Below are 72,089 nucleotides of genomic sequence, written 5' to 3' on the forward strand. Positions count from 1 at the left end.
GAACCTTTTGCGTAAGGTCCGAATGGTGTGACCAATGTAAAGTAGACCACATGGACAAGAGACAATATATAACAAAATCGGGAGAGCAGTTGTAAAATTAATTTAGAGGGTATGTTTTCCCTTTAGTGGTAAAAGATTTCTGATGGTGGGTTACAAATTTACAGGTCAGGCATTGTAGTTTCTTACATTGATACATGCCCCTGGACAATGTCAATTGTGACAAAAACACGTATGGGAAGAGTGGCGCTCTGACATCACTGCGTTCACGCAGGTCCCGGAGTGAGGGGCTACGATCAAGAACCGTCTGGCTCGGAGTCTATGCTGTATTTTTTTGTTAGTCTAGTTGTAAGTGCAATACTTTTTACTTATTAAAACCATCAAAAGATTTTACACTATGGAAGTTTATATTTCCACATGGGGACCATCTGACAATATGTATCTTTGAGGAATAGCACCTGAAAAGACGCTGGGACCATTGTTTTACATCTTAAAGGCCCGAGCTGTGTATTAAGCCAAAAGCGTGTGTGATCTCCCGCAAAAGGAGATCATTTGGAGTCAGTAAGCGACAGTGTGCGTAGAGGTGGAAGTTGCATCTTTTCTCACCACAATTCTCGGGTGTATCGTGTGTCAGTCTCACATTGGAAACTCATCTTCAATATAATGGACTATTTATAATGTGATAACTAACCAATTTTTTATTGCACGGATTCACTTTATTGACGTTTAGCACAATCAATTTTTATTGCACAGATTCACTTTATATGGAGGTTTAGCGCAACTTAATATTGAAAGTTACATTGATACATGCCCTTGATAGATAAGAAAGTGAGGGATGGTGTGGGTTTGTTGTCTGTAGATTTTAATTTGCTTGGTGCAATGCAACTTAATATTTTTGGCTTTAAAATATGTGATTCTAGGTGTACTAAAAGGTATGTCTGTAGTGAGGGATCTTCCAGCAAGATCCCCCAATGTTTTCAGAAGATCCCCTCCATCTTTTTGTGCTGGGAATGGAATTGTTTTATGAACCTGGTTGTGTGAAGTTGAGTGGAATGTGTCAGTTGGGTATGTGAAGGAGCTTTTGAATGGGCAGTTGGGTGTTCGCCATTTAAAAAGTTGTCAAAAGCCTCATCTACCAAGGATGACAGATAACCTTTGTCCTCAAATTTGGTTTTAAGGAGGTTACCTTGTAGAATGTAATCTGTGTTACAAGTGCAGTTGTGTTTAAGATGGCTAAACTGGCTTTTTGGATTATTGGATTTCCATCTGGGATGATGGCAACTTTGAAAATGTAAATATGATTTTCCTGCTTTTAGTTTTGTGTAATTTCTAGCATAAATAGCATTGTCAGGGTGACACAGTTCAAGGTCTAAGAATGCCAAAATGTCAGGACTACAGACGAAGGTGAAGGGGAGCCCTAGGTCATTGGAGTAACAATGGGTGAGAAACTGCTCTACGGGTGGTTGAGGCCCATCCCAGATGACAATTATGTAATCTATGTAATGTCCAAAGAAAACAATATGCTTGGAAAAGGGGGATGTTGTTCTAGATGGACAGGTGTTCCTATAATGCCAGGTTGGCATAACTGGGTGCAAAATCTGCGCCAATGACTGTACCTTGGGTTTGTAAATAAAATTTGTTGTCAAAAGAAAAATAATTGTGTCAGACAAAATTTAGTTGATAGAATGAAATTGGCCTGTTTAACTGCTTCCGGACCGCCCACTGTCATTATACGTTGGTACTTTGAAGAGGAATATCATTGTTATGGCAGCAGCTAGCTGCCATAACCCTGGTATCCTCTTCTTCAGCAGGCAGTCCGCTTCAAGATAAAAGTGGTCTGTATGGCGGATTTGCATTGAGATCAATTTTATCAGCGGCTGGAAAGGGGCCCCTGTCCTGCCATGCTCTGGTGCCCTCTGCTGCTTACCGGAGCCGTCGGCAGTGGCAGTGGCAGAGGTGATCAGATCCTTTCCCTAGCCTGACATGGAGACGAGTGAGGGGAAGATGGCCCCCAGCCGTCTCCATATCATTGGAGGGCAGAAGCAACATCAAAGCTTCACTTCCGCCTATAGCTCTTGAAGGGCCCGTTTTTTTGTATTTTTTTAAATTACAATTTTTTTTTTTATTATTGAATTTTAGTGTAAATATGAGATCTTTTTGACCCCGGGTCTCATATTTAAGAGGTCCTGTTATGCTTTTTTTCTATTGCAAAGGATGTTTACATTCCTTATAATAGGAATAAAAGTGACACAATAAAAAAAAAAAAACAGTGTAAAAATGAAAGGTAAAATAAATAAGAACATTTTTTTTTTAAACGCGCTCTGCCCCGACGAGCTTGCGTGCAGATACGAACGCATACGTGAGTAGCGCCTGCATATGAAAACAGTGTTCAAACCCCACATGTGAGGCATCACCATGATCGGTAGAGCGAAAATAACTCAAAACATGCAACCTGTAGAATTTTTTAAACGCCTATGGAGATTTTTAAGGGTAAACTTTTGTTGCCATTCAACGAGCAGGCACAATTTTGAAGCATGACATGTTGGGTATCAGTTTACTCGGCGTAACATTATCTTTCACAATATAAAAAGAATTGGGCTAACTTTACTTTTGTCTTATTTTTTAATACAAAAAAGTGTATTTTTTTTCAAAAAAAGTGTGCTTGTAAGACCCCTGCGCAAATACTTGTGAAAGAAAGTATTGCAATGACCGCCATTTTATTCTCTGGGGTGTTAGAGAAAAAATGTTATAATTTTTGGGGGTTCTAAGTAATTTTCTAGCAAAAAAACATTTTTTTACTTGTAAACAACAAATCTCAGAAAGAAGCTCGGTCCTTAAGTGGTTAAGGTCAATGAGTGGATTTTGCAGTAGAAAGTGTTGAGCTGCCCGTAAACTGACATCATGGGGGTTGGATGTATATAAGGAGTTTACATCTAGGGAAACCCACTGGTAGGTGGGTTGCCAGGTGTAAGCTTGAAGAGTGTTTTAGGAGGTGGGTGCCATCACATATATAGGTGGCCAAGTTTTGGGCTAGAGGATGAAAAATGTAGTCAATGGCCAATGTAGATGGAAAAAAGCTAGTGACACTCTGCATTGCAGCTACAATGGAGCATCCAGGAGGATTATCAGAGTCTTTATGAACTTTTGGGAGATGGTAAAAATAAGGAGTATTGTAATATTTTCTGGATAAAAAGGAAGATTCAGCTTTACTGATGATGTTATTGAGAGCTTGTTTAACTAATAGTTGTGCCCCTATGGAGAACTGAGGGAGTGGGTTGCCAGGGAGTGGGTTGCCAGGGAGGCGTATGTACGTATTGATTTCAGATAGGATGCTTAGTTGAGACAAGTGTCAAGACACTTCTTGTGGGGTGAGATTATTAGCAAAGTGGTAAGGGTTGACGGATTTACACAAACGTTTAATGTCCGAGTATACCATCTGATAGAACTGTGTATAAAAGGACCTTTTGCATGACTGGGGTTGAATACAGATTTGGGCCGAAAAGGAGTATGTTATATGGGGGGGGGGGGGGGGGGGAGTAGGGAGGTGTTGTTTAAGGTATATGAGGCTTCATCATTGTTGTAGAGCAGGATGTGTCTAGGCTGTTATCAGATGTGTGATCTTCTATATTATCATCCATCTCTGGACCAATTATGGGATTATTTGTAGCAGATTTGATGTTATGAAGACATTTAACTGTCAGATTTCGAACAAATGTATTAAGATCAACAAAAAGTGTGAAAGGATTGGGTTGTGTGGTAGGCATAGACATTTTTTCTTTGGGTTTTGGTTCTGATTCTTCTCCCCCCTCTTCTGCCTCTTCTAGTTTTCTTTTGAAGACAGGTTGAGGAGTCAGAACTGTCCTCAGAATTATTTAATCCTAAACTTAAAGTTAGAGATATCATACAGTATATGGCAAACTATGTGCACATTTCAGGAAAATTGAGGACACAATTATAACGCTAAACCACCAACGGTTTGACAAGTTTTTTCTTAATGAATATATTTCCTCCAAAATTACTCCTAGGGGCCTTAGGATTAAGACTAGGTGTTCATTCATCTCTCTCGAGTTCCAAACAGAATGTGAACATATTTCTGAATTCTGCTCCCAAAAATGGATCAGCATCATCATACAGCAAAGAGAATCCAAAATTTCTTTACTTTTAGATAAATTAAAGCAATTGATCAGCACCCTCATCACCCAGACACCCCAATTCCCTGTCAAATGGCTATATATACTTAAAAAGAAGACTAAAGTAGATGAAGACAGACTTATCAGAACCAAACTCAAACAAAAAAATTAGGAGAGATTTAGATAATTACAATAACAAAAAGTCTTTCAATGGAAATCCAAAAACCCCACGCCCATGCCCCTGATGCAAATCCCCAACTGCCCCCATCTTAGAGAACCTGACCCCCACCCCCATGCTCAAAACCCACTCCATAACACTTCCCAGACACATCAAAAATCCCTTCTGAAACATCAACTTTTTAGACCCCCATCCTCTGACCACCTTCACTCGCTCTCCAGGAACTATCCCTACCCCTTACTGCCCAAACTCATAAGATACAGGAAACAGAAAAGGACCCATCAGATAGATCATACTGTACCTCCAGAACCCAAGTCTATTTCTTCCACCTCGCCCACATCCATCATGACACCCAGAGATATCCCCAACACTTTCATTCCAGACATAGGGAGCACACAACCCTCTATTGAACCTATTCCACCCAAGCAACAAGAACCTCCTAACCACTCTGACATTGGTCTCATACCTCAATATCAGTATTGATTCGTCTTGTTTAGTCCTGACCCCCCAACCTGTCCTCAAAAGAAAACTATAAGAGGCATCCTCCGGGACTGTGGCATCATAAGGGGGCGGGGTCACCATGTGACATCACCAGAGACCCCGCCCCTTGTCCCTATATAAGTCGACACACAACGCATCCTTGCCATTGCGGCCAGAGACAGCGTTGTGTCAACATCGCAAGGAAGAAGAAAAGAAGAAGAGAAGAAGAGAAGGCGGTGGCGACAGCGACAGAAGACCAGGCCACCATTAGTAAAAGAGCTAAGAAAGCGGAGGCCCGGCAAGAAGAACCAAAGAGGGGGACAAGACCCCTGAAGAGCGGGTCAAGACAAAGAAGAAGAAAGCCGGGCTCCTCCGCTAGTAAAAGAGCTAGCAGATGATAGCGGAGGAGACCGACGAGAAGACCCCCAAGACGGAAGCCCACCGGAGCTGTCTAATAAATTATTTTAAAAACTTGTGTTGTTTTTTTTATTGACACTTTTCCCTCAGGTGAATGGGTAGGGGTACGATGTACCCCATACTCATTCACATAGGGTGGGGGGCCGGGATCTGGGGGCCCCCTTAATAAAGGGGGCTCCCAGATTCCGATAAGCCCCCTGCCCGCAGACCCAGACAACCAACAGCCAGGGTTGTTGGGAAGAGGCCCTTGTCCTCATCAACATGGGGACAAGGTGCTTTGGGGTGGGGGGGCGCAGGGCCCCCCCTTTCCCAAAGCACCCCCCATGTTGAGGGAACGTGGCCTGGTACGGCTCAGGAGGGGGGGCGCTTGCTCGTCCCCACCCCCTTTCCTGACCGGCCGGGCTTCATGCTTGGATAAGGGTCTGCAATGGACTTTGAGGGGAAGCCCACATCGTTTTTTCTGTGCATACCAGGTGACGGCGCTAGTGACGTGTCAATCTCGCCGATGGAGGTGGCGACATTGACTTCCTTCGTTAGTCCCGTCTACCTGGAGCCGTGTTCAAAATGAACGGACTTTTCTCCGTGTGTGGGCAAGTCCGTTCATTACAAAAGTCCAGCGTACTAGCACACAGACGGGCGGATTGTCCACCGGAATGCCGAGTCCGGCGGACAAATTTCAGTCAAAACTTCTTTCTAAGTCCGCCGGACTTTTGGAAAGAAAAAGTCTGCCGAAGCCCACACACGGGCGGATTGTCTGGCGGACTCAGGTCCACCGGACCAAGTCCGCTGGATAGTCTGATCGTGTGTACGCGGCATAACTCTTACCTGCTCTATTCAAAATTTAGAAGAATGTTTTGCCTGGAAATAAACTTTAACATAATAAAACAGCTAAATTAAAATGAACTCCAAAACATAATAGTTTTTCTTTAATCTATGTCTCGTGTCTCTAGTAAGTTTAGGTTGCTTAGACAGAATGCTACTAAAAAAGAAAATATATAAATCTTACCCATATGTTCAACCATTCTATAGAAAAATTAACAAAACCTGTTCATGTGTGGCCAGCTTGAGATATTGAGCTCTGTAAATAACACAATTTTTGCAATAGGAATAAGGAGAGCTATTTTTCTCTTGCATATGTACTGTTACTTTTAGGGTTGGCATCTTCCCCTCTAAGATCTTGGAATTAATGTTCAGGCCTCATTCAGGTGGGTGGCAGCCCCTGCTGCCCCTCTGAAGAAATTACCATTTCTTTTCAGAGATGGTTAACAGACAGCTTGGGAGGCAATATGTTGCTCTCTTGCCGCCTGAAAAGAATGAATCACAACATTGCAACCGCATGCATTGCACACAACTGCTGCCCGCCACCATTCTCTTGAATGGGTCATGTTTGGTGCCAGTTCTGCCTACCAAATGGGACATGAGGTCTAAGCAAAACAAAGTATTGCAGCCATAATATGTGTACAGCCCTGAGTGGCTGCTTGTCCTTTAGATGGGAGGTCAGGGGGCAGTAAAGCTGCAGCTCAGCCAGCTGCTTTTATTGCCCCCCCCCCCCCCCCAATGGCTGCTCATGTAAACATGCCCTTAGAGTTATGAACATTACTTTGTTACCCCTTTTATTTATAAAGATAAAAACACAAATTTCAGGATGTGTCTTGGGGTCATTTGACTAGATCCGCAGGTATGAACAATCTTCATGTTTATTCTTGAACAGATGCATACTAAACTGCCAAACCTCAAAACAGAAGCCAATTCAAAAGCTAAGATACTTAGAAAAACAAAAAACGTGAAAAGCAGCACACACATTTTCTATCACATTGGTGGCTCTCTATAAAGAAAACACAGAGACACAAAAGACTTTTCATATGATAATAATAGTGCGCGTGTAGGACAAAAAACGTTTTTCTAGATTAGAAGAACAACTTTAAGCTTGTTCACTTAAATACTCATCTTACATACAGTTTGTTTTTCACAAATGGAATGTGTGTAAAACTTTTGTTTCAATGGTTCTGTTTATATTATCAACAAATATCTTCTAACATTGGCTTCAGGGTATAAGCCAGAATGCAGCTTGTTTGACATAATGCTAGCTGTAAATAATAAGTAATGTATTATGACAACACTGTACATTTCCTAATTTAACAGCTTTATCAGTTAAAGGATAAGTAAAAAATTGGAATAAAAACAAGGAGGTTCCCCCTTGACCCTACCTAGTCTTTCTGGAGTAAAAATGATTAGACCCTTACCGGCGGTCCATTGTACCCCTACTGGTTACAGCGGCAAAGAGTTGCATTTCCCTATTTTGGAAGAGGAGGGAGCCTCCGGGGGTGGCCTCCGGGGGTGGCGCTATGGCTGAGGAAGGCAGCGGAGATATACAGGATGGAAGACCTGGTTTCTTCCAATAGGGGACTCAGAGATCAGTTCCTCAAGAAGTGGTTCTATTGGCTCAAGTTTTTCTACTCAGAAGAGTATGGTCGGTTGACGGCTGAAGTGTAAAGGGGTGAAGTAACCCGACACAATAGCGGAGGAGGCGGGGTTGAGTCCGGAGGGAGGGGGGCTCTCCCCACCCCCTCTTCCCTTCCCCCCCGCTTTTTTTTCCCCCCTCCTCGTCTCTCTCCTCCTCCCCTTTCCATTCTCTTCTTTTCTTTTGTTCTTCCTCTCATTCTTGAATTCTTCACTTTTGCATGCCTCGTCTGAAGAATGAGAAACATGTAGAGAATATTCATTCCCCCAAGCCTTACCAAAAAGGGGTCTGGACTTCCACACGGACCACACAGAGCGCCACAAGCAAGGGTACGACATCATGGGAGGGGAATAAAGAGGCCCTGACCATTAATGATAGCTTATTCTCCAGAAACATAGGGAAGGCGTGGTCAATGAATACAGATGGTACAATCAAGTATGGGTCGATTACTAGTATGGGTCTAAGTGGGAGGAATAGGTCGGGTTCCCGGCCTAACAAGGACTACAGCAAGGAACAAGGGGGATCCAGGTAACTGGCTTTAGTAGTAGGCAAAGATATTCGGATATGTGTTTTCTTGTGATTACATGTTCTCTTCGCTGTATGCATTACGCCTGGGTATGCCCAATAGGCTTTGTATTGTAAACAAACGTTATCTTCCAGTTCAAAATAAAAAATAATAAAAAAATAAAAAATAAATGCACATAGTCCATGGATAATAACTGGTTCTCATCTACCCCATCAATTACAGGGAAACAGGGAGCCATTATAGCTTTTTGGCTTGTGGGGTTCACGCATCGAATGGAACAGCATGTTGGTCGCACTTTTATTTCTATATGGGCTCAATGGCTACCCGGCAAGGATCGCACACGTTTGCTTTGGAATCTAAGGCTACATCATTTAATTTTAAATTGAATAGTGCCTGGATAAAAAGTCGTTAAAGGGAAACTATGATGGAATGGGGTCCATTTTATATTTTTTATTTCTTTTTAATGATTTTAGGTACATATGCAGTAATGTAGCCTGGGCAAATGCATTTTGTGTAAATTTCAGATAAAGCCATTGAATTCTGTAAACAGCGGCCTTTACATCAAGACGAAAATGGGGATTCTGAGAAACATTAAAAAAAAGAGCCTAAATCTCCACCTGCTGGGTCCAAAGGAGAATGCCAAAAAATGTACCTGTATGTGTGCATGTGCATAGTTCAGCTCACAGAATTGTGCCCAATCACATATCTGTATGCATGGGGCATCCATCTTGCATTGCAAATAGTAGCACCAAGTGGGCACCTGCATGTTTACGTGCATAGTTCTGCTCAGAGATTTGTGAATGTTGGGAATCTGTGTGCAGCTATATTTTACAGCATGCGCACAGCTCAATAGTTGTGCCAGGTGGGAAATTTACAGTGTCACTAAACTCAAATTATTCATACATCAATTGTTCTAAAATATCAAGTATATCAAGGCTCCGTTTTGTTTGTTTTGTTTTTTTTGTTTAAAAAGTCTCTTACAATTTTCATGCTTCTTTTTTGTCCTGTGCATGTTCCCTATCCTCCATTAAGGCACCTCACAGCTATTAGTGTAGAGCGAGCAGTGCTGTTATTTCTGGTATCATGCTTTGCTCTATGTGTATCACAATTTCCACAGAGCCGAATGTGTCTGCTGGTACATGTGTTGTCCATCTCAGGGACGAGCAGGAAACGGGGCTACATCCACACACACAAGGGGGCATGGAGAAAGAACATAGCCACCCTAGAACAGAGAGTCTGAGCAGCAGAAAAAAGCTTGCGCCTGAGAGATTAAACAAACAAAGAGAGATGAAAGGGTTATTATACTTATATTTAAATACTGTGTATTACATTTATTTTATTAAAAAAATGTGAGCTTAGTGTAACTTTAAGACTGCAAGACTCCAGTCAGGGGCATAACTACAGAGGTTGCAGGGGTCGCAATTGCGTCCCAGACCCATTCTCCAGGGGGCCCATGCAGCTTCCCTCTACTCCTGGATAGAAGGGGTGGCAGGGCTGGCATATAGAGAAACCAATCCCTTCCAGTGGTGGATGGTGCTCAAATCTTTTTTTATGGGGGGTTTAAAAAAACAGAAAAAAAAAACATCAATTGATGCCACTGTGCCCATCAAACACAGCCACTGTGCCCATCAAACGCAGCCACGGTGCCCATCAAATGCAGCCACTGTACCCATAAATTTCCGCCACTGTGCCATCAAACGCAGCTTCTGTACCCATCAATTGCTGCCACTGTGCCCATCAATTGCCACTACTGTGCCCCATCAATTGCTGCCAGTGTGCCCATCAATTGCCGCTACTGTGCCCCATCAATTGCCACTACTGTACCCCATCAATTGCTTCCAGTGTACCCATCAATTGCTGCTACTGCGCCTCATCAAATGCTGCCAGTGTGCATCGCTCGGGAGTTGTGACCTGTCTCGCAGCGGGTCACTGTGGTGTCCTTCATGTCCACGCTCCTCAATGTCTCCGGTGCTCTCTATCAGGTGTCCAATCACAATGCCTGTTGTTTCAGCCAATCAGGTGACAGGTAACCAGACCTGAGCACCTGACTGGCGTAGAGGCGGGTCAGTGTTAGGAAAATGATTTATTCACTTTCCTAACACAACACTGAGTAAACAGCGAACGCACAGCATTGCGCCCGCTGTTTAACATTTTGGAAGCCTATTGGAGCCCACGGCTCTACTCAGGCTCTTCAAAAAAAAAAACTTCCGCTGTAATTTAGGTGCCCAGCGCCCAACAAGGGGCCAAACACTTGAATAGGGGGCGGCAGTGGCGACCATAGATAAATTCATGCAATGCATGAATCTATCTATGGTGAGAGAGAGGTGACAGAGGAGAGGGGGCAGCGCTCCTGCACCCTTTATGGACGCACCACCACTGATGCCTTCCAATTTCCTCCTTCAGCCAATGAAAGCTTGCTTCTCCTCCACTCCCTTCTGCAGGTATTTAGGGGCTGCAGGAGGAAAATAGAGGGGATTGGTTCCTCTATATACCACCCCCTCCTATCCTCTTCTGCCTGCTGCCCCCTGACCCCTGTGTGCTCTGCTGGCCTCCACCTCGTCCCCTGCATCTCTGCCGGCTTTCCCCTTCCCCTCTCCTGCTGGCTGCTATGGAAGATGTATCAGGATGGAGAGCGGGAAAGGGGTCAATAAATATGTAATTTCTGGCTCCTTCCTTTTCTGAATAGACAGAGTCAGTGAACAGCACTGATGTACCACTGTACAGAGCTATTCCTATCCATTCATTCTTGGCAGCTGATTGAGGGCTGTGTCCTCAATCTTCTTTATCTGTCTCAAAGGGTAAACATCAGAGGTCTGTTTAGATAGTTTACCAACCCCCCCCCCCCCCCACAATGGGGTTCCTTAAATAAATTTTTAAAATAATAAAATATAAATATAAAAAAATAAACAAAATAAAATGGTAAAAAATAATAAAATATAAAAAAAATTGGTGTCGCTGAACTACCAGGGTCGCAGAAGTTGCACTTGCGACCGGGCCCTGGCATTGTTCCACCGGGCTCGGAGGGAATGGCCCATCTCAGAGGGAATGCCCCAGCTGGGGGTCAGGGGGGTCCTTCATGGTTTCTTGCATCGAGTGCTGCAAGATCTTTAGCTATACTTCTTTGACTCTGCAACTGATTCTGATCTCTGTTACCAACCTGGCTTGTTCCCTGACTCTTTTGTGGTTCCCTTCTACCTGCTTACCTTCCCCTGTATTGACCTTGACTTGTTTCCTGATCACAACTTCTGCCTGCCATTCTGGTACGTTGCTGCTTGCAACTTGAATGAATGAATGAAATACTTGTATAGCGCACAATACGAACTGAATCGCCTCTACTTGCTTAACATTGACTCCATACTTGCCTACTGTACTGAGACTGTACTGATACTTTACTGATACTGATACTGTACTGATACTGCCTCACTTGGCTGTTGCGGACATCAGCTTATTCTTGTTACTTTTCTCATCTGTGACCTGTATCTTCTGTCAACTCCAGCCACACATGACAACGCTCACGGGTTCCAGTGACATCAGTGGCATAAGCATGCACTGGCACATGGGCAATTCCTTTTTCTCTGCACTCTCTGTCTCCTACCCAGGAGTGCTTAGATTGGAGCGACCGCCCATCAGGCTCATGGCATTTACCTTATTAAAAATGATCTAATATTTCTAATACAGACTATACGTCCCTTTTAATCATCATACCAATCTCACAATTAAAAGTCACCACTGAATGGCCACTAAACTCAAAAAAGTTGCACACAAACATGCATTATAAAAATAATTAACAGTAAAAACCACACAAATGTATAAAAATGTTGCCAGGGAAGACCAGATAGCTCATATTCATGTACATTACTGTACAGTTTATTTTAGCTGCCATTTCAGGCTAAAAAGACTTACAATTTGCAGCTGGAAAGTCTCAGTGGAGTATTTTCACCACATGTGACCCTCTCACTTATTTTTTGAGGCTCTCAGCTGGTTTAAGCCCCTGTACACACGGTCGGAGATTTCCACAACCAAATCCGTCGGATTTTGTCCGTCAGATTTAGTCTGATGGATTGTGTCCGAAACTGTTGCATACACACGGTCCGACTAAGTTGTCAAAAATCCAATCTTTCAAGACGGAATGACGTAATTTCGTTACGATGGGACTAGATTCAGGCTAGTAGCCAATAGCTTTGATGTAGGAATTTGATCTGAGCATGCGTGGCACTTGGTCCGATCAAAATTCTCTACACATGATCGGAGTATGTCCGACTGGCCCAGTTGGTCGGGAAATATTTCCAACATGTTGGAAAAATGGGTCCGACAGAGATTCGGACGGAATCAGTCCGATGCATACCACACACAGTCGGATTATCTGACGACACGGTCCGATAAGACGCATTCCGACGGATTCTCCGACCGTGTGTACGCGGCATAAGGATTTACTTTTGACTCACTTTTTAATGTGTGCTAGGCTGGTTCTATGAAGATACTGGGCAGGTAATGGGCACTGCAGCATGTTACAATCTTTCTATGATCTTTGCTGCCTGTAGTTTAATTCATAGGACCCAATGCCTGCTTTGCATTTGGTAACATCCCAAGAAATAATTTAAATAGCATGGTTTTACAGAGTCAAAGTTTTGCATGATGACTTGCTTTGGGCATAACAGCTTTAAACATTTAAGTACACATAATAGTGTCAATAATAGTAAAATCAGGTAGACACTGAGCACTTTGTGCTCCTCTGTTTACAAATTGTATTGCTGCTTTGAATTAAAACATTAAAGCCTCACTCCAGGTGGCACAAAAAATACCCCTTTAGTCAGGGCCGTCTTTAATACTGATTGGACCCTGGGCAAATCTTTTCTTGGGGCCCCAAATCAGGCAGCTATTGTGATTGTTTGCTTGGGTTACAGTGTATCATTACCGCTCACTGACTAGTTGCTAAAGGTTACAGCACACATTACGGCTCACTGATTAGTTACTAGAGGTTACAGCATATGATTTCTGCTTGTTGATTGGTTGCTAGAGATTACTGTGGATATGACCTCAGGGGGCATGATATACATATCAAGTCTGCCGTCCACCGCTATTTACATATGAATGCCACCGCTATGTACATATGAATGCCGGTAATTTACATGTAAACACAGAGTCTGCAGGTGAGTCATCTGTACACAACAATAGGGCAGAGCATTAGTAGCAGTACTTCACACTCAGATATTGGGACACAGCACAGGACCAAAACACCAAGGGACGAGAGAATTTAAACCAGGATAGTTGGCAAGTATGAGGCAGCTGCTTTGGGCCCCACAACAATGACAGGGCCCAGGGCAGCTTCCCCTTTTGCCCTGCCTTAAAAACGGCCCTGCCTTTAGTGGAACCTCTCCCAACTGCAAGAGTTAAATGGTCTTTAAGGCTAGGGGTAGAGGAATAAGCTGTACAACCTACTTTATCCCTTGCTGTGGCAGGCTTCCACCACTCTCTGCAACTGGTCTCCCAAAGCTGCTTGTGCTGCATCTGGCAGTTGCACTCTGACGTCATTGCGTACAATGCAGGACTAGCATTCCCGCATTTTACATGAGGATCAGGGCACACCCATACCTGGAACGTCAGATAGAGAAGGTGAGCACCAACTGCTGGGGAAGTGGGGAATAAGGTATTACAGCTAACCGCTATTGCATTTCTACCCCTAGATTTAATGAACATTTAACCCTCGCAGTGCACGGGGGAGGGGGAACAATTTGTATTTTTATTTATTTGTATGATTTTGGGAAAATACATCTATAATAGCAGATGCAGCAGATTGTGGATGTACCACTGTTTTTTACATGCTTAGAAATGGAAAGCTTCACTTTTAGAAACAGAACTAAAAAAAAGCCTCTCTAGAAAATGCCAGACTTCTAGGATTGTCAGAATGCGTGTAAAGGAAATGTTCCTTATGATTTTCTTCCTTTCATAAAAGGTTATTTCTACGAAAACAACAACTGCCCTACAGTTATAATCACAATTTTCTTTGCAATCAGGGCTCATTACCAGCTGTTAAATACCTGTTTAGAAATGATAATTACATTCTTGGCTTCACTTTAATATTTAAAACATACAAAGTCATTACACCTAGAATAACTCACTGACCTGCACATTGGCCCTTGTAAATCTTAGGAGCTGTTGACCGTGATATTCCTGCTAATTAAATGGGTAAGTTCTACAATATCAACCAAACAGGACACCTACAGAGCCTTAGTTGGTGATCTTCACTCTGTTCCAAAAAAAAAAAAAAAGAATTACATGTTCCACATGGTGTTATTACGGGTCATTGATGAACGGTTGCAATCGATAAACACCATATATTGTAAAAAGAGCAATTATGGCACTCAATACTTTTGAGCAAAGCTGCATTTTGTTTTATGGGGGTTTATTAAAGGCAGAACTACATACTTTGGCATATTCAGATGTTTTCGGCTACAGGAGTAACTGATCTCTTCAGAAAAAAAGGTAATTTGATCGATTTGATATACAGAATCTCACAAAAGTGAGTACACCCCTCACATTTTTGGAAATATTTTATTATATCTTTTCATGTGACAACACTGAAGAAATGACACTTTGCTACAATGATGTAAAGTAGTGAGTGTAAAGCTTGTATAACAGTGTAAATTTACTGTCCCCTCAAAATACCTCAACACACAGCCATTAATGTCTAAACTGCTAAACTGCTGGCAATAAAAGTAAGTAGACTCCTAGGTGAAAATGTCCAGATTGGGCCCAAAGTGTCAATAGTTTGTGTGGCCACCATTATTTTCCACCACTGCCTCAACCCTCTTGGGCATGGAGTTCACCAGAGCTTCACAAGTTGCCACTGAAGTCCCCTTCCACTCCTCCATGACGACGTCACGGAGCCGGTGAATGTTAGAGACCTTGTGCTCCTCCACCTTTCACTTGAGGATGTCCCACAGATGCTCAATAGGGTTTAGGTCTGGAGACATGCTTGGCCAGTCAATCACCTTTACCCTCAACACACACGCTTGACACCATCTGAACCAAATAAGTTTATCATCAAACCAAAGGACATGGTTCAGGTAATTCATGTCCTTGTCTGCTTGTCTTCAGTCAACTGTTTGTGGGCTTTCTTGTGCATCGTCTTTAGAAGAGGCTTCCTTCTGGGACGACAGCCGTGCAGATCAATTTAATGCAGTGTGCGGTGTATGGTCTGAGCACTGATGAGCTGACCCCCCCACCCCTTCAACCTCTGCAGCAATGCTGGCAACACTCATACACCTATTTCCCAAAGACAACCTTTGGATATGACGCTGAGCACATGCACTCAACTTCTTTGGTCGACCATGGTGAGGCCTGTTCTGAATGGAACCTGTCCCGTTAAACCACTGTTTGGTCTTGGCCACCATGCTGCAGCTCAGTTTCAGGGTCTTGGCAATCTTCTTATAGCCTAGGCCATCTTTATGTAGAGCAACTATTATTTTTTTCTGATTCTCAGAGTTCTTTGCCATGAGGTGCCATGTTGAACTTCCAGTGACCAGTATGAGAGAGTGAGAGCGATAACACCAAATTTAACGCACCTGCTCTCTATTCCCACCTGAGACCTTGTAACACTAACGAGTCACATGACACTGGGAAGGGAAAATGGCTAATTGGGCCCAATTTGGACATTTTCACTTAGGGTGTGCTCACTTTTGTTGCCAACAGTTTAGGCATTAATGGCTGTGTGTTGCGTTATTTTGAGGGGACAGCAAATTTACACTGTTATACAAGCTATACACTCACTACTTTACATCATAGCAAAGTGTAATTTCTTCAGTGTTGTCACAGGAAAAGATATATTAAAATATTTACAAAAATGTGAGGGGTGTATTCACTTTTGTGAGATACTGTACAATTGTAGTTTATCTTTGGCCCTTTTGATCTTCCTGAAAATGTTCACAATTCAAAAAACTGGTTTCTACATGTTTTCTGCGGTTCTCTTTGCAAAATTGTAATGTTTACTCCTGAAGGAACTGCTGTTAATTTGCCTGGGTTCCTCCCCCTGTGTATTGCCTGCAGCCAGGCACACAACCTCAGCCCACACTTTTCTTTAATAACCAGTCTAGTGGCATTGTTCATTTATTTTTGGAGAACTTGGATAGGGTTGAGGGAATTGAGTGGGGTACTCCAAAAACAGAGCTACTGTATGTACAGACTGGGGACAATAAACTCCTGAAAACTTTCTGAAAAGCTGAAGCAGAAGTCCTTGCTTATGGCAACCTTTAGCCTTGGCTTTGTAGTGGAAACAGTTAAATATAGAGCTGAAGAAAAAGTCCTTGCTTATAGCAAACTTCGGACTTGGCTTGTAATAGAAGCAGTTAAAAGCACACTAGCTTCTTTCTTTAGAGCAAAAAGAGCACAGGAGGGCTGCGCACAAGAGAGGTGACAGCAGCCCAAAAGTCTCTAAGATCTCTGTATTCACAAAAAGTCCAAGGACAGTTGGTTGTCTCCATTGAACTACCAAGCAACACCTTTCTCCGGTGATACCAGATTAGATCTTCAGCTTTCTATAGTTTCAGCATCCAGGCTCTGAGGTTGTCCACCTGAGGCCTCACGAAGCACACAGTAGTTTTGCCCTGGAGGGCAACAGCCCTCCAGGCTGGACTGATCCTCTCCAAGAAAAGATCTATCAGAGTATTTATGACTCCCAGCAGCCTTCAGGGCCCTGCTCCCTGGGGTTGGTCAGGGCTACATAAATATTCATACTGTCATCTGCATAGCTTCACACCTATGTTCCAGAGAATTCTCCCAGCTCTCTGCTAAGCAGAAGGCACGATCACACCGGTAGCAGCTGAGAACACTGAACTGACCTCATTTTATTAGCTTAGAAAAATGCCTACATATTGCCCCAAATTGCCAAAAAAGTGTCAACAAGCAGGAAAAAGTCTGCCTTTATATAACTCAAAGCCACAGGTTTTATTGTGCTGCATTACAAACTTGGGTACTGTGAGGGCCAGCCGCTAATATCCTACAAACCAATGATGTAATTGGTTGAAAAGTAGGACGCCAGGCACCTGCATCCTTGTTTGGCCCTCCCCTCTCTCTCTCTCTTTGCCAGGACTGGGGTCACATTAGCAGAGTGAGGGAGAAGAGAAATGCTGTGACACTGGTCAGGATGAGTTTGCAAAGGTGTATTTGCTTTATAAAAGTAAATCACCTCTAATGTTGTGTGTCCTATGTGTGTGGATGCTGCAATATGTAAAACGATTAATTAAATTTTTAACAGTTTAGACTGGGGTGCCTTGAGATTGTACAAAATTTTAAAGGGTGTCTTGACTGAAAAAGGTTAAGAAACACTGGTATATACTGTTTACACAGTATATACAGTACTCAGCATAAATGAGTACACCCCAACAGATCTGTCGGAAAACCTTTCCTTTCAGAATCAACATCTTTTATGGAACACTATACTACAAAATACTCCTACAAATGCAGGCCATTGATCGCAACCAAGATTGGTTAAATTGAACACATGAAAAGGTATGTCTCCAAACAAATTCATGACTGAGGTAATTGCAGATATTACAGCTGCGTAACCTTGTAACCCAAACAATGTCTTGTTAAAGAACAGAGAGTACCTAACAGCTCCGAATAACTCCAAAACCATGACCAAACCAAACCACCTGTGTGAATGTCATTGCTAACACTGATGGGTAGAGATGGCCTTGCGGTTCGCCCGGCGGTCAGTTTGCGGCAAATTTTGCATGTTTGCGATTCGCCAAACTGGCGGACTTTTGGCGCTGTTCACCCAGCGGACATATGCGTTTACATTGTGAAATAACTTTTACCCATGATGACACATCCATCATGGGGTACAGGACAGCCAATTGAGACATTTCAGCACATGGACAATTGGACATTCCCCCTACCTTATAAATAGACCTGATCTGCCATTTTACATTCTGTCTTATGTCAGTGTAGGGACAGGACGCTGTGTGGAGCAGGGAGAGATTGTAGTGACACAAATCACTAGCTATTAGGTCCACAAAAGTCCTTTTAAGGACTGGTATAGGTGTACAGTATATAGGCCCCATATATAGGTGATTGCTGAGTGCACTGCTGACTGAATCTGCAGCTGTCTTTTGTCAGTGTAGGGACAGGACGCTGTGTGGAGCAGGGACAGTCAGTTTAATCACTAGCTATTACTACTAGGTCCACAAAGGTCCTTTTAAGGACTGGTATAGGTGTACAGTATATAGAGTGCTGGTGATTGCTGAGTGCACTGCTGCCCGATTCTGCAGCTGTCTTTTGTCAGTGTAGGGACTGAGGGACAGTCTGCAAATCACTAGCTGCTAGGTCCACAAAGGTCCTTTTAAGGACTGGTATAGGTGTACAGTATATAGGGTTGTACATGTATAATCTACTTTCTTTCAAATATAGAAAAAATATTATACTTGACTGCTGCCCGATTCTGCAACTGTCTTTTATCAGTGTAGGGACAGTCTGAAAATCACTAGCTACTAGGTTCACAAAGGTCCTTTTAAGGACTTGCATAGGTGTACAGTATATAAGGTTGTACACGTATAATCTACTTTCTTTCAAATATAGAAAGAATATTATACTTGACTGCTGACCGATTCTGCAGCTGTCTTTTATCAGTGTAGGGACTGAGGGACAGTCTGCAAATCACTAGCTACTAGGTCCACAAAGGTCCTTGTAAGGACTGGTATAGGTGTACTATTTGGTGTGCAGTATATAGGTGTGTAATACACGTATAAAATACTTGCACATATAGAAAGCATAGTATAGTACATTTCCACTGTGCAGCATTGTGACTGCTGAGCGGTTCTGCAGCGATACTACAATAAAAAAAAAAAAAGCATTATAACTGGTGTGATAGACCAGTGGCCCCCAAAAACGTCAGATTGAAGCGGGGTGTTATATACCTTCTTCCACATACATACTGCACTTCTCAAGAGACTTTTATCACAGGGTCATTTAAAAAATGACAGGCAGAGGAAGAGGCAGGCCCTTCCGCAGGGGTGGTAGGGGTAGGGCAGGAGCAAGAGACTTGAGCCAAAGTAGCAAATTGCAGAAGGTGCGTGCGATTACGTCAAAGGACGCACCAGACTTGGTTGAGTGGCTCACTTACTCTTCTGCACCCTCCTCATCCTCTCGATCTGCACCCTCTTCACTCTCTGCTGTGTGCACCCCCAAAGACACTACCACCAACACCACCACCACCATATACCTTCCGCTTGAGTCACAGGAATTATTTTCCGATCCATCACAAGACATTGCCGCTGAGCAGCCACTCTTGGCATTTGATCAGGAAGAGGAGGTAGCAACAACCGCCACTGACGACAGTACTCAGATCAGCCCAAGGAGGAGGTTGGTCCCGCTGTTTCTGCCTACTCCGAGATCTCTAATTATAGTGGTGGGGAAGGTGACGTCAATGATGACGTGTCTATTGATGTCACATGGGTGCCCACAAGATCTCGGTGCTGGTGTCAGTGCTCTCTATCTCGGTGCTGGTGTCAGTGCTCTCTATCACGGTGCTGGTGTCAGTGCTCTCTATCACGGTGCTGGTGTCAGTGCTCTCTATCATGGTGCTGGTGTCAGTGCTCTCTATCATGGTGCTGGTGTCAGTGGTCTCTATCTCGGTGCTGGTGTCAGTGCTCTCTATCTCGGTGCTGGTGTCAGTGCTCTCTATCTCGGTGCTGGTGTCAGTGCTCTCTATCTCGGTGCTGGTGTCAGTGCTCTCTATCACGGTTCGGGTGATCATCTCCTGCACCATCTTCATAGCCTGCCCTGACCTTTCCTCTCCTCCATGGCCTTCATGCGCTCCTGAATTGTCAAAATTTCACAGATAAAAAAAGAATGCTTGTCGTTATCGATCCCAGATTCACTTAATACTTTTGTTATGTCAGTGTCCATGTGGTGGGACTATGTGTGCACATCTAGTAAGTATTTCGTGGCTGAAAATATGACCTGTAGGTTTTTAAGGTTCGCCTGCCATTAAAGTCAATGGGGCCCGCCACAAACTTTGCGGTTCGTGAACTTTTGCCCGCGTTCGCAGTTTGCGTTCGCGAAACATCCCATAGGAAGTTCGTCCATCACTACTGACGGGAAAGACACCCTACTGTACTTCAAACAGAAAGGGAGGGCGAGTGGGACAAAACTCCTTTCTCCCTCTTGTCCTGGCTCCAACGGATCCAGGAATAGGGGGCTATCCCCTTTTTCTCCTGCTTTTTTCCCCACCCTACCACACCTTTGTATACACCAATCCACAAGGAAAACAACATTGACCACTCACCACTAATTATCCCCTGCTTCTCCTGCACTTATACTGCCTTCCCAGTCATGTCCGGCCTTCCTCCCAATATTTCACATTTATCTACAGGTCTTATTCTCGACTGAAGTAATTGCAGATATTACGACTACGTACCCTTGTAACCCCTACAATGTCTTCCCCTTTTCCCCATAAAGAACAGGCAACCACATTTTTCCATTTATGGGTTTAAAAGGGCATAGCAGCCATTTTAGAAAACCATTAAAATATAGCTTTTTGTTCACAAGATACATATACATTTCAATAAGGTTATTACCTCTAGGATCCTGGAAGGCAACAAATATTCCGCCAACTGACTGTATCACCCCCTGAACAGACTTTCAGGCCCTCAGCCGCAACTACACCAGCTCATGGATGACCACTATGCAGACCCTCGTGATACACCCATACCTAAGATGAGCCCCACCCCTCCTTTTCCAAACTTTTCACTGTCACTACCTTACAAGACCCTGAGACCACTGCCAGAAAACACCCAGCATGACCCCTATGCCTGGGTGGCCCTCCACACCCTCAGGGCCCACAACATTCCCTCCTGAAGGCTCAAAGACCACCGATCCAGCCCCACCGGGTTACACAGGCTCTCTAAAGAGGGAGAGAGAGCCTGTCAGCTCCTGTGGAGGGTTTCCCTTTCCTCCTCACACAGACAGTGTATGCGAGCAGTGCTCTCACAGGCAGCTGCCCGCTCTGCATCCTCATTCACAGGAGGAGGAGAACCAATAAACAGCCACCTAAACTGCAGCAAAAGATTGTGGGAAATGCAGTCCCTACCACAATAGGCCCAGTGGTTTCCTGCAGGGACAGAACTACACAGTCCAGCTGCCCTCAAGATTAAAAAAAAGCAAAGGATGCCATTTTGTTGGGCTGAGGAGACAGACACCATGAGGCAGAGAAGGCCAGACCTGGGGAAAGGTGTTGCCTCCTGGGTTGGGGTACCATTTTGCCAGGTATCCATGGCTGGTCAGGGGGACATCCTGCCTGAGACGGGGATCCCAGGTGCATATCCAGGCACACCTGCACCAATGGTATGAAGCACCCAATTGTGAGGTAGCCAGTCGGGCTACCTGAAGGGCCTGCCTATTCCAGGACATTTCGCTTGGGCCTTGATCACAGGATTGGTTATCGGGCACTTGCCCATTTGCAGGAAACAAAGACACTGCATGCAGACAGCGTTGTTATTACTTTGCCCACACTTGCCAGAACCTGGGTCACACCGATGTCCTGTTAAACAATCTCAGTGTCTTTCCTGTTATCCAGACACTGCCAAGATACTGCCTTTACACTCAAACAGGACACAAAGAGCACCAACTAAAGTGACTAGCTAAAGAATCAAGGTCTTCTTCAAATGGACTGAAGTTATTTTGACACGCACACATACCCAGGGCTCAGTATATCCGATGCATGAGCAGGGTAGTCTGTCTTGGGAGTTAACCATTGACCACTGAACTAGGCAAAGTGTTTATAGTTTGTGGGCCTGTGGTGTCAGGGGTCAGAAAAGAGAGGTCTGACATAAGTGAGGCTCATTCCTCTGCTCTCCTCCTGCCTGGACTCATAGAGCCAATTTAAGTAGAGGTGACCAACCTGTTACAGAATTTGACATCTTGTGATTTGTTATGGTTAAAGTGTTTGCCTCTGCTCTTGGGGTTATTCGTTGTTGAGGAATCCCCTGAAAACGGCCTTACAGTACCATTGAGTATATTGCTCTTGATTCTCAGTCATTATTCTACAGTTAATTTACTTGAACTATACTTCTACTGTTTGCTACCATTCCACATAAACTTCACAGTAAAGACTATTTCTGTGTTTTACTACAACGTGTGTCTGCTATTACTGTGCTTGCACTCACACTATTGCCAGGTGTGCCAGAGGGGATGAGACAGTTCTTGGGGTTGAGAGGCACAGTACAGAACATATGCAAGCTGCTCTTTCGGAGGTAGCGCTACACTTGTTTTGGGTATTGTCAGTGTTTCCATATTGTATTTATACTGTTTAATTATGGCTTGTCTTCGTTTTTAATAGGAGTTATGTAATTTTTCAAGTTGTCAGCAAAACATGTGCACTGTCAGTAAATTTTCCATATTTTGTCAGTAAAAAATGCAGCAGGAGGTTGGTAACCTTGTCTGGAGCGATGAGATAAAGATAATTATTTTTGGAACTGGTGGCTTCAAAACTGTATGGCATCACAAAGGGGAGGAGTACAAAGAAAAATGCATGGTGCCTACAGTGAAACATGGTGGTCAGTGGAGTGCTTCCTTTGGATATGTTGACCTATGGCGACAGAGGAATCCCTCGGCTAGGGTGTACTTGTGTCAATTCCAGACCTACCATACTCTTTTCAGGCTAGATTACGCCCTGGTGACATCGGATCTAGCCTCCTCTGTTCATGCAGTCTCATATATAGCGCAAACAATATCAGACCACTCTGCCCTTTCAGTAGAGCATAGGGGCACAAGCCCTCATTTCGACTGTGGAAGCTCTGTCCACTCTGGCTAACAACTCCTGATCTGCAGGACCCTATACACCAGGAGATGTCACATACTGGAGGGACAATGTGGTGTCCACCACCATGGGCCCCACTTGGGATGCCTTTAAGGCGACTGTGCAGGGCTTGTACATCTCCAATATCGACAAACATAGGAAATCCACCCAGGCTACCCTCCATACTTTTGAGTCCTCCTTATAAGCAGCTAGGGCCCAATATACTGCACTCCCCACTCCAGATTCCTATGGGCTATTGGTGGGGGCACATGAAGCCCTTGATCTCCATAGGGTCGATACCACTCAAAAACAACAACTATATTTGTCAGCTAGATTACATGAACACAGTAGAAAAAATGGCAACTTGCTGGCATATCTTTCTCGTACAACATACACTGATAGGTCTATATCACAAATTAGACTCCATGATAGATCAGTCTCATCGGATCCTTCGGCCATTAACCAGATATTTAGGTCCTTTTATGAACACCTATACTCGGCTCCGGCACCCCCCTGTCGGGTTTGAGTTGGCAGGCTTCTTTGGATCCATCCAATTTTCCAAATTAGAGAACTCTCACAGGCTTATTTTGGATAAACCCCTAATGATTGAATAAATAACAGAGACCATATATTCTCTTCCTCAAAACAAGACTCCGGGGTTAGATGGTCTACCCGCAGAGTGATACAAGCAGACTGGTCTACCGGGATACCGGGACATTTCCTGGTAGGCTGCCTGCCCTGGGGCCACTGTGGCTCCAATGTAGCTCAAAGCAGAGTCCCACTATATCACGGAGCTCAGTGTGAGGTTGCGATGTGACAAAAGTCCCGCCCTCCTCTTAAACCAGCTTGTGTGATAGACGAAGTGTCCTGTCTATCACACGAGCTGGTCTAGGGGGGAGCGGGACTTTTGTCACAGCATGACTGAACCTTTCACACTGAGCTCCATGACACAGCGTGAGATGCGCGTTGTGCCAGTACATAATCCACTATGGTAAGGTGGCAATGATGAGCACAGTGAGGCTGCATGGATGGGCACAGTGAGGCTGCATTGATGGGCACAGTGAGGCTACATTGAGGGGCACAGTGAGGCTACATTGAGGGGCACAGTGAGGCTGCATGGATGGGCAAAGTGGGGCTGCATGGATGGGCACAGTGAGGCTGCATTGATGGGCACAGTGAGATTGCAATGATGGGCACAGTAAGGCTGCAATGATGGGCACTGGTGAGGCTGCATTGATCCCTTGTACCATGTCTGCAGTCTCTGACCATCTCCTGTATCATGTCTGCATTCTCTCTGGTCACCAGAGAGGCCCCCCCCCCCCACATTCGCAGAGTCCCAGTTGTCCCCCTTCATGATTCCTCAATTTTAACTACTTTTAACTGAAATTTTCTGTTTTTGTGGCAGGAGTGGAACTATGGTCTGGTCAGGCGCTTGAGTTACTTTCTTTCTGAGCCAGGTCAGTGGGAGTGGCCCTCTCGCTGTGCCCTCTAGGAGAGGGTATTTACGGACATCACGTGGTTCAGGGTTCCGGTCGAGTATGATGTGCTGACTACTTGGTCGTGGTCCTCCTGACCAGCCCCCAGGAAGGCTACAGCCTGGGGTGCGGATCCGCCCGACTTTAATGCCTCGGGCTGGCTAGCCCAAGGCGAAGAAGGGCTGAAAGCCGCCCAGAGCCCAAAAAATTGTGCGGAAATCGCGGAGTATCGGCGTATAACACGCATCCGCGATTTTCCCCTGATTTTGAGGGGAAAAAAGTGCGTGTTATATGCTGATAAATACGGTAATACGCACTTCAAATGTGCTTTAAAATGTATGGTTTTCCCTTTTATAAACAAGAAAATAATGGCGCTATGTTGTTGGGTTGGTATATTAATGCTATGGGGCTGGCATGAAATTATTTCCAGGGCTGGTTTTTATTGCAAAAAAATATATATTCTCTGTTTGAAGCTGCATTGGATTAAGGGGTGCTTCCCGCCTCTATGTGCGAAGCTTTGATTGTTGTACTCCCCAAACCCGAAAAAGACAAATGATTATGCTGGTCCTATCGTCCAATCTCACTATTAAATAGTAATGTTAAAGTGCTGGCCAAACTCCTAGCTATAAGACTACAGAAGGTTATTCTTCACCTTGTACATCAGAACCAAACAGGGTTCATGCCTGGTAAGAGCACATACGATACCATTCAGCATCTTTATTTACATGTTCACAGGGCAGCCACTGACCAAAAAAGTGGACTGGTGTTATTCTTGGATGTGCTGAAGGCTTTTGACACTGTTAATTGGTCCTTCCTTTGGGAAACCATGCATCGGATGGGTTTTAGCCTTCACTACATCAATTGGGTTCGTCTGCTCTACACTAACCTTAGAGCCAGGGTATGCACCAACAAGGACATAGCTGATGTTTTTTCTTTACAGAGGGGTACGAGACAGGACAGCCTGCTCTCACTGCTTCTGTTTGCACTAGTCATAGAGCCTCTTGCTCTGGCAGTGCGAAAGTCGGCGACGGTGGGTGGCATATGTTATGGTGAGCAAATGGAAAAGATCTCTCTCTAGACTGATGATGCATTAATTTACCTAGATGGCTCGGAGCAGTCCTTTGTGTCATTAATGGCGGTCGTGGAGGAATTCGGGAAGGTCTCTGGGCTACGGGTTGGTTGGGAATAATCTTTTGCTTTTCCCATTGGCCCTAACCTCGATTACACATATCTAACTCACTTCAAACTAGTCATTTAGCCCAAATTTAGGTATCTCGAGATCCATATAAATGCAGATCTGTGTTCTTATGAATCCCTTAACATAACTATTAACTATAACAATTATAACACACATGGAGACTAGGCTCCACACCTGGGCTTCTCTCAATCTGATAGGTCGTGTGAACATTTTTAAAATGATATACCTACCCAAATTTCTATATGTTTTTCGTGCATCTCCGGTATTTGTGTTACAAAAACTTAAAAAAAAATTAGACTCGATTTTGCCCGCCTTCCTCTGGCAGGGCGCACGTCCATGTATTGCAAAAGCATTTCTCCAAGGAATTCGCCGGATTGTCTTGTCTAAATTGAAGGCACTATTTTTTGGCATCACAACTTACCCACGTCTATGAATTGTTCCTTGAGACCTCCTCATCTCCATCCACCACTCTGCTGACTTAATTCTATGGTTCTAGGGCCTCAGCCGTGGATGCACTACACAGGTCGATACCTAAATGCTGCTCTCCGATAGAGGTTAGCTGGCTTGCCTGGCATGAGGGTACTAAAGCGTTGACAAGGGGTGTCTCCTAATGCCCCCCTGGTGCAAAATCCCAATTTCTCAGAGCTCCTGGGCCACCCAGACTCCCTGTGGTGGACACGACTAGGGGACACCTATATCTCTCATATTTTTGTTAATAATATTTTTGCTCCCTTTGATGAGTTAAAGGCCAGGTATGGAGTGGCTAATAAATTCTTTTAAAAGTATATTTTTTTGTGTCATGCCATCCAGGCACAGTTTGCTAGTTTGACCCAGGAGCTCTCAGAATCACCTTTGGAGGTACTGATGTCCTATCCAGATATTGAGAAACTGGTTATGACAGCCTATTCATGTTTTCAGTCAGCTGGGGTCAATCCCTTCCAGCTGGCTCAATGGAAATGGAGGTTCTGATTCCTGGGCTGACCGAGGAGGGGTGGGAGTAGGCCTCTGAAATCTGCTTCCAGGAACTTATAAGTTCTAATGATCGCTATACACAGTTCAAATTTATACACCAACTGCATTACATTCCTGCCGGATTGGCCTGCATGGGCTTTGACTCTGCATCCTCCTGTTCCAGATGTGGACATACGGAAGCTGAGTACTTACACATTTTGGTCTTGCCCTGCCTTGTCAGTATATTGGAAAGACAAAAGGCACACTCTTGGCACCTGGAGAAAAGGGGTTTAACCTTTGCATACATAGGAAACCGAGGGTCCCCTTCCATCGCCAGAGCAGAACGCTGTGTCCAGGAGTTGGTCAGGGGGCTTCTTACGGTTATATACTAGATCCCCTAAAAGCAGGATATCTACAGAGCTGAAGCCGGTGCCCATTCAGTCTCCCAGCTAGTGACATTGTGTCAGGGAAGAATTACAAGAAGACATGGCAAATATGCCAATATCCAATAATAATTATAATATATAATAATAACTAATTCGCACATGCATATGCAATTGTGCATCTGCGTGCGTGATGACACACCGGCGCACGTAAAGCGTGCTAACTGCCAGTGTTCGCTGGCCTATTTAAGGACACCAGTTGCTCTCATAAATTGACGGATTATCATTAGACTTGTATCCTGTATTCCTGTGCCTTGTGCTTCTGCTTGATTACTCATTACCAACCAGACTTACCCCTGACCTGCTCTGACTTCTCTCCTGGCTGAACCTGGCCGCCTCCACGGACATGATCCTACCTTATTCCTGTTTGGTATGTGAGACATTGCCTTACACCTGTCCAAAGTGTCGGTGCCACAGTAATGCTTCAACTGTTCCTGATTGCAAAGTCCCATGACTGTACTGAAACTAGTTAGTGATATTTACACACGCATCACCTATAGAATCTTAAAGGAGACCATTAACAAGTGCACTAATGATTTCAAGGGCCCCAATGGTAGCCGGCCAGAGATCTATATTAGAGATTGCCCCTCCTGCTACTATTATTACTTCACATTAGGTTTTTTTTTCATTTAGCATTCAATAATTTTCAGGTTTACGGCCATCCAGACAGTTTAGGCCTAGCATAATCACCATTAATGCACGTTGGCAGCAAAGCCTTGTCTTTTAATAGTTCCAACTTGTCTGCCGCCAATCTCTACACTGTTGGGGCATTGGTACTGTTTATGCTGACCTAGAAGTTAAATACCAAAGCAGTTTTTGACCACACCATGTCAGTTATTATTAATGCTATATTTAATCCATGTGGTTAATGCCTGGTCATCTATTGATCATATAAAAAAAATACATAACTTTTTCTTCTATGATTTGCTTTCCACTAAAATCTTATCATGGGTGACAGATACTGCTTGGCGAGTTTGTAAGGCTATACAGGCCATTACCCAACCAAGTATGTCAGAAAGGTTGGGACATCCATGGTACTAAGAACAAAGAGACCCATCCTATTCAGTGGCTCCTACACAGTTCAGTTAATGTTTCATCATAACGTTGGTCTTCCAAACTCCTTAATAATTTGGTTGAATTCTCTACAACTTTTTTTGAACTGGTGCCCAAAACTTAACTACATATTCAAGGGATTATTAATGCTTTGTATAGAGGCAATGGATAAATTATTTTTAAGCAGATATACATGGGGTCACATACACCATAGACCACACGTTTATACTGCTGGCCGTAACCAACATTGCTAGCCTTGCTCCAACAGATCCTTGTCAAACTGGTTGCCTCCACATGTTATCTGGCACCACTTACTTTGAATTTCAGTCATGAATCATTGGCCAACATGGTTGATGCATGCATACACGTTTTAGCATATTTTTATGACAGTATAACTTTTAAGCCACTTCCTACTCGCCACAAATTTAGTTTGAACTTTTGCAGGAGAAATCTAAAATCAAAGCTGAGAAGTTGTAGGAGAAAGAAACTGTTTAAGACATTGTATGGAGTGGTCTCCAAATGGGACCATGTTTGAAAAAGTAGATACCCCACTAAGTTCTACTGATTTTGCAAAAATACAACCACCCTCCTACTGTTTACATTGGGTACGACCTTTGGTGTTGGTCGGTCGGGTTGACTTCTGCTCATTAGTGGAGAGTAAAAGTTTCTCAGATAAACACAAAGCAGTTATATTGGACATGAAGCCAATTAAATACTTTCATCATACAAAGCACAGGAAAGGAGGAAGCCTAATTAAAATCTCACGCATATAGCAAACCTGTTGAACTAAATTCTTACCTCCATTCTTACATGGATGTACTCCATTAATTGCTTTGCATAAAAGGCAACAAGGCATAATACTTCAAGGTCGCGCAGCATGGGATTTACTGGTTCGGACACAGGAGGTATTTATTAAGGATGTTTACAAGTAATGAAAAATATATTGCTCTAGGTCTCAATGACAAATAACTGCATTTCATCAAAAAGATGTGGGCTAAAAGACAAAATCTAAAGTGTACCTAAACAATATTAGCCAGTATACATCTACGGACAAAACCTTTTTTTGTTTTGGACGTAGTCCAGAATGGTTAAAACCAGGGCTTTTTTTCAGCGGGAATGCGGGGGAACGCACCTGCAGCACTGAATGTATGTAATAGCATAGGGTGTGGGGGGAGCTGGAGGGTCTATTGATGTTGGCTGCTGGGGGATCTATTGTCACTGGTGGGGATCTGATTTTGTGTGAGGATCTATTGTTGCTGATGCAGAATCTATTGTTGCTGGGGGGGGGTCTTATGTTGCTGGAAGGGATCTACTGTTGAGGGAGAGGTATATTTTTACTGGCCGCTGGAGAATCTATTGATGCTGGCTGCACGCTGCAGGGAGATCTTTTGTTGCTGCTAGGGGGGGGGGGGGTGGGTCTAATGTTGCTTGGGTGGATATTTTGTTACTGGGTGTGATATGTTGTTGTGGGTGGTTCACTGTTGCTGCAGGGAATCTACTGCTGCTGGGGTGGAGTCCATTGTTTTGTTTGTTTAAGCAAAAGTGTGTATGGGGCTTTAGTCTCAGGTTCTGCGCCCTTATTGCATCTTTACTGCAGCTATAATGCATGCTGGTTTACTAACTGTTACCTGTTATTAAGTGCACTAACACTACTTAAAGGGCCCCAACAATAGCTGACAAGAAGACAACATAGAGACTGTCCTTTCTGTAAAACCATCCTACAAGCCCCCTTTGTTCGATTCACCCCTTTCCTACATTTCTATGAACAGTACATTCAGTCAGCCAAGAGCTAGCAAAGTGACCATTAATACACTTTGGCAGTATAGTTACTGTGTTCAGTAAACCAAGCTTTATTACTGCTCACTGCTACACTTTAGATGACCTTGCTACTATTTATGCTGATCTGGGCGCCAAGTGTCTTTCTCACTATTCACCCTGTATGCTGAATTATGTAATTACTAGTGTTAATCCATGTCTATGTTTACTTTTTTACCAACCATATCAGGTGACAATATATTAAGTTTGCCCGCTGTCCGGTAGGCGCAATTGCTGCCGCCCACGTGCGATCCGTGCACAAGAGCAATAACTGTTCTGTCAGGAGAGAAGAGACATATTGTTTGTTCCTACTAAGTAGGAAACATGATATGTCTCTTCCTCTAGTCAGTCCTATCCCCTCACAGTTAGAACACACCTAAGGAACACACATTTAACCTCTTGATCGCCCCCTAGTGTTAACCCCTTCACTAGGGTTGCCACCTTTTCATCAAGCCCTTTAGTGTTTTTTTTTTTTTTTATAGTATAATCTATACATATATTTTGCAATTAAATAACATTTCTAATCATATGAGGTCAATCACAAGAGTCTCCCTTTACATCAGAGTCCACAGAGTTCCTCTTCTACATCTGAATCCGCAGCATTCCCCCTTTACATCTGAATCCGCAGAGTTCCCTTTCACTGTAAGGGGGGGGGCACTGCAGAATCTGATGTTAGGGAGAACTCTGGGGACTCTGACATAAGGGATGTTCTGGGAACCATGATTTAAGGGAAAACACTGAGAACTCTGATGCACGGAGAGGACACTGATGTAAGTGGGAACACTGTGGCCTCTGGTGTAAAGAGGAACTCTGATGTAAGGGGTGCTCTGAGAACCCTGATTTACCTTAGTGTACTCACTCAGAGGCAGGAGAGAGAAGGGGGGAGACAGGGATGGATGCTGAGCTCACTCACCCCTTGGCAGTCAGCACCTCTCATTCAGGTGTATCTGATCTGAAGCTGCTAGACTTCAAATTTCTGGCCCCCACTTACCTTTTCTGAGGCACAGTGCTTAGGACTAGAATGTGGGCAGACACAGAGGGGTAGGGGCTGGAGGAAGAGGAGCAGATCGAGCCCTCTCTCCTCTCCCATGTGTGTATGTGGGGGATTGTTAGTGCTGGCTTTGGGCAGTATGTAAGAGAGTGTAACAGACACCCTCATCTTAGGCAACTGAAACCAGCAACCCTGCTGGGAGGCCATAGTCCAGTCTGAATAATGTGTCCGGGTTTCAGGCAGTTTGAAACCTGGACTAATGATTCCAAACCCAAACTGTCTGGGTGAATCCCAGATAGGTGCCAACCCTACCCTTCACTACGAGTGACATTTACACAAAAAACAGTGCATTTTTATAGCACCGATCACTGTCTAAATGTCAATTGTCCCAAAAATGTGTCAAAAGTGTCCAATCTCTCCGCCGCAATGTTGCAGTACCCCTAAAAATCGCAGATCACCGTCATTACTAGTAAAAAAAATTAAAAATGCCATAAATCTTTCCCATAGTTTGTAGATGCTATAACTTTTGTGCAAACCGACCAGTAAAAACCGCAGAGGTGATCAAATACCACCAAAAGAAAGCTCTATTTTTGGGAAAAAAGGTCGTCAATTATGTTTGGGCACAGGGTAGAGTGTCGCATGACCGCACAATTGTCAGTTAAAGCGACGCATCGCCGTTTCGCAAAAAAATGGCCTGGTCATTAAGCAGCCAAATCTTTCGGTCTGTAAGTGGTTAATGAGTTTGAGGAAAGAACAGAGGACCCATCCTAACCAGTGGCTCCCATTGGGCTACATTTTATATATATATATATATATATATATATATATATATATATATATATATATATATATATATATATATATATATATATATATATATATATATATATATATATATATATATATATATATATATGATGAAGATGAAGCTCAAATTAAAGACTTTGCAGCATCCTATAATGTAAAATTTGACATATATATATATATATTTCCCGTCTCCTCAAAATAACTCAACACACAGCCATTAAAGTCTAAAACGCTGGCAACAAAAGTGAGTACACCCCTAAGTGAAAATGTCCAAATTGGGCCCAATTAGCCATTTTCCCTCCCTGGTGTCATGTGGCTGGTTAGTGTTACAAGGTTTCAAGTGTGAATGGGGATCGATCTCACTCTCTCATACTGGTCACTGGAAATTCCACATGGCACCTCATGACAAAGAACTCTCGGAGGGTCTGAAAAAAATTATTTTTGCTCTACATAAAAATGGCCTAGGCTATAAAAATATTGCCAAGACCCTGAAACTGAGCTTAAGCACGGTGGCCAAGACCATACATCGGTTTAATAGGACAGATTCCACATAGAACAAGCCTTGCCATGGTTGTCCAAAGAAGTTGAGTGCACGTGCTCAGCATCATATCCAGAGGTTGTCTTTGGGAAATAAACATGTGAGTGCTGCCAGCATTGCTGTAGAGGTTAAAGGGGTGGGTGGTCAGCTCATCAGTGCTCAGACCATACGCCGTACACTGCATCACATTGGCCTGCATGGCTGTCATCCCAGAAGGAAAACTCTTCTAAAGATGATGCACAAGAAAGCCTGCAAACAGGTTGCTGAAGACAAGTAGACTAAGAACATGAATTACTGGAACCATGTCCGGTGGTCTGATGAGACCAAGATAAACGTATTTGGTTCAGATGGTGTCAAGCATGTGTGGCGGCAACCAGATGATGAGTTCAAAGACAAGTGTGTCTTGCCTACACTTAAGCATGGTGGTGGAAGTGTCATGGTCTGGGGCTGCATGAGTGCTGCCAGCACTGGGGGACTATAGTTCATTGAGGGAACCATGAATGCCAACATGTACTGTGACATACTGAAGCCGAGCATGATCCTCTCCCTTCGGAAACTGGGCCGCAGGGCAGTATTCCAACATGATAAAGACCCCAAACACACCTCCAAAACGACCACTGCCATGCTAAAGAAGCGGAGGGTAAATGTAATGGACAGGCCAAGCATGTCTCCAGACCTAAACCCTATTGAGCATCTGTGGGGCATCCTCAAACGGAAGGTGGAGGAGCCCAAGATCTCTAACATCCACCAGCTCCGTGATGTCATCATGGAGGAGGGGAAGAGGACTCCAGTGGCAACCTGTGAAGCTCTGGTGAACTCCATGCCCAAGAGGGTTAAGGCAGTGCTGGAAAATAATGGTGGCCACACAAAATATTGACACTTTTCGCCCAATTTGGACATTTTCACTTAGGGGTGTACTCACTGGCTGTGTGTTGAGTTATTTTGAGGGGATAGCAAATTTACACGGTTATACAAGCTGTACACTCACTACTTTACATTGTAGAAAAGTGAAATTTCTTCAGTGTTGTCACATGAAAAGATCTAATGAAATATTTACAAAAATGTGAGGGGTGTACTAATTTCTGTGAGATACTGTATATATATATATATATATATATATATATATATATATATATATATATATATATATACACACACTATATTGACAAAAGTATCAGGGCGCCTGCCTTTACATGCACATCAACTTCAATGACATCCCAGTCTTAGTCCGTAGGGTTCAATATTGAGGAGCTATTACAGCGTCAACTATTCTAAGAAGGCTGTCCACAAGGTTTAGCAGTGTGTCTTTGGCAATGCTTGACCATTCTTCCAGAAACGCATTTGAGAGTTCAGGCACTGATGTTGGATGAGAAAGCTTGGCTTGCAGTTTCTGCTCTAATTTATCCCAAAGATGTTCTATTCTGTCAGGACTTTGTGCAGGCCAGTCAAGTTCCTTCACCCCAAACTCACTCATCCATATCTTTATGGACCTTGCTTTGTACACTTGTGTGCAGTCATGTTGGAACAGGAAGGGGCCATCCCCAAACTCTTCCCACAAAGTTGGGAGCATGAAATTGTCCAAAATGATCTTGGTATGCGGTCTACTTAAGAGTTTCCTTCACTGGAACTAAGGGGCCAAGACCAACCTCTGAAAAAAAAACGTACACCATACTACCCCCTCCACCAAAATTATTTGGAGGGGTGGCCCAATACTTTTGCCAATATAGTGTGGATGAGCCAGTTTTGGGTGGAGGAACTTGACTGGCCTGCACAGAGTCCTGACCTCAACCCGATAGAACACATTTGGGATGGATTTGAGTGGAGACTGCGAGCCTGACCTCACAAATGCGCTTCTGGAAGAATGGTCAAACATTCCCATAGACACACTCCTAAGCCTTGTGGACAGCCTTCTCAGAAGAGTTGAAACTGTTATAGCTGTAGAAAAGGTGCCAACATGTAATTGAGTGATATATATACTCTCGATATATCAGCATATGTGTATGCTGAAGAATCACTTAGGTACCGATTATTTACTGAAAGTTAAAAGCATAAACGGTGAACTATTACTGCAGAAAACAAGTGACCTAATGTATATCTGACATTTTATTTTACCTTTGGATAGCGTTGGAAGGATTAGCACCCTTGTCAGGTTTTACTGCTATCCAGCAGGGATGTGCGGTGAGGTCAGTGGCTGGTGAGGCACTGGCTAATATCAGAGCCAGATACACACAGGTTACATATGCCATGATCGTTAGAGCGAGAGCAATAATTCTAGCACTAGACCTCCTCTCCAACTCTAAACATGTAACCTATAAAAAATTTAAAGCACCACATATGGAGATTTATAAGTACTGAAGTTTGGCGCCATTCCACAAGTGTACGCAATTTTAAAGTGTGATTTTTCAAATGACGATTATGGTAAAATTGCACCGCGTTTAGGGTGCCATTAAGAAATAATGGCATCACAAACACGTCCTGCTCTTTCCTGCAATTCTGGAATCACAGGCAGAATTGCGGCAATTCCACCAGTGATTCAAATTGCCTAGGTGTTAATGGAGCCTAAGGAAGGAGACAACAATAAAGAGCTGACAGAAAATCTAGCCTTCCCTAACCTAATTTAAAAAGCTAAATTTTACTTCTTTCTTTCTTACTGCTAGGGAGAATTCCCCTTATTTTCTTTCCAGGGGAAAATCTTTCTACCAGACAGCAAGTAATGGAATCAGTGGCGGAACTACCGCCATAGCGACCCACCCGGGCGCTATGGGGCCCGCAGCCGTGTAGGGCCCGGTGAGCGGGCGGCGGGTGACCCGCTGAGCTGCCTGTCCGCTCGGCACTCGTACATTCACACTGATGGTACGAGCGGACGCAGCTGGGTGGCTCGGTGGGGGTAGGGACGGGAAGCTGCCAGCTGTCAGGCTCGGTGGGTGGACTGGCCAATCAGCGGGTGGCGGAGCAGAGACATCATCTCTCACGGCCCGGCGCCTACCCTGCATCCTGGCAGTTCCGCCCTCATTACATCATCTCTCTGCTGCCTGACTCAAACTGGGACATGGCAAGTGACAATCCCCATTCCCCACCTTAGCAGGAAAGTGACAATCTGCAACTTGTGGCAGGTGATGTGGCAGGTGAACAATTTGCAACGTGTGGCAAGTGACAATCCACACCTTGTGGCAGGTGACGTGGTAAGTGGACAATCCGCAATGTGTGGCAGGTAATAGTGGACAATTTGTAACCTGTGGCAGGTGACGTGGCAAGTGACAATCTGCAACATGTGACAAGTGACAATCTGCATCTCGTGGCAGGCGACGGTGGCAAGTGACACACTCAGGGTTCCCACTGATTCTGCATTATGGTGAGTTGAACTATTTCATTTTCTATAACAATGTAATAATAGAAATAATGTGTTTCAATCATCTTGACACCGTAACAACCATGGTGCCATGATGATTGAAGCGCCAGCATCAGCCATTGCCCGATAAATTGCCCCCAAAAAAACATATTTTCTGGCAGTGCCCCTCCCGAGATTAGACTTGCTATGGGGCCCTGTGATTTCTAATTATGCCCCTGAATGGAATCTCTCCAACTGAGCCTCTGATGGCAGGGAAATCTGACCGGAGTTCTAATTCTTCCCCAGTCTAATTGAAACAAAGGCCCCTTTTACACGGGACTTCCGATCAGGTCAGCCTGTCCGTCTTTCAGGCGGACCTGATGGGAGCCTCCATTCACTCCTAAGGAGCGGGGGACATCAGCAGTTACATGTCCGCTGACACCCGCTGCTATCTGATCCGATCCTGACCACCAAATCCAGAAGGATGGAGACCCTATTTTACATCCGTTTGGTAGATCGGATGGGCTGAGTTAAAGTGATTGTAACCTTACACAAAAAAAAAAACCTAGCTAGTATGCTATGCATTACTTACCTTAGAGCTAAGCCCCCGCAGCGGTCGCCGTACACCGCGCCAGCCGGCGACATCGTTTCTGGATCTACTTCCGGGTATCGCGGCTCTGGCCAATCACAGCGCCGGAGCCCGCGATACCTGGAAGTAGATCAAGGAATGATGTCACCCCCTTCGATCTAAGGTAAGTAATTAACGATGTCATGCGCGGGAGCTGCCAGTAGCGGCACACTAACGGAAGCAATGGCACGTACAGTACGCACTGTTGCTTCGGTGCACATGTGCCGATGACGTCGGCACGTACAGATACAGGAGATATCTCCTAAACCGTGCAGGTTTAGGACTTATCAGGGGTAGCTACCGGTAAGGAGATATTCTGGGTAGCTACAGGTAAGCCTTATTATAGGCTTACCTGTAGTAAAAAGTGGTTGTAAAGGGTTTATAACCACTTTAAGTCAGCTATGTCTTCAATAATAGGTCATTAAAGTGGATTTAAAGGCAAAACCTTTTTTTGTCATTTTGGATAGCGTAAGGTGAGGTTACAACCCCTGTTATTTTTTATTTTTTTACCATCTGTGCAACATTGGGGAGGTTTTCCTTCACTTCCTGTCCCATAGCCAAACAGGAAATCCCCCCAAAGTGATATTTTCTTTTACTTTTAACTTTTGATGATAACTGTAAACAGGACAAATAGAGAGGGTGAATTTCCCTAATTGAAGCACAGACAGCATTAGAAATGACAAGTGTTCTAATCCCTTCTCACTCTGTCTAAAACAAATAAATTCCTTGAATTACTTGTACAGATGCACGCTAGAATTGGGAGCCATTCAGGTATGTTGCGTGTAAATGTGCTGACAAGTAACATGATAAAAGAAGGATAAAGTAAAGTGAACAGGTGAAATCTTGGGGGAAGACACTCCAGTTCATTGCAAGGCTGTGTCTTCCCAGATTTTGTCTGCTCTATATTCGCCAGGATCCAGCCTGAAGGAACGTAATGCCACCCTTGCATAGGAAGAAGACGAGGGAAATATGAGTATAAATCCTATTTTTATATATATTTTTTCTTTACAGGTACATTCTACATCTACTAATATTATGTGATTTGTGAAGGAGAAGGGGGTTTGAACAGTGTAATGCCGCGTACACACAAGTGGACTTTGCGGCAGAAAAGGTCCGGCGGAACGATTCCGTCGGACATTCCGCTCGTGTGTGGGCTTCATCTGACTTTTTTTCCCCAAAATTCTGACGGACCTAGAAATAGAACATGTTTCAAATCTTTCCGCCGGAACCAGTTCCTATCGAGAAAACCGTTCATCTGTATGCTATTCCGACGGACCAAAAACAACGCAAGGGTAGCCGTTGGCTACTGGCTATTGAACTTCCTTTTCTAGTCCCGTAGTACGTCATCGCATTCTAGACAGTCGGACTTTGGTGTCATCGTGCGTAGGCAAGTCCGTTTTGGCGGAACTCCGTTGGAACTCCATTGAAAAGTCCTTCAGTGTTCAGTCTGACGAGAAGTCAACTCGTGTATGTAAAGAGTATATGCGGCATAAGCGGTCCTTTAATTATGTTTTTTGCCCCATGGAGGGCAAAGCAACCTGTTCACAAACTTGGAATCCTCTCCATCTGCACATACTTCTCTTCCCAGCTAACTCTAGCTCCTGGGGCAAAGTCCTCTACTTTGGGAGGCATGGGACTCATTAAACTTCCTCCCACATGACAGAGTAAATGCTTGGTGATTGGGCACTCAGACACCCAGAGCTTTTATACGGGAAAGGAGGGAAGTCCTTAGCTTTGTGTAAGTCATGACTTGCAACTTACACAGGACTTCTTCTCCAGATATAATAAAATATTTTCAATGGTGTAATTACCCAATCTAATTGGAGCAAATAAAAGAAGTTCAGTGTTAGGGTTTACATAGCATTTAGGAGAACCTCTTGTTTTGCCCTGCATGGGCAAAGTACAGATTGCCTTTAAGCCCTTGTACACACGGTCGGAGATTCCGACAGAATGTTTCCTATCGGACCGTTTTGTCGGATATTCCGACTGTGTGTGGTTTGCATCGGACTGTTGTTTGCATCGGACTGCCAACTTTTCCAACTTGCCGGTAAAATTTTCAGACAAAATGCTCCGATCGGACATACTCCGATCATGTGTAGCCTACTCCGACAGACAAAGTGCCACGTATGCTCAGATCAAATTCCTAGACCAAAGCTATTGGCTACTAGCCTGAACGTAGTCCCGTCCTAACGAAATAATGTCATCACGTTATGTACAATCGGATTTTCCGACAACTGAGTCCGACCGTGTGTATGCAACATCACTTCCGGACCTCTTCCGGAATTAATCCGTCGGAATAACTCCGACGGATTTGGTTGTCGGAATCTCCGACCGTGTGTACGGGGGCTAAGACTAACTGAGCTGTGATTTAGATTAGAAAAATCATACCTTGGGTTCCAAGCTCTGTGAAAGTGTAATGCCCCGTGCACACGATCGGATTTTCCGACAACAAATGTTGGATGTGAGCTTGTTGGCTGAAAGTCCAACCGTGTGTGTCCTCGAACATTTATTGTCGGACTTGCCACCAAATGTTGGCTAGCAGGTTCTCAAATTTTCCGCCAACAAAACTTTGTTGTCAGGATTTCCGATCGTGTGTACACAAGTCCGATGCACAAAAGTTCTCGCATCTCGGAATCAAGCAGAAGGAGCCGCACTGGCTATCAAACTTCCTTTTTCTCGGCTCGTCGTATGTCTTGTACGTCACCACATTCCCGCGTTCGTAATTGTTGGCCAACATTTGTGTGACCGTGTGTATGCAAGACAAGTTTGAGCCAACATCCTTCAAACAAAAATCCACGGTTTTGTTGGCAGAAAGTCCGATAGAGTGTACGGGGCATTAGTCTCAGTAATTTACCAATTTTAAATAGAAAAAAATGAAGTTCCAATTATCCTCAAGGTACAAATACACAGGCCTTTTCAGCCAGGCTCAGGACAATACGTACAGCAGAGAAACATATAGCAATCAATCAGAAGATTTACATCACAGGACTGTCTTCGGTAAATAAAACACATATTGTGTTTTATGGATTCTACACTTCACGCATTATCACTTCTCTTTCCACTGAGCTGGCGGTTAAACACGTATGTTTCTCTGTAGTTACTATGTGTGTGTGGCATGGAAACCTCACATTGGCTGCAATGTGATAATTTGTGAACTGCATCATGTTACTTTCAGTGGGAACTTCTTGAACTTTACATGCTCATGCATCTAGATCTACTTTTGGTGTGGTCAGTGTGTTTGGACCACAGGAATGTGTACAGTTCCTAATGGGTTGAATCTGTGATGTGGTTCCCTAAAAGGCCATGTGCACTCATTGCGCAGCATATGCTCTGCAAAGCAAAGTATGTACAAAGTGTTACTCCTTGTACACACAGTCGGACATTTCAACAACAAAATCCGTTGGATTTTGTCCCATGGATTTTGTCCAAAACTTGTGTTGCATACACACGGTCGGACAAAGTTGGCGGAAAATCCGATCGTACGTAACGTGATGACGTTATTTCGTTACAACGCGACTACATTCAGGCTAGTAGCCAATAGCTTTGGTCTAGGAATTTGATCTGAGCATGCGTGGCACTTTGTCTGATCAGAATTCTCTACACACAATCGGACAAAGTCCGATCGGATCATGTTGTCGGAAAGTTTTATAGCCCAGCTCTAAAACTTTGTCGGTTGGATATTCCGACGGAAACAGTCCGATGGAGCCCACACACAGTCGGATTATCCGACAACACGGTCCGATCGGACATTTTCCGTCGGAATGTCCGACCGTGTGTACAAGGGCTTATACGTATATTTAACAAAAGAAAAAATATGCAGCAACATACTATCTAAAGCAGGGCCATACATTTCGCATAATAGGGCCCAGTAACAAAAACATTGTTTGGGCCACTACATCTTTACTAGCTATACTTAAAGTAATAGTAAATCCTAACAATAACTATTCTTAAATAGTGTGGGCTCAATCCCAAGCTGTGCTGTCTGTGTCCATAGCCCTCCCTAGCCATAATGTCCAGTGAGGAGAGTGAGAGCTGAGAAAGCCACTGCTCTTGGGTACAGTGGTGGAGATCGGACTCAGCGGACATGCAATTTTATACCCAAACAAAATTGATGTCCTTTTTTCCCCACAAATAGAGCTTTTTTTTGGTGGTATTTGATCAACTCTGCGGTTTTTATTTTTCACTCTATAAATAAAAAAACACCCACAATTTAAAAAAAAACTCCAGTATTTTTATTTTCTGCTATAAAACACCCCCAATAAATAAAAAATAAAAATAAAAAATTCTCCATCAATTTGGGCCAATTTGTATTTTGCTACATATTTTTGGTAAAAAAAACCCCAATAAGCGTATATTGATTGGTTTGCGCAAAAGTTATAGCGTCTACAAAATAGGGGATAGATTTATGGCATTTTTATTATTATTATTTTTTTTTTTACTAGTAGTGGCGGTGATCTGCGATTTTTAGCGGGGCTGCGACATTGCAGAGATCGGACACCTAACTGACATTTTTGACACTTTTTTGGGAACCAGTGACATTATTACAGTGTTCAGTGCTAAAAATATGCACTGACATTGTACTAATGGCACTGGCAGGGAAAAGGTTAACATCAGGGGCAATCAAGGGGTTCAAACAAGTGGTTACTGCCCCCACCTGTAACTGGTCACTGCAGCGAGGAGCATTGGAAAGGTAAAGCATATGAAACAAACAAAAAGTTTTCCCAGCTCAACTTACCGACCAGCCTGTGACCAACCGAATTGACCTGTCCAACAATTTGCGTTAAAAACAGAGGTTTAGTTGCACACATTTGCAAACACATGTGTAAGCCACAGAGCCCTGGCAAGGCACCCCATTTTCTGTGGACCTAAACTCTAATTTCTGTGAGTTTGTACTGTTAGCCAGGCAATGCACTGACACCTTTGCTGCCATAGTGCTATGGGCTGGATATTCAGTGTGCCCCTGTGCCTTTAAGAAGGGGTGGGCTCCCTTCAGGTTTATCTTACCTACACCTATCCATCTAAATGCATGTGCTTTCATTGTTGGGGAGGGGTACAGACAGCTATAAAAACTGACACGTGTTCTGATCCATCTCCCCTCTATCCAAAACGAAAAAAAAAGTTTTGCCTTTAGTTATACTTTAACCACTTCAATACCGGGCACTTATAACACCTTCCTGCCCAAACCAATTTTCAGCTTTCAGAGCTGTCGCAATTTGAATGACAATTGCGCGGTCGTGCTACGCTGTACCCAAAATACATTTTTATCATTTTGTTCCTACAAATAGAACTTTCTTTTGGTGGTATTTGATCACCTCTGGGATTTTTATTTTCTGCTAAACAAATAAAAAAAAGACCGTAAATTTTGAAAAAAAAAATTTTTTTTGTGTCGGTTACAAAACTCTGTAAATAAGTATGTTTTTTTCCTTCACTGATAGGCACTGATGGGGCTGCACAGGACGGGCACTGATAAGGCGGCACTGATGGGCACCAATGAGGTGGCACTGATGAGGTGGCATTGATGGGCACTAACATGCGGCACTGATAGACCCTGATAGGTGCCACTGATATGCAGCACTGATGGGTGCACATAGGCGGCACAGATGGGCACTGATAGGCGGAATGGATGGGCACTGATAGGTGGCACTGATGTACTGTAATGTATGATACTGATGGATGCCAATCAGTGACAAACAATAATGCCTGCCAATCAGTGATGCCCATCGTGGGCACTGATTTGCATCCATTGTGGGCACTGATTGGCATCTCAGACTGACACCCCGCAAAAAAACGATCGCTGCAATGCTCGCCCCCGGGGGCACGAAGTGGCTTAATATCCTGGCAACGTCATATGACGTCAGGTCAGAATATTGAAACCACTTTGCCGCCGTCATTTTGCTATATGTCAGGCAGCAATTGGTTAAAGCGGAAGTAAACTAATATTTTTTTTCAAATGGCTGACAGGCAGGGCATTTATGACAGAAGAGACTCTATTGGTCTCTTCTGCCATAAATGCATCCTTCTGCTTGTCAGCTGGGATGTTCCCTGAGCCGCGCAGGTGCAGCTTAGCGAACATTTACGGGCCCCGTGCGCATGCTCGGGAGTGGAGTCATCATGGCCTGGCCTATCAAGTGGCCAAAGGCATGGGACCTGGAAGGAAGACCAGGCGAAGATGGAAGCACCGGCAGGTCCACGGGTCGGACCCATCGCTGTGCTGGGAGGACACCATATGACGGGTAAGTCTGCCTAATGTACTAACATGCTGTGCATACTAGCACATTGTGGCATAACCCACCTGGGGGGGCCTTGAAAAAAAACAAAATACAGGGAACTTTACTGCCGCTTTAATCTGTTAAAAACCTTGTTTCTGTACCAGCCCAGCTGCGTTGTACCGATTCCCACTTGACCGTAGGTGTCGCTGTCACCATCGGTGGGTGTGGAACAGCAGCAGGCGGGATGCATTGAATGCCACCTCTTGCTCGGAAATGGTTCAGTGGGTGTGGTCTCCCTGCTGTGCATTCTGGGAGAGGGTATTTAAGGTACCGACACCATTTTTTCTGGGTCTCTCTGGTTGCCTGTTCCTGGGTCCCTGTCTTGGGGTCTGCTATCCCAATCCCATGGCCCTCCTGGCCTGGGGTCTGTGTCGCATGGATCTGCGCCGCTGAGCCAGCTGGCCCGAGGCTTCACAACTGAGAGTGTAGGCCCAGGAATGTCTTGGGGCCTACTGATCCAGGGGTGGTCCTGTGCTGTCTCGCCTGCGGGGAAAACCAAGCGACTGGAGAATCCAGGGGATGACTTCTCAGGTGGAGGGCCGAGCGCAAGGCTGGTGTCTCTGGAGGAGCCTTGAAACTCAGTTGAAGGACGCATCCCGGATCAATATCCTTACAGTATCGCCGGGTCAGCTGAAAGAATCTGGTACTGTAAGGTAGTTCTTCCAAAAACTCTCAAAACCACTAAGTTCAATTAACAAGTCTGTGGCAGAGACTTTGTTTAGTATTTCATCCGCTGCTAGGTCAAGTGAGAGGGGCCTATCCGGTGACTGCTGGATCCAGTCTGTGGAGCTGTTTGTCCTCTGGATCTGACTAATACCTCAAACCCACAATTACTAGGTGCCTGAACTCCCCTTATCCTCTAACCCTCTATTGAAGGACTGTGTCTTTTGTCTTTCTTTGGTGTTATCCCTAAATAAATCTGCAAAAAGGACTAAGTGTCAGATTTATCATTATTTGGGCTACTTTCCACGGGACCCTCCTAAGATGAAGAAGCGAGCAGGTGAGGTAATGGTAAGCCTGAATAAAACCAGCAGCTCCTTCGGGGGTTAGTGCTCTATATATATATATATATATATATATATATATATATACGCTGTATATATAATATGTATAGTGCGTTGGTATCTAACAGGATAAATAACAGTGAAATGATCTTTAAGTAGTGACCAGCAGGGTGCGCTATACTCATGCCTTCAAGTAAACTAATTGGATTCCCTAATGGTAGGGATAAGTACCAGATAGCATACTGATATGTGGCTTCATGACAGCACTGGGAAAACATTTATCATATAGGAGCCTTAATAATGCATATTATGTAAGGACCATGAAACGCCTTCATGCACTTGTAACACTGATTCAGGAAATTTATCTTCCTTTTCCTTCAATCTCTTCTGCCTCTAACATCCTAATAGTCAGACTGTTGATTAAAAGACCTCCAATAGCTGAGCTCACTTCCTTCCTGCGATTGTCTCTGACATGTGGAGTGTGGCGAGTCCTTTGCTCTTTTTATTCTAGGAAAGCAAGCCGCTGACCTGTTGCTGCCTCTGTTCTGATCACTCCCATCCCACGTTTGTTATCAGTGTGGTCCTGTTCATGGCTGTTGGCTGACACGCTTTGCAGACTATAAGCTATTCATATGTCATTCTGCGGTGACTCATTCCACTCAATGACTTCTATATGCTAGTGTCAGTGTACTAGAGTCTATCAAAACATAAAATGTAATATATTTTCAGCTTACCAGTTCTAAAATGTGATGACTGCATTCGTTTATTAGATTTTCTTTCCTTTATTTTCACCTGGTGATCTGGCCAGTAACAGACATCCTGTCTTATGCCGCGTACACATGATCGGACTTTTCGACTGACTTTTCTTCCCAAAAGTCAGACGGACCTAGAAATAAATTTTGCTTCAAATCTTTCCGACGGACTCGAGTCCGGTTGAAAAATCTGGTCGTCTGTGTGCTAGTCCGACAGACTAAAACCAACGCTGGGCCAGCTATTGGCTACTAGCTATGAACTTCCTTATTCTACATTGTCACATTCGAATCCGCTGGACTTTTGGAGTGATCGTGTGTGGTCAAGTCCGTTCGTTTGAAAGTCCGGTGGACCTCATCTGCAAAGTCCGTTGGATTGTCCGCCGGCCAAGTCCGTCAAAGTCTGGTCGTGTGTATGCGGCATAAGGGTGGCTCCATTCTATGGAGGAGCAATGGAGACACCTGTGGGCAGCAACATAGTCGATCTGGGGAGAGGGAAATGCTAGATACATTAATGGATTGAGATGGAATTGACTAAAAAAATGAAAGGTGAACTCCAGCTAACACTTTATAAGCAGTTACAACTATTTATTTTATTTTATTTGGGATACAGGATTTACAGTACATGAATGAATAAAAACTGGGCATTGTAAGCAGGGCTAGGACAAGGGGTGGGCAGGAGGGGAAGCTGCCCTGGGCACAGCGGGGCAAGGGGACAGAGAATGGACACAGGACAGTAAACCCATTCTACGACATGCATTAACAGTGGGAAAGGGGGTGCAGTTCTGCATCCCTGCCCTGGCCCCTAGACAAACCTGTCCCGCTACTGATTGTAAGCAACCCTGTCAGTGTTAACCACCTAAAAATTGATAAGCTGCATTGATTCCTATAAGATGCTGCTACATTCTACTCCTGCTACATTCTACCATTTGTTTGTACTATTGGGCTATAGTCCAGACACATAGTATACACTGCTCAGGCAATCAAGAAAGTTGTTGACAGCTGTAGGTGCTCAGCCCGACTTGCCACCACAAATACAGATGAAATAAAGAAAGGAAATGGTGGCACACCACAGGCATAAACACCAGAAGATTGACGCGTTTCACACAAATCACTTGTGCTTACTCATATGCTCACTTATGAGTAAGCACAAGTGATTCGTGTGCAACATGTCAACCTTCCTTGTGCTTATGCCTGGCTTGGCGACAATAAAGCACTTCTGAGAACTTGACTTTGCCTGTGGTGTGCCACCATTTCCTTTTTCATTCAGCCATTGGGCTATATGATGGGTGTCCAGTGTACGTCTTTAACCACTTCAATACAGGGTACTTTTACCCCCTTCCTGCCCAGGTCAATTTTCAGCTTTCAGTGCTGTCGCACTTTGAATGACTATTGCCCGTTCATGCTACGCTTTAGTTTTTATCATTTGTTCACACAACTGGAGCTTTCTTTTGGTGGTATTTAATTATCACAGGTTTTTTTTACTTTTTGCTAAATAAACAAAAAAAGACTGTTTTTTTTATTAAAAAAGTGTTTATTTTTAGTTTCTGTTATATCATTTTGCAAATAAATAATTATTCTTCATAAATTTAAGTCAAAGTGTATTCTGGGACATTTCTTTGGTGAAAATAACCCAAATTGGTGTTTATTATTTAGTCTGTGTGAAAGTTATAGAGTCCACGAACTATGGGATAGATGTGAAAATTGATCAATCCCGATGTACTGACGGCCTATATAATTTCTTGAGACCTGAAAACACCAGGACAGTACCCCTCAAATGACCCCCGTTTGGAAAGTAGACAGTTCAAGGTATTTAGTAAGAGGCATGGCGAGTTTTTTGAAACCGTCATTTTCTTTGTTAGAATTTTTTGGAAAATTAAGAAATTAAAAAGAATATATATATATTTTTTTTTTTTACATACTATCACCTGTGCAGTACAAAGTTATCAGATAATGGGTGTGGCTATAATCAGGGACACCGACTGGCGACAATACAAAAAAAATTAATTCAGCCTGTTTTGTTTTGATTAGATGTGATTAGCCAGAGCTAATTATTATTATTATTCAGGATTTATATAGCGCCAGCAATTTACGCAGAGCTTTACAATATAAAAAGGAGACAATACAGTTACAATACAATAAAATACAAGAGGATTAAGAGGGCCCTGCTCAGAAGAGCTTACAATCTAATAGGGTGTGGCAGGTGATACAAAAGGTTATAACTGTCGGGAATGAGCTGGAAGTGGTAGGAGATTAGTTTGAGACGTGATAGGCTTCCCTGAATAGGGATCGCCTGAAGGTAGCAAGAGTAGGGGATAGCCGGACCAGTGGAGGTAGAGAGTTCCATAGGATTGGAGAGGCTCTGGAGAAATCCTGGAGAAGAGCATGGGAGGAGGAGACGAGAGAACTTGAGAGTAGAAGGTCTTGAGAAGAACGGAGGGGACGATTTGGGTGATATTTGGAGACAAGATTGGTGATGTAGCTCGGGGCAGAGTTGTGAATGGCTTTGTATGTTGTGGTTAGTATTTTGAATTTAATTCGCTGGGTGATTGGGAGCCAGTGTAGGGATTGGAGGAGAAGGTTGGCAGACACTGAGCGGTTGGTAAGGTGGATAAGTCTGGCAGCAGCTTTATGATAGACTGAAGCTAATCATGTGGAAGAGATGGGCTGCGATTGGCCCTGTCCGTACCATGTGATCACATTGACCAATCACAGCTAGCAACACAGTTTTATCCAATGGATGGCATGAAAGGAAGCCATCCATTGTTTACAACTCTCATGTGACCCGCTGTGATTGGTCACAGCTATCACATGGTACTGGCAGCGAGCCGGTACTCTGATCAGTCATCAGCTGTGTCCTGAGTGAGTGGTGTGACCAGGAGAACATCATATGATGTCCACCTGGAAGGACAAAAGGTTCCTTCTGGCATCATCTTGCTATAGGCCATGCAGGAACTGAAGGGGTGGGCTCTCTTCAGGCTCACCTGCCCTCTACCTATCCATTATAATGCATGTACTTCCTCTGTGGAGGCTCTTGAAATTTAGAGTAAGGACTGCAGAAAATACTGGGGTGCCATGAAGTGGCATGTATTTGCAAATGTATGCAAACTAAACCCCTGTTTTTAATGCATACTGTTAGACAGGATAATTCGGTTGGTTTCAGGCTGGTCAGTAAGTTGAGCTGGGAATTTTCTTTGGTTTTGTTTGACATACATCACCCTTCCATGTGCTCCTTGCTGCAAAGGCCAGGTATAGGTGGGGCAGTCGCTATATGTTTGTACATTCTACTGCTGTAGCTTACTCTATAGGAAGTAATTTGTTCCATCTGTTTAATGGTCAGGTAAGATTCTAGTGATCATTCACTATTGATTTTAGTAGCACGACTGAGTTGCTAAAAATCTCTTGCAGAGATCTAGGATAATGAGGTGACTGTCAGCAAGTGATTAAATCTCTGCTCTCATCTAACCATCAGAATGCATGTGCCTCCACTGCGGGGACACTTATATGTAAGGCCGCGTACACACGGGCGGACTGTTCGCCCAACTTTGTCCGTCAAACAGTTTCGGCAAACAGTCCGCTCAAAATTAGCATGGACGGACATGGCCACACACGACGAACGAACAGTTTGCTGAAACCGTGCGCGATGACGTGAACGGCACGTACGACGGGACGAAAAATACGACGTCCTATACACTGCATTATAACTTTCGGCGTGTAAATCCTTTCTGAGCATGCGCGGAACTTAGTTTGTCGAACAAGCCTACACACGGGCGGACTGTTCGCTCAAACAAAGTTTCAGCGGACAGTTTTTCGGAATTTCCGAAAAACTTTGTTCGTCAAACTGTCCGCTGAAACTGTCCGCTGAACGCCCACACACGAGCGGACTGTCCGCTGAAACACTGTTCAGCGGACAAAGTTGGGCGAACAGTCCGCCCGTGTGTACGCGGCCTTAGTGTTAGGACCACAGATACCAGGGTGCCTTGACGTGGCTCTGTGGCTCGAGCTGGTGGTAAGTAGGCTTTGGTTTTTCCCTGGGCATTCCCCAGACATTGTTGTTACCTGATTAAATCTCTTTGCAGCAAGATATTAAAATTGCGCATATTTGCAGAAACAGAGGCAGTCCTTTCACATGATCACGCGATGCATAGTAGTCCATTATGCTTTACCTTTGCAGGGAATCAAAGCGGAAGTAAACTCATCAGGGTTTACTTCCTCTTTAACCACTTGCTTACTGGGCACTTAAACCCCCCTCAGTCCCAGACCAATTTTCAGCTTTTAGCGCTGATGCACGTTGAATGACAATTGCGCGGGCATACAACACTGTACCCAAATGAAATTTTTATCATTTTTTTCCCACAAATAGAGCTTTCTTTTGGTGGCAATTAATTACAGCTGGGAGTTTTATTTTTTGCTAAACAAACAAAAAAAGATGGAAAAAATAAAATAAAAAAATCATGTTTAATAGTTTGTTATATAATTTTGCAAACAGGTAATTTTTCTCCTTCATTGAAGTGCACTGATGAGGCGGCACTGATAGGCTGCACTGGTGGGCACTGATAGGCTGCACTGGTGGGCACTGATAGGCATAGTTAAGGCGGCACTAATAGGCACAGATAAGGCGGCACCGATGGGCACAGATAAGGCGGCACTGATGGGCAAAGATGGGCACAGATAAGATGGCACGGATGAGTGGCACGGATGGGTGGCACTAAGGGGCACTGATAGGTACCACTGATAGATGGGACTGATGGGCACTGATAGGTGGCACTGATAGGTGGCTCTGATAGGTGGCACTGCTGGGCACTGATGGGCGGCACTGCTGGGCACAGATATGTGGCACTGGGGTGCAGCACCTTTGTTGAGGCAGATTGTGGGCACTGCTGGGTGGCACTGTGGGCACTGCTGGGTGGCACTATGGGCACTGCTGGGTGGCACTGACAGGGGGGACACATTTTTTATTCATGTGGCAAAGCAGGGGGCAGGTGGGCACTGGCAGGGGGCAGGTGGGCACTGGCACGGCTGCCGGTGATCGGCTCTTTTTTTTTCTCCTCGCGCTGTCAGCGCGAGGAGGAATAATAGCCGATTACCGACTCCGTTATATCACATGATCAGCTGTCATTGGCTGACAGCTGATCACGTGATAAGGGGTCGGGATCGACCCCTTGCTCGGATTGGTGATCAGGCGAGTCTCATAGACAGGGGGCGCGCAGGCCGCTCGTGCACGGGACGACGTCAATAGACGTAGTCCCGGCAAAGGAGGTCCGCGCTGTAGCCGTCATTCGGCTATAGCGCGGGTCTCAACTGGTTAAAGACAGCTAAAAATATATTTGGTGTCATACTGCTGGCTTTACTAAGTGATGCTGAACCTTGAACTCTGTAGGCACCATCAAAAAGGTGGTTCACAAGCCATAGCTCAAGGAACCCCTAGCAACCTCTGGAGGAACCCCAGAGCTCCACAGAACCCTGGTTGAGAATGGCTGAGGTAGACGCACGCTTCTCTGACAAGAGAGTGACGTCTTGCTCAGTAAGTTCATGAGATGTCACCATAAAGTACATTGTAATGAAAAAAAGCCTTGATTTTAAGTTCCGTTTGTAACCTGAACCCAGTTATCTGGGAGCATTGTTCCTCTTCTCCAAACACTTAAGATTAAAACTTGCCACGTGTGTGTCTGAGGTCATTTTAATGTTTGCACACAAGATCTTCTATTCTTAATGTTTGTTGAACGTGCCAGTTGAGTGTGAATGGATCAATAAAACAAAGAAAAATAACAAAGTACTACAATACTAGAGTAAATCCTAAAGAACAGATTGAATGTGGGTGCTGTGCTGTGTAATCCACAGGCCATAAACAAGAATTTATTTGTCCCATGAGGTGATCCACACACACATGCTCACACAGAAAAGGGCCTTCTCCAAGCTGTTGCCACAAGATTGGAACAATACAAGTATCTAAATTGTCTATGTATGGTGTAGCATTAAGGCCACTTTCACACAGGCGTTTCGTCAGTCCCTTTGTAATGAGCTGCAATGTATCCCTATGGGTGGCCGGATGTAAACAGATTGCATCTATTCAGGTTCTTTGGGCCAAAGCAATACGTTTGCACCCAGAACCACTTTTGGACCTAAACAGATATAAATGGATGCACGTCTGTTAACTTTTGGCCATCTAGTATGTGTCAGCTCAGAAAGTACCACAGATAATTACTCTGGATTTTAGTTTTACAAGAAAGTTCAAATTCAATAGGCTGAAATAGAAAGTTTTATTCAGAATCCTGAAGATGTTCAGTTTGTTTGCATGGCTAGAGAAAGTTTTAATAGAATTCAGAAGTAATCGCTTACAAGCATGAGTTTAAAACAATTGGCAATCAAATATGATTTATTGGGTACTTGACATAAAGATAAATACAAAAAGAAGAAAGTCAATAGACAAAGATTATCAGAAGATCACAGAGAAAAAAGAAGTACAAAATAGTATAAGATTCAATATAATATATTATAAATATAATATAAATATAAATATATAACAAACTAATACACCACATACTGTATAGCAGGGGTAGGCAAGCTTTTGAGCACAGTGTGCCAAAAAAAGTTTTCAAAGAAATTGAGCATGCCGATTTTATAACAAAAAAAAAATGCCGAAAAGGATTTTTTATAAAGTAAATGCTGAAAACGACTATAGTAGTGAGAAATTAACATCCTGCACTCTCGCGCCTCAGATCGGCCCCAATTCCTGCAACTCCACACCTCAGATCACTGTCCCTCCTGCACATATGCCCCACCACTGTAACCCCCTGCTCATCTGCCCCACAACTGTAACCCCCTGGTCAGTTGCCCCACCACTATAACCCCCTATTCATCTGCCCCACCACTGTAACCTCTTGCTCAGCTGCCCCACCACGGTAACCCCCTGCTCCTGTGCCCCACCACTGTAACCCCATGTACATCTGCCCTACCACTGTACAACCCTACCCCATCACTGTAACACCCTGCACATCTGCCCCACCACTGTACTTCCCTGCTCATCTGCCCCATCACTGTAACCCCTTGCTCATCTGCCCCAACACTGTAACCCCCTGTACATCTGCCCCACCACTGTAACACCCTGCTCATCTGCCCCACCACTGTAACCCCCTGTACATCTGCCCCACCACTGTACCACCCTGCTCATCTGCCCCAGCACTGTACCACCCTGCTCATCTGCCCCGCCAATGTACCCCCTTTCTCATCTTCCCCACCTCTTAACCCCCCTGCACATCTGCCCCACCTCTTTACACCCTGCACATCTGCCCCACCTTTGTACCCTCCTGCACATCTGCCCACCACTGTAACCCCATGCTCATCTGTCCCACCAATGCACCTCCTTTCTCCTCTGCCCCAACACTGAACTCCCTGCTCATCTACCCCATTGCTGTACTCTCCTGCTCATCTCTTCCACCACTGTACCTCCCTGCTCATCTGCTCCACTGATGTATCCGCTTCTCATCTGTGATATGTAGAGTGGTGAAAGGAAGCAGAAATGAGACACGTCTACCTGTGCTGGCACACTCCTCCTGCTGATCCACCTCTCGCATCCAGCCCACGTGCTTGTATGTGATGTATGTGATGTCACATACAAGCATCTGAAATGGATGCGCAATGATGAGCTCAGGTCAGGGGCATTTTCTGAAAGCAGTGGACCTGTGTGCAGGATCATAATTTTGGACCCTGCAGCTGAGAAAAGGTTGGGCGTGATTTTCATTGCGCTGAATACTGGCTGCGGCTTAAAGGGACACGGAGTGCCGGGGTTCAGTAGTAAGTGATGCAAAGGTTCAGGAATAATTTCAACAAAGTTCCCAGAAGCTCAACAGTAATACCACAAACAGTCACCTGGTTGTGGTTTTCTCAATCACAGTGAAATCCCTTCTTTCTGAGATTGGTAGTGCAACCAAGAGACTCATTTCCTACAGATGGTGGACGGAGCTAGCAGGACTGTGATTGGCTTTAGCAGTGGCCAATGACAGTCCTCCTCCTCCTGGAAACAGGGACCGCCCCCCCCCTAGCAGAACTGCCCCCAAGCTCTTCTCCATCACAAAAGCCGATGATCAGCTACAGCAAAGTTAGAGAACCAAACAATGTTTGCCATCTTTTACAATGTGTGGAGGCGCAGTACCTCCGCCTGAGTGCAGGTGCGGTGTGGGGAACTCTGAAATTGGAATGCATTAGTGTCTCACTGACACTTCCTTTCACTGCTCTGCTGGTGGGGAGGGAGTCCAGTGCCGGCAAAAAAAGCTTTGTGTGCCGGGGATTGCCTCCCTCTACTGTATAGCATTTCATAGTAGTTATAAAACAACTCGGGGATAACTGTACAGTTGTGATCGTGTAATGTGGCCATGGTTATTGCTTATAACATGTACCTTACCATCTCCTTCGCCTCTAATAAATAAGGGGATAAAGGAATAAACACTTGATTCAATGGAAGTCTATGGTAAATCATGCGTAACCCACATCAAAATCAAAGGTACACTGCGCTGTGGGTAAACTGCAGCAGAGTAATGTGAAAGGGGCCATATGTTTAAAAGTCAATCCAGAGGCACAAAAATTGCCATGGACTTCAAGTGGCATTCTTCTAGGCCGGCAGCTATCTCCTTCACCCTCATTATACGGTTGACACATCGTGTTTTATGTGTTTTTAACATGTAGTTTTAACACTTTAGCCCCTTTCATGCTTAGCATGAGTGTAACCAAATGATTTAGAGGAGGGCCACCTGAAGTAAAGGTAGCATAACAGTGCATTTTTGGCTGTATAGACATTTAATTGAGAGCATCTAAAAAAATGGAGCTCCCGTTACAGTCGAAGGTGCCAAAAATGCACATTTCAGCATTAAAGAAGCTTATGTAGCACCCTCTAGCTAGGTGCTAATGTACATATTTGTTAGTGTAGGTAGATTGAACTGGCTGAGAGCCAAGCCTGGGTTGAATCTGGGTTAGGGATGAGTGACTCAGGGAGGCTGGATGACTCATCATGCAGCACCTCTGGTAATTTCTCCTGCTCTCTAGAACCTTGGAGAAGCTTCCAGAAGTAGAGAGTGGAGTCTAGGAGGAGTTGTGGGTGGAAAATAGAGATGGAGTGTTGAGGATGTTGTCGGTGGCCCTTGAGGGTGCCCCCTATTCTGGAGGGGGGGTTACCTCAGGCCTGGGGCTTGGATGCTGGAGGGACCCTCCAAAAACATGGAGGATATCCTTCCTGGCTGCACAGGAGCAAGTGTGAAGACAGCAGGAGAGAGTCAGCACGTCCAGGAGTTCTCCAGAAATCAGCTAGGTGGGTTGGTAAGTGTGCAGTCTGGAAGAACTGTGGTGTCAGTCTGGGAGGACTGTGGAGAATTAGCCAGGGGGGCTAGTGAAAGGGGCAGCTGCCACCAGGTGGGCTGGCAATGAGTGAAAAGGTGGTGCTGGGATCAGTAGTCACAAGGATGTAAGCTGGAAAAAGAGAAGTCTACAGAGAGACGGTGTATAGCTGTATGTATTGGTGTTGTCCCTGAAGAGTTTTATGAAGTCAAGTGGGCATTCCCATAATACCCCTACTCCCCATCTAAGTTTTATCCCCTCAATAAAACACAAAAATAAAGCAATGGACTGTTTCCTGACTCAAGTGTGTCTGTAGAAATTTGGTATGCTTGTGCAGGGTGGGGGATTCCTTTTCACTTGCGGCTCCTACGTGGGGTGCATTAGACTCATCTACTTTTTTGAGCTTCAGGTGACAGGTAACAACGAAACAATACTCCGATGTGAACAAGACCATTGAGAATAATGTAATTCCTCATCTTAGATTGACTTGTGTACAATTAGCCTGTCCATACATGGATGGAATCTTGGCCAGTCCCTGCTGAATCAGACAAATTTCAATCCATGTATGGCTGACTTTAACCTGCCTGTGCATGACAGCCAATCAGCTTCTAACCTGAGCACTTCAGCTTGCTCATTTAAAGCAGTGTTCCGCCCCCCCCCCCAAAATAAATAAATAAAAGCCAGCAGCTACACATACTGCAGCTGCATGCTTTTAACAATAGGGCACTTACCTGTCATGGAGTCTAGAGATGTCGGCACCATAGCTGATGTTCCCATCAGCTGTCGGGTGCTGCCACCGCCATTGCGACTAAGGAAACCCAGCAGTGTAGCTTTACGGCTTCACGCCGGGAACCCTACTGCGCATGCCAGGGAGAGGAGGAGAGGAGGAGGGAGACCCACAGTGATGTCAGGGGCTGTGACTCCCGGAAGTGGGAACAGGATACCCGTCAAAGACAGGTATCCTGTCCCCCCTCCCCCCGAAAGGTGCCAATTGTGGCGCTGGAGGGGGAGAGGATACAAATGAGTGCAAGTTCCACTTTTGGGTGGAACTCCGCTTTAAGCTTTGACAAAAAAAAAATGGAAGCTGATTGGTTTCTATGCAGAACTACACTAGATTTTGCACTCTGCAGCTATAGTAAATCAACCGCACTGGGACTAAGGAGGTATGTTAATGCATAACACGACATCTGAAACAGAACAGTCTAAGGCCCCTTTCACACTGGGGCTGTTGTCAGGCGATACAGCACTAAAAACAGTGCCTGTGTAGCGCCTGAAAAAGCCCGGCCCCTTTCACACTGGAGCGGTGCGCTAGCAGGACGGTGAAAAAAGTCCTGCTAGCCGCATCTTTGGAGCGGTGAAAGGAGCGGTGTATTCATCGCTCCTACCCATTGAAATCAATGGGGCAGCACTGCTATACCTCCGGAAAAGCTTGATGGTAAAGTGCTGCTACAAATAGCGGCGCTTTACCGCCGACGCCCGCGCTGCCCCAGTGTGAAAGGGGCCTCAAATGGAACCAACCAGGAGGAAGAACGTAGGACCCCAGATTTAGGAAAGTAATACCCTGTTTTTATTAGTAGCATTAGATCTTTTATCAGCGGTCAGGAGATAAGTGAGCGCCCAGAGTTAGGCCTTTAGCCAGTATTTACCTTTCATCTACATAGGTGGTCTTGTATGATACAGAATATTATTTAAACACGCTGAAACATAGATAGCTACTCATAATTTTTATTCTATAACCCAAGACAGGAAAACATTACATCAGTTGGTGTGTATATTGTGCTATTGTGAAAGAACAAATACGGACATATTTCTCGTGCTTTTGTTGTAAATATCAAAGATTGACAAATTCATCAATCACATCTGGATAAGCTTTAAATTTACTTCATCTTCCAACAGGCTTCTTTAATGCACTGTCATAGGAAAATAGGACTCAGAGGGCAAGCAATAAGCCTCCCGACAAAGCTAATGACGTTGTTTTCTTTTCTTTGGTATAGTAGGATATCCCATGTAAGAAGCAAGCCTTGCTGCGAGGGTTGATTTTGGCTTGGACCAGTTCCCCTTTGGTATTTATCCAGCTGCAATGTTTCTTTATTTAAACTTTTTTTTCCACATTCAAGACCAACATCAAATTGAGTGCCTGGGTTTAGCCAGCGTTGTTTGAGAATGGGACTGTGAGCCAAGGACAACATGGGGAAAAGTGCAAACAGTGGCACTGGGGCAATACTCCCAGCCTGCGACTTACGCCTCACTAGGCTCTTCTAGGTGCATATCATTAGTTTATATGTTGGCAGTTTATAGTCTGACACATGAGCAGCCGTTAGTCTGTGGCTCAGGGATTATTACACAATGGCTCAGCAATAATCATTTTTCATTTTCTCAAGAACCAGCTTTTTTTTTTTTTTTTTATCTTTTTTATATCTGTAGTACCCTGATGTATAGGCAGGGTTGCTCTTAAATTTATTGCTAAGTGATAATTGCCTTGGCTAATTGTCAGGAGATCAATTGATTTTGCCCTAATTCTGGAATTGCTGCGACTTCTCTCTTCTGTTGCTAGATGGCCGGGTATCTGGCGAAATTAGATAAGACAAGGGCATTGCAAGGACTGATTAGGAATGAATGGGGTGTCTCAGCCAGCGGGCAGGGGTTTTCTTGGGTCCCTTGCTTATTTTTTTGGCTGGCGTCAGGTGAGCGGGGTTCTGTGCCACCTGGACGCCTGTCTGGGTGGATGTGTGCTGTATTGCCCCGGGCTGTTAGGCCAGAAACTTAAGGCCTATCCCGGGGACATCTGGCTGTTAGGCTGTCTGAGGGCCTATCCAGAAGCAAGAAGCAGCGTAGGGTTGGGACTGCAGGCTTGTAGTCCCACAAGAAGTAACGGTTCTGCCGGACGGGGAACCTGCCCTGGTCAGAGGTAGCGGGGGAAGCTATCGCCACTAAGGGACCATCCACCTTGTTACCAGGGGACCACTGTGAGTAGCTGAAGCAAATACCAGAGCAGTATTCTCACCAGCTGGGGACGGTGAAGAAGTGGGGAACTTCAGCAAGTGCTAAGCCAGGGACCCAGCCAGTGGAGGTGACGCTTGCAAAGCATTATTGTATGTCAAGCCAGGGACCAAGCAGGCCAGTGGGGTGCTGCTTGAGGAGTATGTGTGAGTACCAAGCTAGGGACCCAGCAGGGATGCAGGAAGATACTGAGTGAGCAGATTGGAAGAGCTCAGGGGATCCAGTGGCAAGTGGATCAGGAAGTCTAGTGAAATACTGGGAGCTTAATGGAGTGAAGTTCTACAAAAGGAAACTGTAGTATAAGTGAAAGAGTTAATTGCAAATATCGGTAGAAACTGTTACAAGATTGTTGCCATTGTTGCCATAGGAGACAGCGTTCCTACACATGCAGACATGATGTCTAGCTGGATACCTTTCCCTGCATGGCTGTCTGCCTATAGAAGTCTCGTAGTCTGCCAATTAACACTGCATCTACTTAGGGTTGTCCTGGCCCCAACAATCTCTCCCAGAGTTCTGTTTAAGAGACAATAAATCTCTTTGAATTCAAGAAGTGTCTGGCGCCCATCAATCCACCTTGCATTACACCCACCATGCCTTGTAACCCACTCTACATGGATGTCAGCTGTCCCCAACAGAGGTCGCCATTAGGCCTAAAGAGGCCTGGGACTTTGCTACATCTTTTATTTCTTTTTTTTCAGTTTTTTACTTTTTTCTCTGTCAATGAAAATGTAATAAAAATAAATTGAGAAAAAAAAAAAAAAGAGCCAGCTTTCTAAAACTATGTGATAGTAATACAGAAACAAACTATAGAAATTACACCATGCTAGAGTTTCTAATGCCGCGTACACACGATCAAACAATCCGGTGGAAAAGTCCGGCAAACTCAAGTCCGCCAAACAATCCCCCCGTGCTTTTTTGACCCGAAAGTACGGCGGACTTAGAATGCCGTGTTGCACACCAATCTTCCCGCCGGACTCGCATTTCGGCGAACAATCCGGTCGTGTGTGTGCCAGTCCGCCGTACTTTTGAAATGAGCGGACTTTTCCCGCCCGGAGAAAAGTCCGCTCATTTCGAGCGGGTCTCCAGGTAGGCGGGGCCCGCGAAGGAGACGTCGCTGGCCCCGCCGCCTGGTATGGACTTAAAGGGGAACCCCAACGCCGAAAAAAATCAGCGTGGGGGTCCCCCCAAGTCCACAACAGACCCTTGTCCGAGCACGCTACCCGGCCGGCCAGGAAAGGGGGGGGCGAGCGAGCGCCCCCCCCTCCTGAGCCGTACCAGGCCGCGTGCCCTCAACATGGGGGTGCCTTGGGGAAGGCCCCCCCACCCCAAAGCACCTTGTACCCATGTTGATGAGGACAAGGGCCTCTTCCCGACAACCCTGGCCATTGGTTATCGGGGTCTGCGGGCGGGGGGCTTATCGGAATCCGAGAGCCCCCTTTAATAAGGGGGCCCCCGGATACCGCCCCCCCACCCTATGTGAATGAGTATGGTGTACAATGTACCCCTACCCATTCACCTGTAAAATAAAAGTACAAAAAAAAACACAAAACACAAGATAAAATAATTTATTGCACAGCTCCGGGGGTCTTCCGTCTTCAGGGGTCTTCTCGCCGGACTCCTCCGCTATCTTCTTGTAGCTCTTTTGCTAGCGGAGGAGTCCGGCTTTCTTCCTCGCCGCCGCCCTCTTCTTCCGACTTCGGGGGTCTTGTCCCCCTCTTCGGTTCTTCTGCCGGGCCACCGCGCCTTCTTCTAGCTCTTTTACAGGCGGTGGCCCGGTCTTCTGTCGCCGCCGCCTTCCGTTCTTCATCTTCTTCTTCTCCTTCTTCTCCAGGAGATGTTGACTCGACGATCTCTCCGGCCGCAATGCCAGGGACGCGCTGCGCGGCCACTTATATAGGGACAAGGGGCGGTGTCACATGGCTTTATGTCACATGGGTTGGTCACATGGGTTGATGTCACATGGGGACTGTGACATCGTAAGGGGGCGGGGTCAGGAGGGGGGGGCGCTCGCTCGTCCCCTTTTCCTGGCCGGCCGGGTAGCCTGCTCGGACAAGGGTCTGTTGTGGACTTGGGGGGGACCCCCACGCCGATTTTTTTCGGCGTTGGGGTTCCCCTTTAAGTCCATACCAGGCGGCGGGGCCAGCGACGTCTCCTTCGCGGGCCCCGCCTACCTGGAGACGCGCTCTAAATGAGCGGACTTTCCTTCGCGTGTGTGGGCGAGTCCGTTCATTTCGAAAGTAGGGCGGATAGTACGGCGGACTTAGTACGCCGTATTAGTCCGCTGAAAAAGTGCCGTGTGTGGGCAAGTAGCCCGTTCGGAAAGTCAGACGGACAGTCTGGCGGAAGTCTGCCAGACTAAGTACGTCGGACATACCGCTACGTGTGTACGCGGCTTAAGATGCACCTGTCTCCTACATCTAGAACAGAAACCCCCTTTTTATTACATATAGTTACAAAGTAGGTGAGGCTGAATAAAGACACAAGTCCATCAAGTCCAACTGATGTGTGTGATTATATGTCAGTATTACCTTGTATGTTGCGGTCGTTCAGGTGCTTATCTAATAGTTTTTTGAAACTATCGATGTTCCCCGCTTAGACCACCGCCTGTGGAAGGGAATTCCACATCCTTGCCGCTCTTACAGTAAAGAACCCTCTACATAGTTTAAGGTTAAACCTCTTTTCTTCTCATTTTAATGAGTTTCTTTTGCAAAAAAGTTTTATCCCTATTGTGGGGTCACCAGTACGGTATTTGTAAATTGAAATCATATCCCCTCTCAAGCGTCTCTTCTCCAGAGAGAATAAGTTCAGTTATTGTTTGGCGAGCGATCATTTGCATGGATTTAAATTTACTAATAGTTATTATCCTCTTTTCCACCCTCTTTTTGGGTTAACTTTAACATGCTGATTGCAACTGATCGGCTCCACGCCCATACCTCCTTAAATGTGTGTGTGTGAAAGCTTTGGAGGACCACACCTGATCACAATCTGTAAAGGATACCTTTGGTCAGGTGACCAGTAGATTATACGTTACAAAAGACAGATTGGGGTCGGTGGTCCTACAGCTATGATTAACCGCTTAAGCCCCGGACCAATTTGCAGCCGAAGGACCAGGCCCCTTTTTGCGATTCGGCACTGCGTCGCTTTAACTGACAATTGTGCGGTCGTGCGACGTGGCTCCCAAACAAAATTGGTGTTTTTTTCCCCCCACAAATAGAGCTTTCTTTTGGTGGTATTTGATCACATCTGTAGTTTTTATTTTTTGCGCTATAAACAAAAATAGAGCGACAATTTTGAAAAAAATGCAATATTTTAAACTTTTTGCTATAATAAACATCCCCAAAAAATATATAAAAAAACATTTTTTTCCTCAGTTTAGGCCGATACGTATTCTTCTACATATTTTTGGTAAAAAAAAAAATCCCTATTAGCGATTGTTGGTTTGCGCAAAAGTTATAGCGTTTACTAAATAGGGGATAGTTTTATAGCATTTTTATAAATTTTTTTTTTTTTACTAGTAATGGCGGCAATCAGCGATTTTTATTGTGACTGCGACATTATGGCGGACACATTGGACATTTTTGACACATTTTTGGGACCACTATCATTTATACAGCAATCCGTGCTATTTAAATGCACTGATTCCTGTGTAAATGACACTGGCAGTGAAGGAGTTAACCACTAGGGGGCAGTGTGACGTTATGTGTTTTTTATTGTAGGGGGGCGTGGCCTGGCATGTGACATCACTGATCGTCCTTCCCTATAAAAGGGAAGAGAGACGATCGGTGACAGCCACACTAGGAAGCATGAGAGGTTTGTTTACACCAGTGTTCCTCAAATCCAGTCCTCAGGCCCCCCCAACAGGTCATGTTTTCAGGATTTCCCTCAGATGAAACGGCTGTGGTAATTGCTAAGGCAGTGAAACTGATCAAATCACCTGTGAAAAATAATGGAAAACCTGAAAACATGACCTGTTGGGGGGGCCTGAAGACTGGATTTGAGAAACACTGGTTTACACAGACCTCTCCTCATTCTTCAGCTCTGTGACCCGATCGCGGGTCTGCTGGTCCCGCGGCCACGGTCACGGAGGTCAGGACTGGGTCGGTAGCGTGCCGCCGCCGGCACGCTCCCGAGTCATGGCTGGGCACTTAAAGAGCCACGTACAGGTACGAGATTGTGCCCAGCCGTGCCATTCTGCTGACGTATATCGGTGTGAGGCGGCTCATAAGTGGTTAAGCAAAACGTGTCAGCTATCCACACTGTACCTATGCCTCTGTTGGTGAATGGATCACGTTTTACAATAAAGGTGTTGTATTGGAGTGCCGCTGTCCATTTTCCTTTTTTCACTAATTGCCTCTGCTGAGCGGACACACCCTTCATCTCCATACTGCAAGGATGGTGTGAATGTGAGATTGTACCTAGAGTGGTAATCTTTCCAGACTAAATTCGGTGCTCGCAACCTTTCTTCATAACTAATGTCCTCCAAACCTTTTATTAGCTGTGTTGCCCGTATTTGTACTCACTCCTTTTCCAGTAGATCCTTCCTGAGGACTGGTGCCCAGAACTGGACAGCATACTCCAGGTGCGGCCGGAACCAGAGTCTTGTAGAGTGGGAGAATTATCACTATATCCCTGGATTTAATCCCTTTTTTAATGCATACCAGTATTCTGTTTTCTTTTTTTAGCAGCAACTTGCCATTGCATGCCATTGCATGCCATTGCTGAGCTTATCTTTTACTAGGACCCCAGGTCCTTTTCCATCCTAGATTTCCCCAGAGGTTATCCTCCTAGTGTATAGATTGCATTAATATTTTCCCACCCAAATGCATTATATTACATTTTTCTACATTAAACCTCATTTGCCATGTAGTTGCCCACCCCATACATTTTTGTTCAGATCTTCTTGTAAAGTTTCCACATCCTGCAGAGAAGTTATTGCCCTGTTTAGCTTAGTATCGTTCGCAGATACAGAGATTGAACTGTTCACCCCATCCTCCAGGTCCTTTATGAACAAATTAAATAGGATTGGTCCCAGGACAGAACCCTGTGGGACCCCACTACCCTCCCTGACCATTCCGAGTATTCCCCATTCCCCATCACCCCCCTCTGAACTCACCCTTGTATCCAGTTTTCAATCCATGTATGTGCTCACCCTATTGTCCATGCCAATGGACCTTATTTTGTACAGTAAACATTTATGGGGAACTGTGTCAAATGCTTCTGCAAAATCCAGATCCACCATGTCTACGGGCCTTCCTTTATCTAGATGGAAACTCACCTCCTCATAGGTTAATAGATTGGTTTGGCAAGAACGATGCTTCATGAATCCATGCTGATTACTGCTAATGATACAGTTTTCATTACTAAAATCTTATTATATAGTAGTATAGTATATAATTCCTTATCATCCCCTCCAAGAGCTTGCATACTATTGATGTCAGACTAACTGGTCTGTAATTCCAGGGGATGTATTTTGGGCCCTTCTTAAATATTGGTGGTACATTGGCTTTTCTCCAATCTGCTGGTACCATTCCAGTCAGTAGACTGTCTGTAAAAATTAAGAACAATGGTCTGACAATTACTTGACTGAGTTCCCTAAGTACCCTTGGGTGCAAGCCACATGGTCCCGGTGATATATTAATGTTAAGTTTCCCAAGTCTAATTCTGTCCTCTGTTAGCCATGAGGGTGCTTCCTGTGATTTGTCACAAGAATAAACACTGCAGTTTTGGTTACTGAAGCCCCCCAATTCCCTCGTGAAGACTGAGAAGAAGAATAAGTTTTATGCATTCGCCATCTTCCCATCCTTTGTAACCAGATGTCCTTCCTCATACTTTATGGGGCCAATATGGTCTCTCCTCCCCTTTTTACTGTTTACATACTTAAAGAATGTCTTTAGTTTTTCTTTTTGCTCTCCTCCGCTATGTGTCTTTCGTGTTCTATCTTAGCCGCCCTAATTGCACCCTTAAGCCGCGTACACACGGGGCGGACTGTCTGGCCAACTTAGTCCGTCAGACAATCCGACGGACAGTCCGTCATACTTTCGAATGAATGGACTTGACCACACACACCACTTTTTGAGCGGACTAATACGGCGTACTAAGTCCGCCATACTATCCGCCCTACTTTTGAAATGAACGGACTCGCCCACACACGCGGAGGAAAGTCCGCTCATTTCGAGCGCGTCTCCAGGTAGGCGGGGCCCGCGAAGGAGACGTCGCTGGCCCCGCCGCCTGGTATGGACTTAAAGGGGAACCCCAACGCCGAAAAAAATCGGCGTGGGGGTCCCCCCCAAGTCCACAACAGACCCTTGTCCGAGCACGCTACCCGGCCGGCCAGGAAAGGGGGGCGAGCGAGCGCCCCCCCTCCTGAGCCGTACCAGGCCGCGTGCCCTCAACATGGGGGGGTGCCTTGGGGAAGGGGGGGCCGCGCGGCCCCCCCACCCCAAAGCACCTTGTCCCCATGTTGATGAGGACAAGGGCCTCTTCCCGACAACCCTAGCCGTTGGTTGTCGGGGTCTGCGGGCGGGGGGCTTATCGGAATCCGGGAGCCCCCTTTAATAAGGGGGCCCCCGGATACCGGCCCCCCACCCTATGTGAATGAGTATGGGGTACAATGTACCCCTACCCATTCACCTGTAAAATAAAAGTACAAAAAAAAACACAACACACGAGATAAAATACTTTATTGCACAGCTCCGGGGGTCTTCCGTCTTCGGGGGTCTTCTCGCCGGACTCCTCCGCTATCTTCTTGTAGCTCTTTTGCTAGCGGAGGAGTCCGGCTTTCTTCCTCGCTGCCGGCCTCTTCTCCCGATTTCGGGGGTCTTGTCCCCCTCTTCGGTTCTTCTGCCGGGCCACCGCGCCTTCTTATAGCTCTTTTACAGGCGGTGGCCCGGTCTTCTTTACAGGCCGCGCGACCCCCCCTTCCCCAAGGCACCCCCCCATGTTGAGGGCACGCGGCCTGGTACGGCTCAGGAGGGGGGGCACTCGTTCGCCCCCCTTTCCTGGCCGGCCGGGTAGCGTGCTCGGACAAGGGTCTGTTGTGGACTTGGGGGGGACCCCCACGCCGATTTTTTTCGGCGTTGGGGTTCCCCTTTAAGTCCATACCAGGCGGCGGGGCCAGCGGCGTCTCCTTCGCGGGCCCCGCCTACCTGGATACCCGCTCGAAATGAGCGGACTTTTCTCCGGGCGGGAAAAGTCCGCTCATTTCAAAAGTACGGCGGACTGGCACACACACGGGCGGATTGTCCGCCGAAATGCGAGTCCGACGGACAGTATTACGGAAATTCTGAAATACTTAGTCCGCCAGACTGCACGCTGAAAAAGTCCGCTGAAGCCCACACACGAGCGGACTGTCCGCTGAAATGTGTTTCGGCGGACTAAGTAGGCCAGACAGTCCGCCCGTGTGTACGCGGCTTTACATTTCTTGTTGAATTCTTTATAAAGTTTGAATGCTGATGATGATCCCTCAACCTTGTATTTTTGAGGCCTTCTCTTTTTGCTTTTATGTGCATTTTTACATTGACGTTAAGCCATCCAGGACTTTTTATGGATCATGCTTTGTGCACTGGTCCAAATTATTTGATGAAGGGGGGATTATGGTGTGGGGTTGTTTTCCAGGGGTTAGGCTTAGCCCCTTAGTTCTAGTGAAGGGAAATCTTAAGGCATCATCATACCAAGACATTTTGGACAATTTAATGTTCCTAACTTCGTGGGAACAGTTTGGGGGTGGCCCCCTTTCCTGTTCCAACATGAGTGTGCAACGCTAACACTAGTGCACAAAGCAAGGTCCATAAAGACATGGGTGAACGAGTTTGGGGTGGAGGAACTTGCTTGGCATGCACAGTCCTGACCCGATAGAACACTTTAGTATGAATTCGAGCGGAGACTGCGAGCCAGGCCTTCTCTTCCACATCAGTGTCTAACCTCACAAAGTGTCTAACCTCACAAATGTACTTCTGGAAGAATGGTCAAACAGTCCCATAGTCACAAAAAAAGTGCAGCGCTCTCCTTCAATATAGTGCATTCAAATTATAGTGCATAAATAAAAATCTGAAAACAGTGTAAGAATCATCTATATATAATATATTATAAACATTTTTATAGAGGATTCTTACACATGTTCTCAGATTTTTATTTATGCACTATAATTTGAATGCACTATATTTAAGGAGAGTGCTGCACTTTTTTTGTGACTATATATATTTATTTTATTTATATTTATTTTATTTTGTACAGGTACAGGTGGTTGGATAATGGTGTTAGCTGCTTCCTATAGTAGATAGAGTTGAGTAATAGTAATATACTCAGGGATAGCACTGAAATATTATTCACATTTATACAAACATTCCCGCAGACACACCCCTAAACCTTGTGGACAGCCTTCCCAAAAGAGTTGAAGCTGTTATAGCTGCAAAGGGTGAGCCAACCCAATATTGAACCCTACGGACTAAGACTGGGATGCCATTAAAGTTTATGAGTGTGTAAGGGTGGGCGTCCCAATACTTTTAGTAATACAGTGTATTATAGGCAGCAAATGAACATGTTGAAGTTGATGTGTTGAAAGCAGAAAAAATGGGCAAGGGCCAAATTGTAATGGCTAGACAACTAGGTCAGCGCAACTCCAAAACTGCAGCCCTTGTGGGATGTTCCTGGTCTGCAGTGCTCAGGACTTCCAAACGTGGTCCAAGGAAGGAAAGCCAGTGAACCAGTGACAGGTTCATGGGTGGCCAAGGTTCACTGATGCACATGCGAAGTGAAGGCTGGCCTGTGTAGTCTGATCCAATAGAAGAGTTACTGTGGCTCAAATTGTTGAAAAAGTTAATGCTGGTTCCGATAGAAATGTGTTAAAACATAAAGTGCATCACAGTTTATTGTCTATGGGGCTGCATAGCTGCAGATCAGTCAGGGTGCCCATGCTGACCGGTGTTCACAGCCATAGGGACTTACAATGGAGACGTGAATATCAGAACTGGACCATGGAGCAATGGAAGAAGGTGGCCTGGTCTGGTTATTTCAAGAATGGTTTGAGGAACTCTACAATGAGTTCAATGTGTTGACTTGTCCTCCAAATTGTCCATATCTCAATCCAATCAAGCAACTGTAGGATGTGCTGGAAAAACAAGTTCAATTCATGGAGACCTCACTTTACAAATTACAGGACTATCTGCTACTGACAGTTTAGAGCCAGATACCACAGCATTCCTTCAGAGGTGTAGTAGAGTAAATTTCTTGATGGGTCAAGGTAAGTGCTCATAATGGTATGGTTGATCGGTGTATATACATACCTGTGGGATCCTGTCAGGGCTGGCTTGGCCCTTCCTCCTCTGGGCTGGCCGCTCAGCTGTCGGCTAATTGCCAGCTCTCTTCTCTTTCCACAGTTACCAGCTGTTCCCAATGATGCTCGTCTGACCTGCCTATTTAAAGCCTTCACGTTAAAGCTCACTTTTGCCTTTGCCTTCACGTTGGTCACATCACTAGGAACCATCCCCTGCTGTTTGTTTCAAGACTGGCTTGCTGACTTCCCTCCTGGCTTCTTATCCTGCTTGCAGTTGCTCTCCTTGGATCCCTGACCTCTGGCCTGGCTGATTTCCCGATCTGGTTAATGAACTTTGGACTGGCTGACTACCCGATCTGGCTGTGCTTGACTACGCTTTTTCTATTTACCTTTTTATTTCTATTAATAAACAAGTGTGATTTGATCGTACTTCTGTCTCAGTCTGTTTCATGGTTTCTGACAGATCCCTCTGGAAGCTGTAAATCACTATAGTAGACACTAGTACAGCAATCTTTACTCATTTCTGGGTCCCTGCTGCATTGTGAACACAGGAGGAGTTTGCCTGCCACAGGCATCATTCAGAGAAAACTTTGCAATCTCTCAATGAATGTGACATTGACAAAAAGTTCTCAGCATCTTGCAGATGTTGGATGTGTCTCACAGCTAAGTGCAGGAAAGAGCACACAAGCCCTAGGCTAGCAACGCTCGCACTGTGACAGTGTGTAGGTGTCCCTGCAGTCCTGTGACCTGCAGAATTCAGAACCCAGATACAGCACAACTCAGAGTAGAGGAAGACCCTAATTCCACTCCTTGTCTCTGTCAAATGATACAGTAGAGAAGACGCCTGGGACTATCACTGAATGCTGGGCACCACTCGACATCTGAGGTCTGAGTGTTCTCCATGGAAGTGGTGATTATGGCAGAAATAGAGGAGTTTTCCATCTTCTATGAGCAATTTATTTAAATATTCAGCTTAAGTTTTATGAAGGCTCTCATTTCTTCCACTGTAATTAAGTAGTATTTTGTAAATATAAGGAATGCAGCATTTGTGTGTGATGCACGCTGCAAGTAGGCCCAGATTGTATTAAGCCATGCCCAATTTAATCCTGCTCACTTTCTGATGAAGCACACGTAGTGCGCTGCAGATCCCAGTCTGCCTGAGGTGTCCCTCCTTCTACAATTGTCTTTCTTTTTTGTTTTATCTTGCTATAATGTAGTTATATACCCTGTGTTGTTTGTTTGCATTACCCTGTAATGATGGGCTCACATGTTGTGGCTTCAGTTTGAAGTGTCATGGCTGAATAATTCCCTCATGGCAATATAATAATTCATCTAGCTTGTCCCTATTTGCCAAAAGTTACAGGCAACTTCTGCTTCCTGGTGGTCACACAGCATCTGAATAATGCTTCACCATTTCTTCTGTGTTCCATCGCAAATGTGAGAGTGCTATGTGATGAACAAACAGTGTTCACACATAGCACAGGGACACAGTGATCACTCTGTTAATTGCTCTGCCTACTTGTGTCTGTCTCAGATCTAATTACTATTTAACTATCACCTGCAGAGCAATAGACTGAGAGACCAAGGGATTGTGGGATATGTAGTTTCTTTCCAGGAAGTGTCAGTTCTTAGACTACAGACAGAGGTCACGCATTAACCTGTGCAGTGCCATGCCGCATGCCTTATGTTTGTACACAAACAGAAACTCCTGATATGGAACATGAAGATTTACTCTACCTTAGGCTCTGCGTACAGGGCTACAAAGGACACAATGAAAGTACATAATCAATGCACATATAATGCAGGTGAAGAACACAAGGTACACGTAGAAAGTTTATAATGCCTATAAGATATTAGTAATAGATAGTCCGTATCGCAGAAGGCTCCAATATAAAAAAGGTAGCTATGACTGAGGCTGTCTAGGCTGAAAGATGTCAGTTTTTCCTGCAGGGTTGTGTTTTAAGCCCTATGTTATCAATAAGATGTATGATTTTTTTTTTTTTTTTTTTTTTTTAAATATCTCTTTATTCTTTTTTTTACATATCCATTATACATTTCACCATTTACATTCATTACTCTCTTATGAGCTTCCATAAAATCCATTCATATTCATGTCCTCGAGTACTATGAAATTGTACATTTATACATTCATATCCCTCTTACCCCAACCCCCCCCCCCCCTTTTGGTGTGGCTCCATACTGTTTTATCCTGATGCCGTTATGGAATTTTCTATCCAACTTACCCATACTCTCTCATATTTCTCTCCATGTCCTCTACTCCAATATGTTACCCTATATAGTGGTAGATTACTGTTTACAAAATTTTTCCACTGTATTAACGTTGGGGCTTTCGCCTTCTTGCAATTCAGCACTATTGACTTTTTTTATATTGGAACTTTCCATGATGCAGGTTAGCTATTACTAATATCCTATTGGAAGCAAGCTGGCAGAAGCTTGGAGTCCGGAGACCTGCTGTTTGTTTGATTGGGATATAGGGACTAAGCACTTCTCTTGGATTTTACGCTATAATGCAGGGGTATTGAATTAAAAGTCAGGGAGGTCCGGTTAGTAAAATTTTCTTCCAGCAGAGGTCTGAATCTCATATTTGTGTGATGAATCAGATCCTTAGATCAGTACAATTCCCCAATTATATCAGTGGCGTCAGACCTTCCCTTTACCTCACAAATCCCCTCTTTACACCACGATGCCCGCTTTTACATCGCAGCCCCGTCCCTTTTTATACCTTCTGTCACATTGCAGTTCCCCCTATGCCTCATTTTCCATCACAGCCCCCCTCCCTCTTTACACCACATCTACCCTTTTATATTGCACCCCCCCAACTTATACCACAGTGCCCCCTTTTACATCACTACTCCCCCCCCCTTTTACATTGCAGTCACCCTCTTTGCACCAAAGTGGTCATTTTACAATTGCAGTTCCCCCTTTACACCACAATGCCCCCCTTTACACTCCCATTTACATCATTTATTCAGCCCCCTTTCACATCACAGTCACTCCCCTTACCTTGCAGCCCCCCTTCTGTGCCTTCACCCCCTCTTACATCACAGCCCTGCTTTACATGACAGAAACTCCCCCCCCCTACAACAGTGGCTTTTGTCCCTCCTTCGCATCACAGCCCCCTCTTTACACCCCCACCTCCCTTCACATATTAGTCCTCACTTTCCATCACAGCACCCCACATCTTTATTTTTATCCCAGCCCACTTCATATAAATGCCCTCTTCTTAACATTTTCTTTTTCCGATCATAGCCCTCGCCCAACCTTTAGAATCCTTACAGCAAGCAGAGGGCAGGAGGCGCAACATGGCTGGATGGAGGGTGAGAGCTGTATAACTTTTCGTGTTAACAAGAAGGTGATTTGTTGCTAGGACCGCAGAAAATCAATGGCGTGTTTACTTAAAAAGTTATGCATCTCATGCCCTACATCCAGCCATGCCGCGCCTCCTGTCCTCTGCTTGCTGCAATTATATAAGAGATGAACCATAAGGGAAAGCATCAAACTTTCCAATATCATTGCCGCCAACATCCCAAAACGTGTAAATAGAAAGATCCCCTAACAAGGAGATCACAGTACCCCCCGGTACAGAGGGACTTTTAAGGCAGACCAAAATATGAGTAAAAAATATATTACAAATTTATTCACAAAAATGATACACAAAATCGTTTTACAGAGCAGTATAGAAATCCATACATATATCAATGCGTGGAATCATACATATAAATATATAGTCTGCACAATCTATCTGCTTGCTGCAAGGACGAAACCTATGGCTGCAGTGAGGGAACAAGGAAATCATCCAGGAGGGACATCAGGCTGCTAGGTGGTACAGCGTGGTCTGGATAGGACTTTAATTCAGTCCGAGTCTGGAGCGAGGTCTGTCATTTAGTGACATCTGCTATAATGCCTATTATGACTATAATGCTTGTGTCCTACAGACTAATTATTAGCCCTTGTACACACGGTCGGACATTTCGACAACCAAATCCATCGGATTTTGTCTGATGGATTTTGTCCGAAACTGTTGCATACACACAGTCTGACAAAGTTGTCAGAAAATCCGATCGTACGTAACGTGATGATTATTTCGTTAGGACGGACTACGTTCAGGCCAGTAGCCAATAGCTTTTGGTCTAGGAATTTGATCTGAGCATGCGTGGCACTTTGTCCGATCGGAATTCTCTACACACAATCGGACAAAGTCCGATCGGATCATGTTGTCGGAAAATTTTATAGCCCAGCTGGAAAACTTGCTCCGACGGATACTCCGATGGAAACAGTCCGATGGAGCCCACACACTGTCGGATTATCCAACAACACGGTCCTATCGGACATTGTCCATTGGAATGTCCGACTGTGTGTACAAGGGCTTAGATTGTTGCAGGCCAGATCGAAAAATTGTCAACAAATATTTCTGGGCACCCTAACCTTTTTTGTTTGTGCTTGCATTCATATTCTATTCCTAATAGCTGTTTTTATTTCCAGTTCTTAAAACACCTGAACGCAGTTGCTGGTTTTCTGCAGATTCCGAGCTTTGTCCTACTGTCGCTCTCATTGCTACAGAGTGTATTTTATAGGTCAGAGATGTTTCAAGGGCAATACAGTAAGGCCCCTTTCACACCAACGTCCCGTTCAGGCCCGCCTGTCAGTTTTTCAGGCGGACCTGAACGGGTGCTCCATAGAGCTCTATGGAGCGTCGGATGTCAGCGGTGACATGTCCGCTGACATCCGACCCGCTCCGATCCGAAAAAGTGTGACGGAGGAAAAAGCTATTTTTCCATCCGTCTGCGGATCGGATCGGATGACGACGGGCACTGCGGTCCGTCGTCATCCGATCTCCCATAGGGGAGAGCGGCGCTGTGACAGGTCCGTCCCTGCACAGTGTGCGGAGACAGACCTGTCATCTCCCTGCTCAGCGGGGATCGGCGGAGTGATCCCCGCTGAGCAAACGGACATCCACGGGGCGGATCAGAACTGATCCGCCCCGTGTGAAAGGACCCTTATAGTTAAGTATCTTGTCATGCCTAATAAGCTAACTAGACCCTCTCTATCTTGGGGTGCAGCATATTTCAAATTGTGGCAATTATGTTATCATCAGGCTTCACAATCTCTATAACTCTGTTCTCCATATATTTCACTTCTCAGCAAAATCTAGATTTTATCTTTGTTGAACTGGATATTCCGATTTTTGTCCCTTGCCATAGCTTTATATAGAATTTCACCAGATTGTACTATCTATCAAATAAGAACCTAAAACAGAAATAAACACAAAAACAAAAATGTAATTGATGCAGTTTATAAATCCTTAGATGCAGTGGCTGCAATAGTTTCCTTTTTTTTAGGCTTTTTGCCTTATTTCACCTGGTGATCCGAGCAGTAACACAATTCCTGTCTTAGCCCTTGTACACACGGTCAGACATTCCGACAACAAAATCCGTTGGATTTTTTCAGACGGGTTTTGTCCGAAACTGGTGTTGCATACACATGGTCGGACAAAGTTGTCGGAAAAAAATCTGATCGTTCGGAACGTGATGACGTTATTTCGTTACGACGGGACTACGTTCAAGGCTAGTAGCTTGAACGTGGTCTCGTAATTTGATCTGGGCATGCGTGGCACTTTGTCCGATCGGAATTCTCTACACACAATTGGACAAAGTCCGATCGGATCTTGTTGTCAGAAAATTTTATAGCCCAGCTCTCAAACTTTGTTGGTTGGACATTTCGACGGAAAAAGTCAGATGGAGCCCACACACGGTCGGATTATCCAACAACACGGTCTGATCGGACATTTTCCGTCGGAATGTCCGACCGTGTGTACAAGGGCTTAGGCTAGGTTCACATCTATGCGGTTGTGGTTTTGTGTTTTTTTTTTCTCTTTAAAGCGCTAAAAAAAAAAATTTACTTGAACATAAGTCTGCATTTTCATCTTCTTCTAAGGAATACATTTTTTCCTTGAAGCAATAAGGTCTTAATATTTTATGTAGCATTTTTTCTACACACTTCTTGGCTCAGCAAATTAATTTTTTATATTGCCTTTTTTTTTCTCTCCCCCTTCTCATGTTGGCTAAAAACAGGTGTAGTCACTATCCACTTAAATAATTGGTGGTATCAATTAAATATGCTAATTTTCTCTGACACTAACCTGATGGGCCGATGGAGTTTGCATATGTGTATGTGAGTGTATATATATATATTTTTTGCCATATCTGTTTCAAACCAGCTACAACTAAGGCTATTGCCG

The sequence above is a fragment of the Lithobates pipiens genome, unplaced genomic scaffold (assembly GCF_037356315.1).
Source record: "Lithobates pipiens isolate NorthernLeopardFrog02 unplaced genomic scaffold, aLitPip1_a1.2 Scaffold_27, whole genome shotgun sequence".
NCBI lineage: Eukaryota > Metazoa > Chordata > Amphibia > Anura > Ranidae > Lithobates > Lithobates pipiens.